Below are 72,089 nucleotides of genomic sequence, written 5' to 3' on the forward strand. Positions count from 1 at the left end.
CCCTTTTACAGTGTGGGAGGCCCTGTCAGTAGGTGGAAAATTAAAATCTCCTACTATTGCAGCCTTATGTTGGACACACACTCATTCCTCAGCTCCACCCTCAGTAGACGATCCCTCTGATCTGTCCTGCCTGAACGCAGCTGTGATATTCTCCCTGACGATTTATGCCACTCTTCCCCCTTTCATTCCCCCTGCCCGATTCTATCGCATCTGAAGCAACAGAATATTGAGCTGTTAGTCCTGCCCCTCCCTGAAACCAAATTTCACTAATCTCATTCCCCTCAACCTTTGGTACCCTGACTATTCAGATACCCATCAATCTCTAATGTCAGTGCACCCAATGACCTGGCCTTCACATCCATCCCTAGCAGCAAATTCCAGAGGTTCACCACTCTCTGGCAACAGAAATTCCTCCACATCTGTTTTAAATGAGCGCCCTTCAATCCTGAAGATGTGCCCTCTTGTCCTTGACTCTCCGACCATGGGAAACAGCCTTTTTCAGTCCAGGTTTCAACATTCAAAATACTTCTATGATCCCCCTCAAACCAAAATTTCTTGGGATTTGAAAGGAACTGGAGTCCCGGGGTGGGGTTGGGGCAGGGTAGAGCATGTGTGGTCAAAGGGGGAACCTGCACACTCCACACAGTGAGCACGCCCCAATGTCAGGATTGATGCTGGGTCCATGGAAGTGTGGGATAGCGGTTCTACTTGTTTTGCCACGCGCTTCCCCTGAAGCCTCTGGGCCCAGTAATACAGATCATGTGACACACTGCAATGCACAAACATGCTGGAGAAACACAGCAGGTCAAAACAGCGATCGAGTCCGGACCGGGGCTCGAATCCTGTGCTCTCTGTGAGGAGTTTGTACATTCTCCCCATGTCTGTGTGGGTTTTCTCCGAGGACTCCAGTTTCCTCCCACAATTCAAAAATGTACCAGGGGTTGTAGATTAATTGGGTGCAATTGGGTGGCATGGGCTCATGGGCCAAAATGGCCTGTTACCATGCTATATGTCAAAATAAATAAATGTCTGTCTGTGGCCTCATGCACTGCTAGACTAGGGACACTTGCACATTGGAGGATCCACACTTGATATTCCCTATTGGCAGTCTCCATCCAGATAGCATTGACATCGATGTATCCAATTTCCGTTAACCCCCTTCCCGAGTCTCTCACATTCCCTATCCCTCCTCCAGCTTCTCTACTCTTTTCCCTTCCATCTCCCATCAGCGAACCATCCCCTCCCCATCATTTCTTCACCCTCTTTCACTTCCAACCCTCCCCCCAGCCCACACCATTTCATTCAGGTGCTTGCCAAAGGGCTCAGGCCCAAAAGAGGGATCTGGATCAGCTGGGGAACTGGGCCAGTAAATGGCTGATGGAATTTAATGCAGGTAAGTGTGAGGTGCTGCACTTCGGAAGAGCGAATCAGGGTAGGATGTCTACAGTAAATGGTCAGCCATTGAGGAGTGCGGAGGGGCAAAGAGATCTGAGAATACGGGTACATTGTTCCCTGAAGGTAAAGAAAGCATTTGGCATCTTAACCTTTATAAATCAAAGTGTTGAGTATAGTAGTTGGAACATTAAGTTGAAGTTATTCAAGTCATTGGCGAGGCCACAGTTAGAATATTTTTTGCAGTTCTGGTCACCCAGCAGCAGGAAAGATATCAATAAGACTGAAAGAGTGCAGAGAAGATTTACTAGGATGTTGTTGGGTCTTCAAGAGTTGTGTTACCGGGAAAGATTAAACAGGTTAAATTTAAACTCCTGGAAATGAAGAAGGATGAGGGGAGACTTGATACAGGTTTATAAGTTTGAGGGGTATAGACAGAGTAGATGTGAGTAGGGTTTTTCCACTTAGATTGAGGGAGATAAATACAAGAGGTCATAGCCTTAGGCTGAAAGGGGAGAGGTATAAAGGGAACATTAGTTTTTCACTCAGAGAGTGGTGGGAGTATGGAATGAGCTGCCATCTGATGTAGTGAATGCAGATTCAATCTTGAGTTTTAAAAATAAATTGGATCAATCCATGGATAGGAGAGGTCTAGAGGGTTACGGAATGAGAGCAGGTCAGTGGGACTAGCTAGCTTTATTGGTCGGCACAGACCAGAAGGGTCGACTGGGCTGTTTTTCTGTGGTGTAATGTACTATGGTTCTATTGGGCGGCATGGTTAACTTAACCATGGTACATCAATATTTCCGCAACAGTGACCTGGGTTCATATCCAGCGCTGTCTGTAAGGCGTTCTCCCTGTGTCTGCATTGGTTGCCTCCGGGTGCTCCATTTCCTCCCAACCTCCAAAATGTATGGGGCTTGAAGGTTAATTGGGTGTAATTATGTGGCCCGGGCTCGTGGGCTGCAAGGGCCTGTTAACGTGCTGCATGTCTAAATTTAAATTAATTCCCCTTTGCTTCCTGTGGATGTTGCGTGACCTGTTGAGTTTCTCCAGCACGCTTGTGTATTGCACTAGGACCCCAGCATCTGCAGACTCTCTTGTTCTCCTCATTCTATTTTAAGGACACCCTACACATATGCCCACACCACAAAGATATTAAAATAAGACTCCCAAGACCATTGGTTTTCAAACCTTTTCTTTCCACTCACATCCCACCTTAAGTAATCCCTATGCCATAGGCGCTCTGTGATTAGTACGGGATTTAATTATGGTGGGATGTGAGTGGGAAGAAAAAGTTTGAAAACCACTGTTTTAATCATGACTAATGTGTACGGTTTCAGAACTCCTAAGGAAATGGACCAATGTCAATTAAATTTTTTTTTAGATATACAGCATGGTAACAGGCCAGTTCAGGCCACGAGTCCGTGTCACCCAATTAAACGACAACCCCGGTACATTTTGAACAGTGAGAGGAAACCGGAGCCCCCGGGGAAAACCCACACAGACATGCGGAGATTGTACAAACTCCTTACAGACAGTGCGGGATTCGAACCCCCGTCAAGCAAAAGATTTCAGTAACAATTGGGTCTAGAGCAGTGATTCTCAACCTTCCCTTCCCACTCACCTACCACCTGAAGCAATCCCTTACTCATCACAGAGAACTGATGGGCGAAGGATTACTTAAGGTGGTAGGTGAGTGGAAAGAAATTGCTTGAAAACCATTGCCCAAGATAGACATCAATAATCCCACGGCAGGATTTTTGATGGAACAGTACAGATAGTGTCAAAGTAAAGAGGCACATCCCCAAGCAACATCAGGAAACAGATGTTCCAGTCAATATCACACTCTTGCTCACGGGATCTTGCTGTGTGAAAATGAACTGCTAGATGTCCCAGGTTTTAAAAGTGAGTGACTACACATCCAATGTGTTGTGATGTTCTGGAGCCATTCAATGTGCGATAAGAGCAGAAGAAACTTCTCTCCTTGACTGGGAAACATCCGCAATGCCTGGTTCTCTGCCTTTAAGTATGAAACACTGCAGGGTCAGGGGGAGGAGTCTAGGCTAGGTGGAGAGTAAAAGGAAGTAGGAACTGGAATAACCAGTTAAGGGAGAGGGGAAAAAGCAAGCTGATTAGTGGAATGCCGTGAACTCAATGTTCATACCCCTGAGGTTGGAGAGTGCCCAGACTAAAAATGAGGTGTCGTACCTCCAATCTGCGGATGGTCAGGGTGGGGTCGTGGGAGTTTGAGAGTGTGACCCAGAATTGAAATGGTTGGCTATGCGGAGGTCGCTTTTGTTGTGGACGGAGAGGAGGTGCTGGGGGAAGCGATCTACTAATCTGTGACCAGTCTCTCCTATGTAGAGAGGCCACAGAGGGTGCACCGGATGCAGTAAATGAATTCTTTGGAGGTACAGGCCAAGTCTTGCTTCACCTGAAAGGTTTGTTTGGAATCTCGGACCGTGGTGAGTGAGAGATGAGGGTGGAGGTATTACACCTCCTACGACCTCAGTGGAAGGTGATGGGGTGGGGCGCTGGGTGGGGAGGGAAGTGTGCACAAGGGAGTCACGGACGGAGTGGTCCCTACAGAAGACTGAGAGGGGAGAAGGAAAAATGTGGGGCCCTGTAGTAAGTGCCGGAAATTCTGGCGGAAAATGTGTTGGGGGCAGAGGTAGGCGAGGACGAGGGGGATTCTGTGTTTATTGTTTCTAGGGGTGGGGGGGCTAGGGCAGATGAGCAGGGAATGGAGGAGATGCGGATGAGGACCAGTGAATAGTGGTGGTGTGGAAGCCACGTTTGTGGAAGAAGGGAGACATTTCAGAGGCTCTGGCCTGGAAGACGTCATCCTGGGAGCAGATGCAGCGGAGACGGAGAAATGGAAAGCAGGGGATGGAGACCTTGCAGGGGATGGGGTGTGAGGATGAATAGTCCAGGTAGTTGTGGGAGTTAGAGGGTTTGTAATAAATGTCAGTGGAGAGTCTGTCTCATGAGATGGAAACAGAGAGATTCAGTAAAGAGAGAGTGTCATCAGAGATTGACCGGGTGAGTTTGAGGTCCGGATGGAAATTGGCCATGAAACTGACGAGCTCATCACGGGTGCATGACGCCGACCTGATGTAATAATCGATGTACTGGAGGAAGATTTAGGGGGGTGTCTAGCCTGTGTAGGCTTGGAGCATGTTTTGGTCCACAAACAGGCAGGCATAGCTGGGACCCATCTGGGTTCCCATGGCTACTCCTTTAATCTGGAGGTAGTGGGATGAGTTAAATGAAAAATTATTAAGGATGAGGCCAAGTTCTTCCAGGTGGAGGATCATGGTGGTGGTAGGTGAGGTCCAGGAAAAAGCAAAATGCTTTGAGGTCTTCTGTGTGGGGAATGGAGGTGTAAAGGGATTGGACATCAATCGTGGTGGTCCGGTTTGGGGAATCTGAAGTCTTGGAGGAGGTGGAGGGTGTGTGAGGTGTCATGGATGTAGGTGGGGAAGGATTGAACTAGTTATTCCAGTTACTACTTCCTTTATCTCTCCACCCAGCCTAGACTCCTCCCCCCTCCCCTCCCACCGCAGTGTTTCTATCCCTCTCCACCTATCATTTCCCACCCTTACCACCCCTCTTCCCCCTTCCCCCTTTTGTTTGGACATCTCTCATGTTCCCCCACACCTTGGTGAAGGGCTCCAGCCCGAAACATTGGTTTTGTATGTTGCAACGTAAAGGCCCTGTTTGACCTGCTGAGTTTCTCCAGCATTTTTGTGTTTTTTTCATGTAACCACAGTGTCCACAGAATCCTGCGTTTTACCTTTGAAACTAATGGTGTTTTGATCACTGGATGCAATGTGTTCCCTTATACACATCCTGTCATTTGATCTGTCTCACTACACAAAAGGAGATCTATGGTTGGGACCTCTGGATGCTGATTGAGGAAGCTTTCCTGAACACGTTTAATAAACTCTAAACTTTTGCAGTATGGGAGTATTGGAGTCAACACCTGGATCTGCAACTCCTGGATCTGCAACTCCTGCAACATCAGGATCTGAAAAGCCTGGACCTATAACAGCTGGATTTTCAACAGCTGGACTTGCCACACCTGCAACACCTGGATCTGCAGCAGCTGGACCTGGAACACCTGGATCTGAAAAGCCTGGACCTGAAATAGCTGGACCTGCAACACCTGGACCTGAAGATAGTTTAGGAGATAGTGCAGAAAATGGCCGAAGGAGTGCAGTGTTGGGGGGGTGGTGGGATGGGGGGGGGGGGTTGTATGATCATGCACTCTAGTAGAAGAAATAAAGCGTAGATCAGTGGTTCTCAACTTTTTCTTTCCGCTCACATCCCACTTTAAGTAATCCCTATGCCATTGGTGCTCTGTGATTAGTAAGGGATTGCTTAAGGTGGGGTATGTGAGTGGGAAGGGAAGGTTGAGAACCACTGCTCTTGACCCAATTGTGACTGAAATATTTGCTTGAGAAAAATTGTCGTTGACCCATTTTCTTTGGAGTTATGAAACTGTGCACATAACGAGTCAATGAGGGACGATTAAAACAGAGGCTTTCAAACTTTTTCTTTCCACCCACATCCTACCCTAAGCAATCCCTTACTGATCCCAGAGCACCTTAGGCACAGGGATTACTTAACGTGGTAAATGAGTGGAAAGAAAAAGGTTGAGAACCACTGGCATAGACTAATTTCTAAATGGACAACGAGTTCATAAATCAAGGGTGCAGTGGGACCTGTGAGTCCTTGTGCACGACTCCTTAAAGATCAACTTCCCTGTAGAGTTGTTGGTAAGAAAGGCAGATGGACTGTTGCCATTTATTTTTGGGGATATATAATATAACAACAGGAAGTGATTTTGAAGCTTTATAAAACTTTGGTAGACCACACTGAGTATTGTGAGCAGTTTTGGATTCCACATCTAAGGAAGGATACATTGGCATTGGAGAGGGCCCAGAGGAGGTTTACAAGAATGGTCCCCAGAGTGAGGATTTTCATGTGAGGAGTGTTTGGAGGCTCCGGGACTGTACTCGCTAGAGTTTAGAAGGACGAGGGATCTCAATGAAACCTATCGACTACTTAAAGGACTGGATAGAGTGGATGTGGAGAGGATATTTCCAATGGTGGGGGAGTCTGGGACCAGAGGGCACATGGCCTCAGAATACACAAAATGTTCCTTTAGTACAGAGATGAGGAGGAATTTCTTCACCCAGATGCTGGGAATCTGTGGAAATTGCTGCCGTGGACGGCTGTGGTGGCCAAGTCATTGGGGATAATTAAAGTGGAGATTGATACGTTCTAGATCAGGAAGGGAATCAAGGGTTATGGGGAGAAGGCAGGAGAATGGGATAGACATGATGGAATGGAGGTACAAACTCAATGGGCCAAATAGCCTGGAAACACCATTGTCTATAGAGAGCTCGCAAAATCATCGAGGACCCCTCTATCACCCCGCACACAGCATCTTCCAGTTACTCCCATCAGGGGAAAAGATACAGGAGGATTAGAGCCAGCCCCACTGGGTTGAACTTCTTACATGGGCAGTGAGAATAATGAATGACTTTTGAACTGCTAAAGCAATTCTCCGTGATTTTAATATTTATTAATATTTATATTTAATAGATGTAAATAAGACGTGTGTATAGGTTCTGTGTGTATGTATAGTTTGTCAGTATGTCTGAGGCTTCTTTACACGTGTTTGCACTGATTTTGCACCTTGGACGGGAGAACACTGTTTCGTCAGGTTGTACACCCGTAATCAGATGATAAATAAACTTGAACTTGCCCCAGCAACACATAGTGAGCAACAACTGGATTAGCCATGTCTGAACCGGTAACCCATGGATCAGTGCATCTTTGGCTTGGCTTCGCGGACGAAGATTTATGGAGGGGGTAAAAAGTCCACGTCAGCTGCAGGCTCGTTTGTGGCTGACCAGTCCGATGCGGGACAGGCAGACACGATTGCAGCGGTTGCAAGGGAAAATTTGTTGGTTGGGGTTGGGTGTTGGGTTTTTCCTCCTTTGCCTTTTGTCAGTGAGGTGGGCTCTGCGGTCTTCTTCAAAGGAGGCTGCTGCCCGCCAAACTGTGAGGCGCCAAGATGCACGGTTTGAGGCGTTATCAGCCCACTGGCGGTGGTCAATGTGGCAGGCACCAAGAGATTTCTTTAGGCAGTCCTTGTACCTTTTCTTTGGTGCACCTCTGTCACGGTGGCCAGTGGAGAGCTCGCCATATAACACGATCTTGGGAAGGCGATGGTCCTCCATTCTGGAGACGTGACCCATCCAGCGCAGCTGGATCTTCAGCAGCGTGGACTCGATGCTGTCGACCTCTGCCATCTCGAGTACCTCGACGTTAGGGGTGTGAGCGCTCCAATGGATGTTGAGGATGGAGCGGAGACAACGCTTCCACCTGGACAAACCCACCGCTGGACGAACACTATCTCAACCACACACGCTTGCAGCCACATCACTTGGTGGGGTTGGGGGGTTGAGGGGTGGGGATGCTGTGCTCTGTTTCCTTGGGGGCACTGCCACCTGGTGTCGTGCCCGGGTCCTACAACTCCCTAGCCATTCAGTCCTGATTTGCTGGAGCCAACCAGTACTTGACAGAATGGAAGTTAAACCAAAATCTGCAGACACGAGGGTTGAAGTAAAAATACAAAATGCCGGAGAAACTCAGAAGATCAAGCAGTGTCCTTTATATAGTAAAGGTAAAAATACATAACCGACATTTCAGGTTTGATCCCTTCCACAAACCTTGATGAGGGGCTCAAGCCAGAAGCGTTAGTTCTGTACTTTTACCGTTGCTATATAAAGGACAGTGTTTGACCTGCTAAGTTTCTCTAGCATTTCGTGTTTTTACTTGACAGAATGGAGAAGCAAGGTTAGGTGGTCAAGGATGTGGTTTGATGATGAAAATAGTGTGTTAATTTGATGTTTAATTTTGTGTATAGTGAGGCGGTAATGATAACTGTTTCTCGCAGTTTGCTGCCATGTGGTTTTTAGCTATAGCACTGTTTTTTAATGTTATAGTTGTAGTTTTAAATAAAGTTTGTAGGTTTAAAAAAATGGTTGGTTAAGGACTTTATCTGGGGGCATTGACCGCCAGGTCCATCGCCTCCTGTGCTGAGCATGGTTTGGAGCTTAAGTCCAACAACCTTGCGCTCAACCTTCAGCAAAACCAAGGGGATGATTGTGGACTTCAGGAGGAACTCAGGGGAACACGATGCAGTCCTCATCGAGGCCTCAGTAGTGGAGAGGGTCAAGAACTTCATATTCCTGGTTGTCTACATCTCCGAAGATCTGTCCTGGAGCTTCTGCGTTGATGCAGTCAAGAAGAAGGCCCGCCAGCGGCTATACATTGTGAGGTGTCCGAGCCGATTCGGTAGGTCACCGAAAACTCTCAAAAACTTCTACAGGGATACCGTGGAGAGCATTCTAACTGGTTCCATCACTGTCTGATGCAAAGGTGCCAATGCTCAGGGCAAGAAAAATCTCCAGAAGGTTCTTAACATCGCAGGCACCGGACTTCACTCCATCGAGAACATCTACAAGAGGAGATGTCTTAAGAAAGCAGCCTCTATCCTCAAAGACCCCCACTGGCTTCTTACCTGTTGGCCTGTGCTCCTCTCCCCGCCCCGTCTTCTTTCTTTCCCAGCCTTTTTATTCTGGTGCCCACCTGCTTTTTACATGTACTTTGACGAAGGGCTCAGACCCGAAATGTTGGTTATCTATCTTTGCCTTCCTATGGATGCTGTGAGACCGGCAGATGTTTGTGTTTCACCTCATTCTATCCACTGTAAATGAACCATGAGGGTTGCCCATTCATAGTTCTGGAGAGTTCTCAATGGGGATTGAACAACTTTCCTCGAAGCCTGTTCGACACAGAATGTTCTTGTCATCCACCATTGATTGGTTAACTCCAAGTCTTAAATTCCATGGATTATTGTTTGTCAAGGCAACAGATGAAAGAGCAGGCTGGAGCTGCTATTGTCTGCAGGAGAGTTGTAAGAGGGTCATGTAGTTTTGTATGCAGAGAGAGTCAAACAGGCTTTCCCTCAGTCTCAGAGAGTGTGTGTGTGTGTGTGAGAGAGAGAAAAGCAGAGATCACTTGACAGTGCCAGCCAGCAGAAGTTGCTGAAACTGGAAACAGGACAAGCTGGCAAGATTTTGGAAGATGGCCTGGTCGAAGTCCTTGTGGTTCATGCAAGAGGATAGGACTCGCTGTCTAATGTTTCATTTGGAATAATTTCACTTTGAATAAGAGAAACAAAAACGAACTCTGTGGTGACCTGAAAGAAAGAGGTTATCACCTGGAGAACCCTGAGGGGGCAAGTTTCATCACCAAGGCACAGAGGTGACTGATGGAAGTACATCAGTTGTGGAGGTCCTCAAACAACACATCTCCCTCTGAAAACCATCAAGAACCTTCCTGAGCAATAATCATTAACTTTTGAAGCACCAAAGCCTGGTGAACTTTATACATGTTAAATTCATGTTTAAAGATAATTAAAAACAACTTTTGTTCAGGTAACCATTTGTCTTGGTGAATATCTATCGCTGCTGGGTTTATTGGTCCTCTGCGTTCATAACATTTTATGGGGACTTGCCCTCTCAGGGATCTCCAGATGATAACCTCTTTCTTTCAGGTCACCACAGAGTTTCTTTTTGGTTTTTCTTATTCCAATTAAAAAATTAGACAGCCAGTTCTTTCCTCTTGCATGAACCACAAGGGCTTTGATCAGGCTATCTTCCACACCGGGGCTTCTTGCTAGCTTGTCCTGTTCCAGTCCCAGCAACTTTTTACTGGTCACAACACTGTCAAGTGCTCTCACTCTCTCTCTCTCTCTCTCTCTCTCTCTCTCTCTCTCTCTCTCTCACACACACACACACACACACACACACACACACACACACACACTCACACACACACACACACACACACTCACACACACACACACACACACACACACTCACACACACACACACACACACTCACACACACACACACACAATCACACACACTCACACACACACACACACACTCACACACACACACACACACTCACACACACACACACACACACTCACACACACACACACACACACACTCACACACACTCACACACACACTCACACACACACACACACACTCACACACACACACACTCACACACACACACACTCACACACACTCACACACACACTCACACACACACACACACTCACACACACACACACACACACTCACACACACACACACACACTCACACACACACACACTCACACACACACACACACTCACACACACTCACACACACACACACACACTCACACACACACACACACACTCACACACACACACACACTCACACACACACACACACTCACACACACACACACACACACTCACACACACACACACTCACACACACACACACACACACACACTCACACACACACACACACACTCACACACACACACACTCACACACACACACACACACACTCACACACACACACACACACACACACACACTCACACACACACACACACACACTCACACACACACACACACACTCACACACACACACACACACACTCACACACACACACACACACACACACACACACTCACACACTCACACACTCACACACACACACACACATACACAAACACATGTGCGCGCGGTCGGCGACATATGGGCTGCTAGAGACAGGCTCATGGGAACCAGGTATTGGAGCCAGGTTTTCAGAGCGTGCTGAGGGCAAGGTGGGCTTCTAAAGAGCGTGATTATGTCAGAGGTTTGGATCTGGAGCTCCGGTTACTGATGGATTGAACAGGATCTGGAGCTCTGGTTAACAGGAGGCTGCGGGAGCACTGGACGTGAATCCACGGGCTCTCAGTGACTGAAGGAATTTTATATAACCATATAACTATTTATGGAGAGGAAACAGGCCATGTTGGCCTTTTGAGTCTGCACCAGTTCACTAGAACAACTCTACTAACTCAAACCTCCTGCTCTCCTCCAATAACCTTCCAACCCCCTCAACTGCATGTATACATCCAACCTTCTCTTAAATGACAAAAGGGACCCTGCCGTATCTATCTCATTCGGAAAATCATTCCATTCTGCGACCACTCGCTGAGTGAAAAGGCCACCTCTAATATTTCTCCTGAAGTGTTGCCCCCTTACCCTTAACTCATGGCCTCCTGTTCCAACCTCCCCTGCCCTGAGGGGAAAGAGTCTGTTTATGTCTAGTCTATCTATTCCGTTCATAATTTTAAATACCTCTTTCAGTCTCCTCTCAGTCGTCTACATTCCAATGAATAAAGTCCCAGTCTCCTGAATCTCTCACTGTAATCTAAATTCAGTAAGACAGGCAAACATAGAAACATAGAAAATAAGTTTAAGAGAAGGCCATTTGGCCCTTCAAGCCTACACCACAATTTAATATCATCATGGCTGATCAGTACCCGGTTCCTGCCTTCTCCCCATATCCTCTGATCCCCTTGGCCACAAAGGTCAAATCTAACCTACTCTTAAATATTGACAAGGACCTGGCCTCGACTACTTCCTGTGGCAAAGAATTCCACACATTTACCACACTCTGAGAGAAGAAATTTTTCCTCATCTCAATCCTAAAAAACTTCCCCCTTATCCTTAAACTGTGACCCCTGGTTCTGGTTTCTCCCAGCAACATCCCTGTAAACCTTCTCTGCACCCTCTCCACCTTATCTATATCCTTTCTATAATTTGGAGACCAGAACTGAGCCCAGTACTCCAAACCTGGCCTCACCAATGCCTTGAACAGCTGCAGCATCACCTCCCACCTCCTATACTCTAGAGCACACATGTCAAACTCTGGCCCGCGGGCCAAATGTATTAGAGGTGGCCCGCCCTGCCGCGAGAGCCGATGCTGTTTTTTGGACCCACCCCCCCACCATCCTCCCCCTTCATTGCACATCCTTCCCCATTGTAACACGAGAAATTGTAACACAAGAAGTCTGTCGATGTCATCAGCCGGCAAGCCAGTTGGAAGGCTCCCCGCACAACCAGTCACTTCTCCCACCTGTCGAGCGGTGCGGCGGATGAGTGAGCGCCTGTGATTTCCTGTCGGCGCGACGGGCATGGCAGGCTGCGCACGGCCCCCGGGCAGCGCGAGCCCCGCGCGACTGGCACCGGACGGCCCTTCCACACCGCAAGCACACTTCTCCCGGTCGCCACAGCCTTCAGTGCTTGCACCTGTGCGGATCCCAGGGACGGCTGGTTCGGCCCTGCACTTGAAGAGAGAGAGGGTGGCTGTCCGCAAAGGCTGATCGGCAGCACGCTGGGCCTGAGTGGGTGGGTAAGCAGGGGTGGGCAGAGGGTGTAGGTGAGGAGTAATGGGCAGGGGAAGTTATGGTGGTGCGAGGGGCAGTTAGAGGGAGGGATGAGTAGAAGGATAGGGAAGAGGTAAAAGGGGAGGGGCAGGGCAAGTAGGGGAGGGGTGATTAGAGGGTGAGAGACGGGAAGAGGGAGGAACAGGTTGAGGGGAGAGGCAGTAGAGGGGCGTGTTTAGGATGGGGTGTGTAGGTGTGTAGAGGCAGAGTGAATGGAGTGAGGGGTGAGTAGAGGTTGGGTAAAGGACTGGTCAGGTAGAAGGATGGTGGGTCGAGGGTGAATAGAGGCCTAGAGCCTGAGGAGTGAGCAGGAAATGCTGAGTCCTGATGCAGGCCAAAATGGACACAGCCTGTGAATGCTAACTACATCTCCACAGGGACCAAATAGGTTTCCCTCAGGTCAAGCAAAGGGTGAACTTGAGCTACCTTCTCCTGACCTGTAACATTATCCTCCTAAAGTTATATCCTAAAGTTTAACATTACATATGTTGAAAGAAGAGAAAACATGCAGATGTTGTTGAAAAATTTCAATAAATATTTAGTTCGGCCCTCGACTTAGTCCAAGTTTTTAATTTTGGCCCTCCGTGAATTTGAGTTTGACACCCCTGCTCTAGACTATGATTTATGAAGGCCAGCAGACCATATGCCTTCTTAACCACCCTGTCAACATGGGAATCCACCTTCAATGAACTCTGTACCATAACCCCCAGGTCCCTCTGCTCCTCTGTGTGCCTCAATGCCCTCCCCTTAACTGTATATGCCTTATTCTGGTTATTTTTACCGAAATGCAACACCTCACACCTGTCTACATTGAATTCCATCTGCCATCTTTCAGCCCACTCTTCCAAACAAACCAAATCCTTCTGTAATCCAATAAAATCTACCTCACGATCCACCACTCGCCTTATTTTTGTATCATCCGCATTTTTGCTTACCCAGTTAACCACACCCTCCTCAAAAATCATTAATATAAATGATAAATAACAAGGGACCCAGCACCAATCCCTGAGACACCCCGTTTCTCACAGCCTTCCAACCTGACATACAGTTGTCCACCATGACTCTCTGCTGTCTATCTTCCAGCCACCTCTGAACCCATGTCACAATCTCTCTACTAATCCCTAGTGACTGAACCTTCCTTATTAACCTTCCATGCAGAACCTTATCAAAAGCCTTCCTAAAATCCAAATAGATCACATCAACCGCCCTACCTTCATCCACCATTTTTGTCACCTCCTCAAAAAACTCAACAAGGTTTATCAAACATGACTTTCCCTTCACAAACCCATGCTGGGTGCCCCTAATCAATCCCTGCCTTTCCAGATATGCGTATATACTATCTTGAAGAATACCCTCCATAATCTTCCCCACCACCAAAGTCAAACTTACTGGCCAATAGTTACTTGGCCTACACCTACTGGCTTTATTGAACAATGGAACTACATTTGCAACCCTCCGATCCTGTGGTACCACCCCCTCCTCCAGTGATCTTTGAAAAATCACCGTCAGTGCCCCCGCTATTTGTTCTCTGACCTCCCTTAAAGTCCTGGGAAAAATCCCATCAGGATCAGGAGACTTATCCACCTTAATTGACCCTAGAAGCTCCAAATCTCTCACTTTACTAATCCTTATCCTTTCCATAACTAAGCCCTTTGCCTCTCTTATCTTGTATAGCCTAATGTCCCTTTCCCTTGTGAATACGGATGAGAAAAATTTGTTCAATATTTCTCCCATCTCTATGGTTCATAGTTCACCAGTCCCATCATCCAGTGGACCTATTCTATCATTAATATTCCTTTCACTATTCACGTATCTGTAAAAACCCTTAGGATTCACCTTTGCCTTATTAGCTATAGACTCCTCATACCTTCTTTTTGCCTCTCTAATTTCTCTCTTAAGGTTCTTCCTGCAATCTAAGTAACGACCATACATCTCCTCAATCCTTTGTTTTTTTATATTTGGTATTGGCCTCCCTCTTGTTCCGAACCAACTTCTTAATTTCACCAGAAAACCATGGCTCCCTCATACCTTTAGTCTTCCCCTTTGGCCTGACTGGAACATAAAGATCCTGTACTCTCAAAATCTCACCACTAAATGCCCCCCAAATTTCTTCTACATCCTTTCTGGGAAAAGGTTCAGCCCACACAACTCTCTGCAAATCCCTTCTCATTTCTCCAAATCTGCCCTTCCCCCACTCGAAGACCTTCAACCTCGGACCTGACCTATCCATATAACCATTTCACCATATAACCACTTACAGCACAGAACAGGCCAGTTCGGCCCTACTAGTCCATGCCATAGCAAATCCCCACCCTCCTAGTCCCACTGACCAGCACCCGGTCCATACCCCTCTTGTCCCCTCCTATCCATGTAACGATCCAGTCTTTCCTTAAATGTAACCAATGATCCCGCCTCGACCACGTCTGCCGGAAGCTCATTCCACATCCCCACCACCCTCTGCGTAAAGAAATTTCCCCTCATGTTCCCCTTATAATTTTCTCCCTTCAATCTTAAACCATGTCCTCTAGTTTGAATCTCCCCCTTTCTTAATTATCCCTTTCCATCATTAAGCTAAAGCTAATGGACCCATGACCACTGGATCCGAAGTTCTCCCTAACGCTCACCTCCGTCACCTGCCCCATTGCATTCCCAAACAACAGATCTAACACCGCTTCCCTTCCAGTTGGCGTCTCAACATATTGCTGCAAAAAGCCATCCTGAACATAATGCATAAATACTATGCCATCCTGCCCTTTTACTGTCTGTGTTTCCCAAACGATGTTTGGAAAATTGAAATCCCCAACCAACACCACCCTATTTCTCCTGCATATCTCACCTATTCCCTTGCACATTTGCTCTTCTAGTTCCCTTTCACCATTTGAAGGCCTATAATATACCCCATAATAGTAACCTCACCCTTCTTATTTTTCAGCTCTACCCACACTGCCTCCCTCGATGAGCCCTCCAGTCTACCTTGCCTCAGCACTGCTGTAATATCCTCCCCAATAAGTAATGCCACACCTCCCCCTCTTAATCCACCAACTCTGTCACATCTAAAGCAGCAAAATCCTGGAACATTCAACTGCCAGTCACAACCTTCCTTCTCATCTCATGGATCTCCTACATCCTACCTTCTGCATATCCCATTCTCACAATTTCCACTACAACATCTTTTTATTACTTCCTGCTTTTCCTCCCTCAAATTATTTAAACTTGCTTCTTTCCTTAGCCTACAAATTCTCACCCTGCTCACCTGCCTAACTTGAAACCCTGTCCCCAACCATAATAGTTTAAACCCACCCCTGACAGCCCTACAAATGCCACCGCCAGGACATTGGTCCCTCTGGTATTAAGATCTAACCCATCATTACGGTATAGGTCCCATCTTCCCCAAAAAAGGTCCCAGTGGTCCAAGAACTTGAAACCCTGTCTCTTAATCTACCCCTATAGCCACATATTTAACCTCCACCTAATTCTATTTCTGCCCTCATTGTCATGTGGCACAGGAAGCAATCCAGAGATTACCCCCTTAGTGGTCCTCCTTTTAAGCTACTCAACTCAACTCCCTATACTCATTCTGCAGGACCACTTCCTCCTTCCTTCCAACATCATTGGTACCAACATGTACCACAACCTCAGGCTCCTCACCCTTCCCTTTTAGGATGCTCTGAACGCTCATAGTCACATCCCAGACCCTGGCACCAGGGAGGCAAACCACCATCTGGTTTTCCTCATCACATCCACAAAAACCTCTGTCTGTCCTCCTAACCATTGAATCCCCTATAACTATCACCCTTTTCCTTTTATCCCTACCTTTCTGGTTCACAGAGGTTGACACCACACCTCTGCCCACCATAGTCTGACTATCCCCCTTCTCAGTACTCAAGGTGGAGGACCAATTTCTGAAGATTACAGACTCGGGTGCTTGCACATGAACCTGACCCTTCCCTTTCCTCCTCCTGTCGGCAACCCACTGCCCCTCCTCCCGTGGCCCCTGTGCGACCACCTGCCTGTAGCTCTTGTCTACGATAGCCTCATTCTCCCTAACCAGAGTGAGGTCATCGAGCTGCAGCTCAAGTTCCCTGACTCGGTCCCTAAGACGCTGCATCTCAGCCCACTTTGTGCACACGTGGACGTCCGGGAGACGTGAAGACTCCATGACTTCCCACATGTGACACTGAGAGCAGAAAACTGCCCTCACTCTCATCCTGGTTCCTTAAATTAACCGTGAATGCCTTACCTTTAGTCCAGCATGCTTGTCCTCAGCCTCTGCTCGCCGAAGCCTCTCGAGCCAAAGCCCCACTCCTTCACTGTGCCACTCACTCATTGGGCTGCTCCACACTGGCCACTCCCCTCTACTTACCCTCCTTTTATTGGCCCCTTGACTAATTAACTCCCTCACTGTCTCCAAGCTCCTCCTCCTCCAGATCGTCGCCCGATCTCCAGTCGCCGCCTCGTCCGACTCACAGCCCGAACCAAGTTGCTTCTTGTGCTTCCATTTTTCTCTGAATTTAAGGGGGTTTTGGTCAATGCCCCCATGGCAGACTAAAGGCAGTGTTCTACAATATTACATTTCTGTATTGCTCCATGAGAGTAAATATTATCTGTATCTGATCTGATCTGAAACACAGCCAGGTCCATCACAGGCTGCCACCTCCCACCTACTGCAGACGTCCATGTGAGGCTCTGCCTCAAGAAGGCAGCCAGCATCATAAAGGAACCCCCCCCACCACATCACCTATGTCACAGCCTCTTCTCACTACTGTCTTCAGGCAGTAGGTGCAGAAGCCTGACGACCAGGACCTCCAGGTTCGAGAACAGTTGCTTTCCAACAGCTATCAGGCTCTTGAACCTCCCCTTGTTACACTGATCAGGGACTGCTCCGACACTATAAAGGAGCCTTCCTTCCCTCATCTCCTCTTTCCCTTCCTCCCCCACTTCCCACACACCCTCCCCTCCTCCTTTTTATATCGGCATCTACCTGTTTTTCTAGATTCCTGATGAAGGGCCAAGGCCCGAAATGTTGACAGAGTGAAACACGCTCGACTGTGATTGCAGTAAACACACAGAAATGCTGGAGGAACTCAGCCAGTCTGTTCAGCATCTCTCGGAGACAAAGATATTGTGGTGATATACCTCTAGCCGACTGCAGGGGGTGATCTCTGTACCTGCTGGAAGATCACTGGAGGACAGACCACAACTGGCCGGCTGTCAATCGGACGACCTGAATAGACCTAACTCCACCTGGCCGGCTGTCAATCAACCGCCTGGGATATAATCCTGAGCCGGCCCCTCCTGAGAGAGTCACTCGGGAGCCACCGGTACAGCTACCACTGTGGCAGAGACTTTTGACTGAATAAAGCCTGTTGTACAGTCTTTCTCGTGTCAGTGCATCACAGATATATTCCCAACGTTTTGGGCCTGAGCCCTTCTTCAATCAGAAAAGACCGAAGCAAGATAGATCAGAAAGTCTCAGAGTTCAAACAATGGGGGAGAAATCCAGACCAACAAAAGGTGTTAATTGGACGTGATCTGGGAGGAGTTAGAATTTAGTTTGAGAGCAACAGGCAGTGCAGATGGGGAGCAGTGAGAGAGCCTTTTAATTCTGATAGATGTGATGCGATCTGCTGGGTTTCTCCAACACGTTTGTGTATTGCACTCGACCACAGTATCTGCAGGTTTTCTCATTGACCACAGCAGGTCTTTGTTTGCTCTTTCATAAAGCCACTTTACAATGGAACAAACACCTGGTGAGGGGGTGGGGGGGGGGGTGGGGGGCGGGATCTCACTGAAAACATTTTGAATGTTGACCAGGCGGGGACACATTAGATATGGAATGGTTGTTTTGCATGGTGCGGATTCTAGGACAAGAGGGCAAAACTTCAGGATTGAGGGGTGTCTGCTTAGGACAGAGATGTAGAGGAACTGTTAAATCTAAATTTAGACATACAGCATGGTAACCAGCCATTTTGGCCCCACAAGTCCATGCGCTCAATTATACCCAATTAACCTACATCCCAGCATGCTTCAAATGGTGGGAGGAAACCGGAGCCCCATGGAAAACCCACGCAGAAACGGGAAGAACGTACCAACTCCTTACAGACAGTGTGGGATTCGAACCCTGGTCCCGATCGCTGGCGCTAAAAGAGCATCGCACTAACCGTGCTCTGATTTCTTCAGCCAGAGCATGGTGAATCTATGGAATCTATTGCCACAGGCGGTTGTGAGGCCAGGTCATTGGGTATATTTAAGGCAGAAATTGATAGGTACTTGACGAGTCAGGTAATCAAAGGTTATGGGGAGAAAACCGGGCAGTGGGGCTGAGTGGGGAAATGGATCAGCTCATGATTGAATGGTGGGGCAGCCTCAATCCCTGACTTCCTGACCGGAAGACCTCAGTCAGTCCGGAAATAGTATGCCCAACACCATCACACTGAGCACAGCCCGCCCCCCCCCCCCCCCCCCACCCCACCAGGACTGCGTGCCCAGCCCACTGCTGTTTACCCTGCTCACCCACGAGCAGGGCTGGTGCGAGGAATTGCAGGGCCCAATTAAAAAATTGATAATGGGGCCTCTACTCTACAAAAGTCGAAATTGATGTTTTATATTTCGTGTAGTGTGCCAGTCTTAGCCAAAAAGCATTAAATGGTTGATATACTAAATATTGAAAGACAATTTGAAAGTTAAAAATTTTTAACACAAGTTAAGACTGTGGTGATATGTAATTACACCAGTAGGTCACCAGGGGTCATCCCGGTGACCTTGTCTATAAAGCAGTCCAGAGCTACAGTCTAGCCTTCCAGGTTCATCTTGCAGAGAGACAAGACCTTATTAGTGTCCATATTAGTTTATTAAAGCTGTCTTATACTCGCACTGCTGGTGTGGTTATTGTCAGTGCAATTTAATAAACTAATATGATAGCTATTAGGATGGAAGCTGCTTCTGCTCCAATGCGCATTCCTGAGCACCTGGAGACTCTTCCTGAGGAATGGAATCTGAGGGCAACTAGCACGGACGTGCTTCCGAGGACAGAGATGGCGAGGAACCGCTGTACTGGAATTGTGGTGGAATGCAGGGAAGACCATAGAAGTATGATAAGGCAGGTAAGAAATGGCGAACAGCCCTGCCGCCGACTGCACCACAAAGTCAATTACAGACATACTGTTTATGCAGGTCTTTTAGAAACAGACTTTCCTGGCTTTTTTATTTGCAAAATCTTTCAAAATAATTTCAAGATCAATTGTTTTAGTAACGTCATTTTCTATAGATAACATCGGCAAATTGTTTAGTCTCTCTTGTGAAATTGTTGACCGTAATTATGTTTTAATCTGTTTTAGTTTTGAAAAACTTCTTTCGCCCGACAACTGTTACGGGCATTGTTAAGTAAATCCTCAAAGCAATAAAAAACATTAGGAAATGCTGTGAATCGATTGTTTACTACCAGGTATTCAAACAGAGCTTGAGGCTTTAACGACACTGAAGGGAAGAAAAGTTTTCAGAGCTTCTTCGGCCAACAGATTACCATCCACATCTTTAGTTTCAGTAACTACCTCTCCATCAGTGCTCTGTTTTAGTCTGGTGTCAGTTAAAGCTGGTTCAAGGTCTGCTGTGTGTTTCCTTATTTCTGCCTTTTGTAAGCTCTGAAAGATATTTAAAAGTTCAAATAATTTTACATGGCTTTTAAGCTGCTTAAATCTCAACTCTAAAGATTGAATAGCTTTGTCTAGCACTAAGCTGAAGCACTGAACTTTGTAGGCCTCTTTTGGATCATCTGAAGCCTGATCTTTAGCCTCATATGGAAACATTCTCTTCCTTCTACGTAGTTTTTTTTCTTGAAATTGTTTAAACTCCAATGGTAATTCAACAGCTTCAGCCAATTCATTTGCGCTTATTAGGACATCATTAAAACCGCCCTCTCTATAAATTCTTAGCCATGATAATAGTTTTTCAAATGACTCCATGGCTTCATCAATGTTCTTTGTTTCACCTTGTAGTTCCTTCCTAGTTAACTTTAAAAAGTACTTCATGCCAAAATATCAAAGAAACTAAATGTTTGTCGTCTTTTAGCTGGTTTGCTAAAGATTCAGCTTCTGCTTTTACCTTGGGCTCATCTGTTATCTCTGATATTTCCACAAGTGCATCATATACTTCTCCAACCTGATAACGAACAGCTTTAACACTATCAATCCGACACTCCCACCTTGTGTTGCTCAAGGGTTTCACTGATAACCCGGGTACATGTTTGGTAAAAACTGCCCACCTCTTAGTTGATGCAGAGAACAATATGTAGATCCTTTGCAAGATCCCAAAAAAACGTTATAGCATCTGGACAACACTTGGCTGCATCTCCGAGTAAAAGGTTATAATTGTGACATGCACAGGGTACAAAGAAAGCTCTTGAATTATCCGTCAACAGTCGTGCTTGTACTCCAGATGTGTGACCTTCCATGTTGCTACAGTTGTCATAGCCTTGGCCTCGAATGTCTTTCACCTCTAAATTTAATTCCTTCAGTGTGTTTAATAATGTTTTATATAATTCTTCTCCTGTGCTACTTTCAACCTGCATAAACTTTATGAAATGTTCGTAAACACCTAAAGGAGCCAAGTTACCATCAGACACATACCTGATCGTTAGAGACATTTGCTCTTGGTGACTCAAATCAAGGGTGCAGTCTAAAATTATGGCGTAGTACTGAGCTGCTTCTATGCGTTTCAGTATCTCATTCAAAACAGCTGTAGCCATAATGTCTAGTAGTTCATTCTGAGTATCTTTTCCTAAATAATGATTATGAATTTCGTGGGTTTTGACTTTCTGCAAATGTTCTTCAAGAACAGGGTCAAACTTTCCAAACAGCTCAACAAGACCTAAAAGGTTTCCACCATTGTGTACACTCTCATTACTGACTTTCTCCTCTGTTCCTCTAAATGCTAGATTTCTCTCAGCAAGGAACTGCGCTATTGCCATTAGCCTTTTGAATACTTGCTGCCAGTGTTTTGCATGTTCATTAACGATTATTTCAAATTCTTTGTCAATTAGTGGATCCACTACAAAGTCTTTGGTGTAACTCCCAGAAACTCCATGTGGCTTCCAAATGCTTTTTAGAATTTACAAGCTCACACAACCTTGTATGAAGATTAGACCAGTTGTTGAATCCACTTGTTGATAATGCGCTGGTTGTGTTCTTACTAAGAAGTTTACAACAAAAGCAATAAATTCTATCGGCAGACTGAAAATATATAATCCAAGGTCTTTCAACACACTCCTCTTACAGTGAAACTTTGAAAAACACAATCCCTTTTCATTTCGTGGAAAGTTGTTCACTGGAATAGGAGGACCTTTCATTGTTAAATAATCTCTTACATTTTGATGTATATATGCTGGCCAGTTGGCTGGGTCATCATAAATGTTAATTACAACTGTACTCATGGATGATCCATCATTGCGTGATGTTTGGGCTTGGTCTTTTTCGGCTATAAGTGGACTTTCCGCTTTGGCACTGTCTTCTGGTGTATTGAGATGGTCTTCAATTTGATTCACAGCTGCGTCATCCTTTTCTAACTTGTTATCAATTTCAACATTGTATTCATCAACTGGAATTGGACTCGAGGCTGTATTGTCATTTTCTGAATTGTTTATGTTTTCTTCATCCTCAATACATGGGCGCTTCAAAGATGTTGGAGTGACAAGGAGTTTTCTGATAGTGCCATTATGTTTTTCATTTTCAGCTACCTTAGCCTTGGCCAGTGCTCGTTTCTGGTTGCCGCTTAAATACTTGCGCCCTTTGTCTCTATCTCTGCTTGAGCTTCCCATGTAAAATGACATAGAAATTTTAAGCTTGCTAATTCTCTGGGCTATATTTTTAAGGTAAAAGAGGTAAAAAAAAAAGTATATTTTAAAATGTTTAGACTTAAAAATACACAAAAAACTTGACATTAGCAATTTGTTGTAAAATTGGACTCGACATCCCTGATAACATGTCTATGTTATTCCAACAGTGGAACAATCTTGTCATCGTTTTTGGTACATCGTAAGAAACCAGCGTCAATCCCAAGTCATTTTGCTCGTTAGCTTTACATTATTCCAAGGTCAACTGCTGACCTTGGATCCACGCACCCAACTCTCAACTTGTGGACGCCACCGAACAGCAAAACAAGCGACCGATTCTGGATTTGTTGAATGACGACAACTTCGAATAAGGTAAGAATTGCCTTTTTTTTAGTAACGGTTAGGTGAGTTAGGTTAGGTTAGGTTAATTAGTTAAGGTTACATTCCAGAACAGTGGGGGGGGGAGCAATTTAATTTTGCCATTTTGTTTAGCTGATTTTCTAGTCAAATGTCTAGTGCTAGTTTGTCGCTAGATATTTGGCTAGAATATCGGCGGAAAAACTGATGTGTGTAATGGTTGAAATTCGCCCCCGAAGGAAACAATTTCTGCACGGTCAAGCTAAACTGCACCTGTTCCAAATCACCAAAAACATGAAATAGGTGATATTAATCCCTGGCAGTGCAATAGCATAGTTAGTAACAGTGGCCCAGTACTATTTTGATACTAAATCAAACCACTGAAAAATTATGAAACAATGACAAGGACAGCCTTGCTAAGAATATCTGGATCTTGTAAAGTTGAATAACCCCAAGATGTACAGTACATGCCCCTATAGCTGAATAACCTTGTAAACCAGCTCGTAAAGATGTAGGCTATAACCCCCACAGCGACCTAGCCTAGTAAAGATCAACTTTAACTTAACTTTGGGGTTATTCATCTTTACAAGATCCGACTATCCTCACCAATTCCATCTACGATTACTAACATTTTCAGAAATTCTACACTTAGGGCCTAAGCTATTTATGTTCAGGCTAACTGCTTAAGCCTAGGCTATAGGCTAGGCCCTAGGCTAGCATAACGCTATCTCAGTCTCATATTAAAGGTCAAGTTCTCTTATTAATTAGCCTATAGCCTTTTTTTGATCTTGATAATAATAAGAGATGCTTCATCAGCTCCGGAAAACATCTATCTTACTGGGTGAAATGAATACGAAACATGAAAGTTTTGCCCAGGGAGACAAAGGAGGCCTATAGCCAGTAGCTTAATCGAAGACGTATTTCCTAAAAATATTTCACTGAGATAATATGATCAATTAAGGGCAATAACTTTACGAGTTCACTGACAAATCCCTCAGTTTATAAGGCCTATAGTATTATTATTTTCTTACCAATTTAAACGAAGTCCGTGACAGTGTTCTCTGCTCAAGGCCTGGGCTCCAACACGTGCACAGGGCCCCCTTGAGGCAGGGGACCCAATTTGATCAAATTGGTGAAATAAGCTTAAAACCGGCCCTGCCCACGAGATACAGTTCTAATCAACTCACTAAGTTCCCTGACGACACGGCAGTGGTGGCGCTCATCAACAAGAATGACGAGTCAGTTTACAGAAAGAAGGTGCAATCACTAATGGCCTGGTGCAGAGACAACCACTTACACCTGAACATCAACAAGACAAAGGAGATGGTGGTTGACTTCAGGAGAGCCTGGGGGGGAACCACTCTCCATTGACCATCAATGACTCCACCATCGAGGTAGTCAAGAGCACCAAATTCCTTGCCGTGCACCTGGTGGGGGATCTCTCCTGGTTCCCCAACACCAGATCCGTTGCCAAGAAGGCCCAACAATGCCTTTACTTCCTGTGGAGGTTGAGGAAAGTCCAGCTTCCACCCTCCACCCTCACCACATCACATTCTACAGGGGATGCATTAAGAGCATCCTATGTAACTGCATCACCGCCTGGTTCGGGAACTGCACCATCCCAGGTCGCAAGTCCCTGCAGCGGATAGCAAAGACTGTTGAGGGGATCATTGGGGTCTCTCTCCCTGCCATGAAAGACATGAAGTGCCAGTTGATGAAGTAGACAAAGACGAAGTGGTCAAACAATAATCATGGCTTTTATTAGCTGAAATTCATGGTACAATAATGAAAGACAATAGGTGCATATACAGTTATATCCAAGGGGAGTGTCCTTAACAGTAGAGGTAATGCACAGCTAATGTCAGTACAGCAAGGCTCGCCAGAGGGGAGACAGGCAGCTTGGCAGACATTCACCACAGTACGTTTATAATGGCTATTGTTGGCGGAAAGCCATAAACGTTGTGAAGGACTCAACACACCCCTCCTGCAATCTGTTCTCCCTCTTGCCATCCAAGAAAGAGGTACCTTAGCGTTCAGGTCCTCATGACCAGATTGCGAAACAGTTTTTTTCCCTCCAAACTGTGAGGCTTCTGAACACCGGAGTTGAGGGGGGGTTGGGGAAACGGGGGGACACAGGGCTAGCATATGTAACATGCTATTTATAAGTGATAGGTTATTTATAAAAAAGTTTCTGTTGTAATTTAGCCACGTAAATAACCAGCTCCACGGTCTGGAGAAATGCTCTCTCGTCTTCACTGTACACTGCAAGGTTTATGGTACGAACGATAAATAAATGTAACTTGACTTGACGGGCTAAATAGTTTCTTTCTGCTCCTATGTCTTATGAAAACATTGACTGCTTTTTAATTCATATGGATGCTGTGTGACCTGCTGAGTTTGTTCAGCTCTTTTGTGTATTGACTCTGCAGGTTTCCTTGTTAATCATAGAAGGAGTGTTTTCTCTTTTGCTCTCATGTTGAGAAGAGTATCAGGATCGGTAGGTTTATGGAGAGATGAGTCTGGACACAAGTGTTACAATCACATGTAACTTTTATTAATACATGGGTAACAAACAGGGGAGAACGTCAAACGGTACTCGATCACTATTTCACTTAAGCAACAATATAGACATTCACCTCGGACATTAGTTGGACTCTGATAATGTTAAACCTATTCTCGACCTGCTCACACACTACAAACAGGAACTCTTACACACACACACACATCCCTGTTCCCTGACTAACTGGGTTGCAGCTCTCTGCAGGCATTCAAGTTCAAGTTCTTCATTGATATATATAGCATTTTTTTTCCAACTTGCATTGACCAAAGTGCAGTACAAACCAAATCAATTGATCAAAACTAGTAGAACTATTTACAGAACAATGGATTAAGGCATTATAAATAGTGAATAGTTCAGCCCTGTCGGAGGTTAGGAACGTACAACAGGTTTCAGGCGTTAAATGGTAACGACAGAAGGTACAATTTTAACCTGGGTTTAAAGCAGTTGAGGGAGGGGGCTAGTTGAATGGTCAGGGGAATGCTGTTCCAGTCTTTGGGCTGCAACTGTGAAGGCCTGACCTCACCTTTGTGTACGCTTAGTGCATGGAACAGAAGATGTCCTGCAGTAGCTGACCTGAGCTGCTTTGGAGCAGATTATAACATAAGGAGATCGGAGATATGGGGTGGGCAAGGTCATTGAGGGCCTTGAAGTCGATTCTGAGCCGCACCAGCTGCCACAGGAGGATGGCCAGAATTGGGATGATATGGACCCTCTTCAGCCAGCACCCTAGCCACAGCATTCTGAACCGATTGGAGGGAGGGGTTAGGGAGGACTGGCTAATCCCAGTGAGTAGCGAGCTAGCATAGTCCAGGCGTGAGAAGATAAGGGCGTGAATAACCCCTTCGAGGACCTTGAGTGAGAAGTAGAGTTTTATTTTAACACTAGTGCGGAGCTGGAATAAAATAAGGCCTACACCATGGTGTCAAATTTGAAGGCAGGGTCAAATAGCCACTCCAAGGGATTTAACATGGGGTTTAATATGAGTGGAGAGATTACCTAGGGAGTTGTGTAACTTTTTGGCGAAATTAGGGGGGGCTGAATAGGATGATCTCAGATTTTGTCTCATTAAGTTGGAAGAGGTTGTGGGCCATCCAGCATTTTATATCTTCGACACAGTTGGTGAGGTTGGTGATTTTTGATTGGTCACCCGGTTTCAGTGGGAGGTAGAACTGGACGTCGTCAGCCTAACAGTGGAAGGAGATGCCATGTTTCTGCGTAATGTGGCCAAGGGGGAGCCTGTACAGGGAGGAAACGATGAGGCCAAGGATGGATCCTTGCGGTACCCCGCAGGACAGGGTGGCTGAGACTGATGTGTAGTTGCCCATGTTGGTCATGAGAGCCCTGTCAGTGAGGTAAGATTTAAACCAGCTCCGCACCATTGATGCCGGCCTCCTGCTGGAGACGGTCTATCAGAATAGCATGATCAGTGTCATCGGATGCTGCACTGAGGTCTAGGAGCATTAGATCAGCGGCGCCGCCCGTGTCCGTGGTGAGCAGTTGGTTTCTGTATACTCTCAATGCGGCTGACTCTATTGCAATGCTAACAGCTCAACTCAAGTGCAGCGTACACCCTACCTGCGACACTTCCAGCAAAGTCCACAGTAGTGACCTGGCTTGGACCACGAAGCAGAGTGTGAGAATGTGCTGTGCGTTGGTGTTATATGCAGTGCTAATCTGTGCTTCTAGCCAATAATGACCCCAGTTGATTTAAGTTAGTCAATGGCAAGGTGTGCACTCATGGGTGGCCGGAGTCCAACCTTGACTAACAGGTGGTGACCTCTGAATAAGTTTCAGATGGGGAGGACACATGACCACCTGTAATACACACATTCCAGACAGGCAGGGCGGCCACGTTTCCTATTGTGAACCTGTAGTGAGGTCGCTGTCAACAGATAGGTTATAGGTCACGGTTATAGCCCTAAGGCTGTAGCTGGAATCTGCAGGAGAAGAAAGACACACACACACACACCAGTAGAGTGGATTTGACACTGAGTTTATTTAGTGGCAGCTCTGCCTTTTATAGTCAGCTTGGCCGCATCACCACCGGGGCGTGGCTTGAGCAGGCCAGCCGCTGATTGGTTACCTTGGATGTCTGGGCACCGATTGGGCCCCCTGCTATCCACCGGCGGTGATTGGCCAGTTTCACCCCTCTGCCAGCAGCCTATGGAAACAGGCGTTTCAGCCCGCACGCCACTTTGCCAGTTGCCGCATTAGATGGCAATTTCCTGTGTCGGCCTGAGGCACGGTCTATGGGCTGTTACAAAACCACTTTATCTTGCACTTGAATAGCTGTAAATATTTATGATCTATCTCTTGTATTTATTGCCTGTTTTAATTCAATTATGTATTGCATTTTAGTTGCTTTCCTTTGCAAAGTACCTGTGTGGTAGCGGCTAGCAAGAATGTTGGTCCATCTGTGCACTGCACTAATGTATATGGCAACAAAACTCATTGCAGTGGAGACCAGCTCCACCAATCTGTATATTGATAGAATGTTCCCCGTCAGAGGCGGAACAGTTCTTCACTGACAAGATACCACTAAGTTTAAAGCTAATGTCACATTCACCGTGGTTCAATGAGAAAGTAAAGATTCCAATCAATCAACACATGGGAGAATGAAGGGTGATTGAGGAACAGGTGGGTGCTGTGCGGAGTACAGGGGATCAAACTGAGAGTGGGGGAGGGATCTATACAGAGGGATCACACAGGGTGCTGTAGGTGCAGGGACTATCGGGGGGGGGGGAAATTGAACTGGTTGGGGGATGGGTCTACACAATGGGGGTCACATCATGTGGAAGAGCAGTCTATCATGGGTAGGGTCTCAATGGGTCTGTTGGGGAGGGGTCTATCCAGGGGGACACACGGAATGGGTGAGAGGTCTATCCAGGAGGAGGTCACTGGGTGCTGTGAGGAAGGGTTGAAGGGGGGTGGTGTGGACAGCGAGAGGAAGGATTCTGTTTGGGGAAGCCAATATGAACAGGATAATGATTGCAGGGAGAGAAGGGTCAGGACTGTAAGGCAGTAGAATTTTGGGATTGTGACTGGTCATAATCGGCAAAACCCCTATCAGTATTAATTTAAATTTTACGTTTGATGTGTAACTTTTGCATTTCTCTCTGACCAGGACAAGTCAGGTAACATTATCTCCAAAACGAGCCAAGCTTTTGGAGATCTGCCTGATTTCTCCCTTTCTCTCGGCTCCCTGTGGAGTGATCGGCTGTATTAAATGATGAAGATGGAGAACCCTGCACTCAATGTCACCAAAACTTAGGAACTGATTGTTGACTTCAGGAAGGGAAAGCCAGAGTTGTTCGATCCAGCGGTCATTGGGGGATCAGAGATGGAGAAGATGAGCAAATTTAAGTCATTATCTTAGAGGATCTTTCCTGAACCTAACACACTAAAAGCATCATGAAGAAGACATGTCAGAATCTCTTCTTCCTCGGGAGTTTGTGGAGGTTTGGTATGACATCAGAAACCCTGGCAAATTTCTAGAGGTGTGGTAGAAAATGGGCTGACTAGTTGCATCATGGTCTGGACTGGAAACACCGATACCCCTGAGTGTAAAGCCATTCAAAAGGTAGCAGATACATCAAGAACATCTATAGCAGTGGTTTTCAACCTTTTTCTTTCCACTCACATCCCACTTCAAGTAATCCCTATGCCATCGGTGCTCTGTGATTAGAAAGGGATTAATTATGGTGGGATGTGAGTGGAAAGAAAAAGGTTGAAAGCCACTGTTTTCATCGTCCTTCATTGACTCGTTATGTGCATGGTTTCAGAACTCCAAAGGAAATGGGCAAATGACAATTTTTCTCAAGCAAAATATTTCAGTAATAGTTGGGTCTAGAGCGGTGATTCTCAACCTTCCCTTCTCACTCACATCCCACCTTAAACAATCCCTTACTAATCACAGAGCACCAATGGCCGAGGGATTACTTAAAATGGTATGTGAGTGGAAAGAAAAAGGTTGAGAACCACTGATCCACAGTGAACGCTGCCGTCGGAGAGCAGCAGCGATCATCAAAGACCCACACCGCCCAGCACACGCTCCGTCCCCGCTGCTGCCATCAGGAAAGAGGTATCGGTGTCACAAGACTCGCACCACCAGGTTCAGGAACAGCTGCTGCCCCTCCACCATCAGACTCCTCAACGACAAACTCAATCAGGGACTCATTTAAGGACTTTTACTTGTGCACTTTATTGATTTTTTAATTCTCTCTATACTGCACAATTGGTTTGTTTACATTTGTTATCTGTTTACAGTCCTTTATTTATTTACGTATCCGCTGTGTGCAGTTTATTTCTCCACTACTAACAAGTGGTAATTCTGCCCCACCTGCAGAAAAAAGGAATCTCAGGCTCGTATGTGATGTCCTGACAATAAATCTGAACAAATGAGAATTGTGATGGAACTACCATCCTTTCTCCAGCAGGTGTCAGCAGAGTCACACAGATACACCATTGTTTTCCGGGTTATGATGGTCCGAATCCGTACTTTCACTTTTGAATTCCGACCTGCTCCTGCCCTTGCGATATGTGGTTCGTTACTCTCTCTCGCGATGCTGTGCGATGGCGGCATCACGCGAGAATATCGCGGTGCTGACTCAACCAATCTGGCCGTCTCTGTCGCAATCACGTGAACGAGTGCCCTGTAAACAACCCACCCTGCCTACTAACTGCCCGTGTGTGTCGTCGGTCATCGTCATCAACTAGCCATTCATTTTAGTTCAATGCTTCAAGCATTCGTCATGCCCAGCTGTGGACATTCATGGTTGTTTCCAGTGTGGATTAAAGGTATTCCAAATGAAATGATAAAAAAAAGAGGTGCGGAATTCTTTCTTGACTTCCGATGGGGTCGCCTGAGCGTAACCCCATCGTAAGTTGAGGAGCGCCTGTAATGAGAATAACTTTATTGTTGTGCATTTCCAAAATTATTACATACCTCAGCTGAACGGGTACTGTTACTTTCAAAAAGGTGAACTCCAGAGAGAAAGATTAGATCAAGTTCAAAGTGCACATACATGACATGACATATAACCCTGAGATACTTTTTCCTGCGGGCCAGGGAAAATTTCTACTTCTACTTAATGCAAAGAACTGTACTCAAGGAAAGGTATGTGTACAAAAGAGAGAAATGCAACAAGTTAAGAAATATGAACAAAATGTGCAATACGGAGAGAGTTTAAAAATTGAATATAAAGTGCACAAATCAGAGTCCTTAAATGAGTCCCTGATTGAGTTTGTTGTTGAGGAGTCTGATGGTGGAGGGGTAGCAGCTGTTCCTGAACCTGGTGGTGTGAGTCTTGTGTCACCGGTACCTCTTTCCCGATGGCAGCAGCGAGAACAGAGCGTGTTCTGGTTGATGGTCGCTGCTGCCCTCCGACGGCAGCGTTCCCTGAGGATGTTCTCGATGGTGGGGAGGGTTTTGCCTGCGAGGTCTCAGGCTGCGTCCGCTACCTTTTTCAGGGTCTTCCACTCAGAGGTATTGATGGCCCCAAACCAGGCTGTGATGCAGTCGGTCAGCACACTTTCCATCGCACATCTGCATCACCCAGCACAGAAAGAGATAATAAATTTAAAAGATCGATATTGGCAGATGACACAAAGATTTAAGGTGTCTTGGTCAGGGAGGAAGGTTTTCAAAGCTGGCAGGGGGATCTGAACCAGCTGGAAAAGTAGAATAGTAGATGGAATGTAATGGAGACAAGTGTGAGATGCTGCACTTTGGAAGGACAATACAAGGTAGGACATACACGGTAAATGGTCGGGCACTGAGGAGTGTGGTGGCTCCAAAGGATATGGGAATACAGATACATAATTCCATGAAAAGGTTGTAAAGAGAGCTTTTGGCGCATTGGCCTTCATAAATCAAAATATTGATAGAGGGGCTGAGATGTTAAGGTGAAGCTGTATGAAACTTTGAGGACTCCCCACTCTGCCTTCCGCGGGAACCCCTCTCCTCCATCCCCATCTATCGTCCCACTAGCACCCACACTTCCTCCCTCACCACCATTCAGGGCCCCAGCAGACCTTCCAAATCACTTGTGAATCTGCAGGGGTCGTCTTCTGCACCCGGTGCTCCCGTTGTGGTCTCCTTCACCTCAGAGAGACTGTGCGTTGACTGGGAGATCGCTTTGTTGAGCATCTCTGCTCTTTCTGTCACAGCAGCGTGGACCTTCTGGTGGCCACTGTAACGAATGTGCTATGATTAATTGTTAGTTTAACATTAAACTGTATTTTGCAGGATTGGTTTCAGGGGCATAAAGACAAGACATTTGCATTTTAAAGACACAGAGAGAGGTTCTTTCAGAGATAGAAGTCTGCTGTGACCACAGTTGAAGCAGAGAGATGGAAAGAACAATGGACTGAGAACATTGATCTGTTTACTTATAAAACATTGGCCTGGTCCGTCCTCAGCGACTCAGAAGCCGGAGAAAAGAATCAAACAAAGACAATTGCTTTGATTTTACTTTTGGGAAGACAAAGATTAAATTTTTAGCATGAAGGACCTGAAAGGCTAATATGATGCCATATGACCTGAAAGACCTGCATGGAATATATTATCGAAATCAGATATTTATGGATCAGAAGTTGAAGAGAACGCCATCCTGTATTAACAGGATTGAAAATTAGCCACCAATCCCTTTAAAAGAAGGAAAACTGCCTGTGTTCTCTTTAATAAAAGGAGGAACCCCAAAAATGGCATTTTAAATGTAATATCCACTCCGACTGCCCCTAATAAAAGAGCAGCAGCGAGAACAGAGCGTGTTCTGGTTGATGGTCGCTGCTGCCCTCCGACGGCAGCGTTCCCTGAGGATGTTCTCGATGGTGGGGAGGGTTTTGCCTGCAAGGTCTCAGGCTGCATCCGCTACCTTTTGCAGGGTCTTCCACTCAGAGGTATTGATGGCCCCAAACCAGGCTGTGATTAAGAAATAAATAACGTGGAAAACAAACTCCATAACTGTTAGACAAGATAAGAGGAAGTTTGAGAAACCACTCATATGAAGAAATGTTGGCCTGAAAACAGCTTTACAAAAGAAAGTTGAGAGTTTAAAGTCTGAAGCTATAATGTTTAAAAGTGCTTCATAATAACTTCTGAACTGCAATTTAAAAAGATCCCTAAGTTCAACAAAATGTTTGAAACTGGATTTTAAAATGGACTTTTTCAGAATCAAGCTCAACCTGTAATAGCTTGGACTTTATTCACACACATGCACACACACACACACACACACACACACACACACACACACACACACACACACACACACACACACACACACACACACACACACACACACAGATGCACGTGCACACACACACGCACGCACACACACACGCGCGCACACACATGCATACACACGCACACACACATGCGCACACACACACGTACACACACACTCACACGCACACGCACACACATACACATGCACACACACGCGCGCGCATACACACACTCACGCATGCACGCACACACACAAGCACGCATGTTATTCCAGAGAGATAAGTAAGAAATTTTGTTATTGATAGTTTAATAAAAAAACCTATTATTTAGAATTTTCCATTGTCTGGTTAATTTTCTTTCGTTGTTCCTTTATTAATACTAATAAGATTTTGTGAGTTTGTAACACCACCCATTTCAATTCTCCATCCCATTCGCTTGTCGACATTTCTTCCCATGGTCCCCATGTACGGCCAGACTGGGACTGCTTGCAAATTGGAGGAACAACACTTCGTCTTCCATCTGAGCACCTTCCAACTGGATGTCAGTAACATTGACTTTTCTGGTTTCTGTTAAACCCTGTCCTTCTTCTTCCCCCCCCCACCCCACCCCCACCCCGTCACCTTCCCACAACCCTCCCCCCTCCCCTCTCTCTCATCCCTTTCCCTCTGTCTCCTTTCTCGGACTCAAAATCAATTCTCACCTTTTCTCTTATCCTATCTGATTAACACGTTTTGTTGGTCCGGACTCCACCCCCACCCAGTCTTCAGTTGTTATTCCGAAAGCCTTGCTGTTTTCTTTCATATCTTGAAGAAGGGCTCAGGCCCGAAACATCGGTGATATAGCTTTACCTCCTATGGATGCTGACAGACCGGCTGAGATCCTCCAGCATTTCTGTGTGTTTTTACGACATTCACTGCATCTGCAGACTTTTGTGTTTCACTCCAAGGAAACGTTAAGCAGGTTAAGACTGGAATGTGAATGAGGGGAGATTTGATAGAGGTATACAACATTAAGAGGGGGACAGGCAGAGTAAATGCAAGCAGGCTTTTTCCTCTGAGGGTAGGTGAGATACAAATCAGAGGACATGGGTTAAGAGTGAAAGGAGAAAAGTTTAAAAGGAATATTAGGAGGGGATCTCTTCACACAGAGAGGGGTGGGGGTGTGGAACGAGCTGCCAGCTGCAGTGGTGAACGCAAGGTCGATTTTAAGATTTAAAAATATTTTGAACAGTATGTGGATGGGAGAGGTGTGAGGGAGCTATGATCTGGGTGCAGTCAGTGGGGTTAGGCTGAATAATAGTTTAGCACAGACTAGATGGGCCAAATGGCCAGTATGTGTGGTGCAGTGTGACAAAGCTAGATAATAAATATTCACCATTACAGTTAATAGAAGATTTTTTAAAAAGTAATTTCAATAGTGCAGACAAGGTGTTTTTGTTGTCCCAGAGTAATTTAAGATTTGAATACCAAGGGGACGTATAAGAGCGCGATAACTGTTGGAAAGGAACTGTTGTTGAGCCTAGAGGTGCTGATCATCAGGCTTCTGCAACTTCAGCCTGAAGGGAGCAGTGAGAAGAGGGTGATGGGGGTCTCCTTCTTGAGGCAGCGCCTCACAGATATGACTACAATGAGCCGGAGTTTGGAGCCTGTGATGGACATGATTGGGTTTGAAGCATTCTGCAGCCCTGTGCACTCAAATTCCCAAACCAGGCTGAGTTGCAGTCAGTGCACTTTCCACAGCGCTCCTGCAGAAGTTTAATGGAGTATTAAGATATCCAGCTTTGTGAAGGATTCCTTGGTGGCACCGAGCTACCTTGAAAAGGTTTTGGTGTTTTGTGCTATTCAGGCGTCAATTTATATTGAGTGCAGTTGGGAGTGCAATGCTAAAATAACAGTGCAGTGTCGTGTTAGAGGGAGTCATAGAGTGCGGGGTGGGGGGGTTACAATGAGTCACAGAGTGCGGGGTGGGGTGTTATAGTGAGACACAGAGTGCGGGGTGGGGTGTTACAGTGAGACACAGAGTGCGGGGTGGGGTGTTACAGTGAGTCACCGGGTGCGCTGTTAAGGTCAGTCACAGCATCTGTGGTGCAGTGTGATAAAGAAAATGGGGAGGATGTAGAGGAAAGAATGGTTAACATTGCAAGAGCAACATCTTGAATAAATGAGAGGTCCATTCAAGAGTCTGATTACACCAGGAAAGAAACCCTCCTTAAACTGGAGGTTCATTAGAAGATTGAGAGGGGATCTCATAGAGACCTATAAAATTCTGGCAGGACTGGACAGGATGGATGCAGATGGGATGTTTCCAAGGATGGGAAAATCCAGAACCCGGGGCCATGGTTTGAGGATAATAGGCAAACCATTTAGGACCGGGATGAGGAGGAATTTCTTCACCCAGAGGGTGGTGAATCTGTGGAATTCATTGCCACAGAGGGCAGTGGAGGCAGGTTCATTAAATATATTTAAGAGGGAATTAGATCTATTTCTTCAGTATAAGGGTATTAAAGGTTACGGAGAGAAGGCGGGGATGGGGTAATGAACTTTAAGATCAGCCATGATCTCGTTGAATGGCGGAGCAGGCTCGAAGGGTCGAATGACCTACTCCTGCTCCTATCTTCTATGTTTCCATGTTTCATTCTCAAGTACATGCATCTTCTGCTCAAATGGAGGATGGAGATGAGAATGTGACCAGGTCCTTGAATTTGTTGGTGGTATGGTTAGTGTAGCAGTTCCACCCCCAACGATCAGCACTGGGGTTCGAATCCAGCGCCGTCTGTAAGGAATTTGTATGTCCTCCCTATGTCTGTGTGGGTTTTCCCTGGTGCTCCAGTTTCCCCCCCACCATTCAAAACATACCGGGGTTGTAGGCTGACTGGGTGTAATTGTGCACCACGCGCTCGTGGGCCAAAATGGACAGTTTCCATTCTATACGTCGAAATATAACATCTAAATGTTTAAAACTCTCCCCAGACTGCTGGAGATGTAGATGGAGGGGAGGGAGTGCGTGATGGAGGGGTGGGGGAGTTGCTGGAGGGGAGAGGGTGTGTGGAGGCTGGTGCAATAGGGACATTTTAAACATGCTTTGATTGATGGATACGGACCAAACTAAGTGAGGTAGGACTACTGTGGGTAAGACATTTTGGTTGGCATGGACAAGTTGGGCTGAATGGCCGTGGATGTAAGAAAAATGGAGGGATATGGGTGTGAGCGATGGAAAGGTTAGATGGAAGCCCTGGAACACATTGACAGCAAAGATGAATACATCAGGATGCTCTTTGGCGACTACAGTTTCTCATTTAACACCATCATCCCCTCAAAATTGATCAGCAAACTCCAAGACCTGGGAGCTTAACACCCCACTGAGTAAGTGGATCCTGTATTCCCTCACCTCCAGACCACAATCAATGAGGATTCATATGAACTTCTCCACAATCTCCATCAGTACTGGAGCACCACAGGACTGTGTTCTTAGTCCCTGCTCTACTCACTTTACACCTACGACTCTGTGACTCAGTACGATAAGAACACCATCTACAAATTTGCCAACGATACCACGGTAGTGGGTTGTATAAAGGAAGGAGATGAGTCAGCGGAGAGGATGGAGGTTGAAAACTTGGCTGAATGGTGCACCAACAATAACCTTGCACTCAATGTCACCAAAACTCAGGCCTGATTGTTGACTTCAGGAAGGGAAAGCCAGAGGTGTACAGTCCAGTGATCAGAGGTGGAGAGGGAGAGCACGCTTAGGTTCTTGGGAGTCACTATCTTGAAGGATTTTTCCCAGACAATGGCATCGTGAAGAAAGCACGTCAGTGCCTCTACTTCCTCAAGAGTTTGGGGATGTTTGGTCTGACACCAGAAACCCTGGCAAATTTCGACAGGGGTATGGTGGGAAAAGTGCTGACTGGCTACATCATGGTCTGGTACGGGGACACAATACCCCTGACCATAAATCACTCCAGCCCAGGACATCACAGGCAAAACCCTCCCCACTATTGAGCACATCTACAGGGAATGCTGCCATCGGAGAGCAGCAGCAATAATCAAAGACCCGCACCACCCAGCACACGCTCTGTTCTTGTTGCTGCCATTAGAAAGGAGCTGTCGGTGCCACAAGACTCACACCACCAGGTTCAGGAACAGCTGCTCCCCCTCCACCATCAGACTCCTCAACGAAAAACTCATGTTTAAAGATAATTAAAGGAACTTTTGTTTAAATAACCATTTGTCTTGGTGAATGTCTATCGCTGCTGGGTTAATAGGTCCTTTGGGCTCTTAACAGCTTGCATTTGTTATCTGTTTACAGTTCTTTTGATTGTTTCCATGTTCACGCTGTGTACAGTTTATTTTTACACTGCCAATTAGGGTAATTCTGCCGTGCCTGGGGGAAAATCTATCTCTGGGTTGCAGGTGTTGTCATGTATGCACTCGGACAACAAATCTGAAATCTGATATTGTTGGGGAGTAGGTTTACGTAGGTCAGTGCAACATCGTGGGCTCAAGTGTGCTGTAATATTCTATGTTCTCTCTTTGTTCTTCTCTTACCTTAAATCTATAGGGTGCCTTCCCTCTGGCAGAATCGTTGGAAACACTCAGCAGGTCAGGAAGCCTCCGGGGGGTGAGAAACTGACGCTATTTCCAGTTGTAATTGCTTTGGCCAACCCCAGGGTGGCGCCACAGGCCATTTCCCACACAGAGTGTCCTGCAGATCCAGGAGCTGAGCACTTGAGGTCAGTGTGGAGCAGACAACACTTCCCAGTGACAAATTTAATCAGTTTATTGTCGTACACATTGTACAAAGCAGATGCACGGAAATTCTTGCTGCAGCCGAATGGGTACTTTGTTAAAAAAAAAGCTAAAATATCATACGTTAAATTATGTGAAATCGAGATTATAATTGATTGAGAATAAATATTCCCAGTGCAGGAAAAAGTGACTTTGTAATAGTTCAGTCAAAGGTTCAAGATTCCTTTTTATAGTCACATAATAATACTTTAACCATGTAATATAGAACATAGAACACTACAGCACAGTACAGGCCCTCTGGCCCTTGATGTTAAGCCGACCCATATATTCCTTAAAAAAAGGTACCAAACCTTCCCTACCTCGTAACCTTCTATTTTTCTTCCATTCATGTGCCTGTTTAAGAGTTTCTTAATTCCCCCCATTGTTTCAGCTTCCACCACCATCCCCAGCAAGGTACTCCAGGCACCCACAACACTCTTGAGTCAAAAAGGTACCCCTGGTGTCTTCCCTAAAGGTCCCTCCCTTTACATGCTACACATCTCCTCTAGTGTTTGTTATTCCTGCCCTGGGAAAATGGCAGTGGCTGTCCACCCTATCTGTAGCTCGATCAATAACCAAGCCCAGACACGAAACACATGGCCAAAGACTTTAATATCCTGGAACCTCTAGTGTACAACCTCTGACCCCAATCCAAGGCTGGAATTGAGGGAGGAGACTAGGGATCTCAGCCTTTATTGGGAAATTATGGGGAGAAGTTACCAGGTTGGAGCTGGGCCAGCCTGAGCAGTCCAGTGTGGTCTCCCACCTGCAGTACCGTGTCCAGCCACATTCACCCCTTCCTTTTCAGATAAAGTCCAGCAGGATGAATTGGGACAGTGTCCATTACCATTGACTCTGGTCATGCAGTCTATACCAGTTTATAGATTCAGCCGGTCCATTGGGGGCAGGGGCCTGAGGAGCCATGGTGATGATGGTGGTGGTTGTAAGAGCTCATTTACCTGGATGATACGTTGGACTGGCTGGCCGCTGACGAGGGCCTCGGGGTGCACCTCCCATGTGAGGGGCCCTGCTCAAGCCAATTCCTGGAAGGACATTGTGACTTTCCACCTGTCTTGGTACTCTATGTGGGTGTACTGAGAGTTAGCATGCAAGAGGTGCATCTCCTCAACTAGCTGGTCTGCCTAGTGGGTCTTAACATGTCTGTGGAAAAGCACTGGCCCAGGGGTCATCAGTCAGACTGGCAGCATGGCTCCCGATGCCGACCTCCTAGGGAAGGAGAACAGTTTCTCATGTGGGGTGGTGATCGTGGCCGTACAGAGTAGGGACCTGGTGGCATGCAATGCTTCTGGGAGGACTTCTAGCCACTGGGAGATGGACATCCCTTTTGACTTGAGGGCCCTCCAGATCTCCCTCTCCACCTGCCTGTTCCTTTGGGGTTGTAGCTGGTGGTTCTTCTAATGGCTGTGCCCTTGGATAGGAAGTACTAATGCAACTCCTCACTCATGAATGAAGTCCCTTGGTCACTGTGAATGTAACTGGGGTATCCAAACAGGGTGAAGATGTTGCGGAGAGCTTTAATGACCGAGGGTGTGGTCATATCTGGGCAGGGGATTGTGAATAGGAAGCGTGAGTACTCGTCCATGATATTCAGGAAGTACATGTTCCTATTCATGAATGGAAGGAGCCCCTTGAAGTCCATACTTAAACATTCAAAATGATGAGTGGCTTTGATCAGTTGAGCCAGTAGAAGTGGGGCTTGCATTCCGTGTAAACCAAGCAGTTATGGGTCAGCTCCCTGATCTCCTCCACTGGAAAGGGGAGATTGTGGGCCCTCATGAAATGGTAGAGTCTGGTGGTCCAGGGGTGGCAGAGGCTACTGTGGAAGGCTTGGAGGTGATCTACTTGAGCCCTGATGCAGGTTCCCCTGGACAAGGCATCGGGAGGCTCATTGAGCTTCCCAGCCGATACAAGATCTCATAATTATAGGCGGACAGTTCAACTCTCCACCTCTTGTCATTTTTGATTTTTCCCCGCTGTTTATTGTTAAACATGAAAACAATGGATCTCTGGTCCGTCAGCAGGTGAAGGGTCTGCCGGCCAGTGGCGCATGTCCTCCACTATAGCCTGTGGCTCCTTCTCAGTGGCAAAGTGCCTGAGTTCGGGGCCCTGGAAGGTCTGGGAAAAGAATGCTATGGGCCTGCCTGCTTGGTTCAGTGTGATGGCCCTGGCGAAGTCTGAGGCATCGTTCTCTTCTTGAAAAGGGATGGATTAATCAATGGCCACCTTGGCAATCTCCCTTTTATTGTCCTTGAATGCCTTATGGGCCTCCAACGATGGAGGAAAGATGGTTGTTTTCATCAGGGGGTGGACATTGGGGTCCACTGGGCATAGTATGAGAAGGACCACAGGCACCTTTTTGCCTCCTTGGGGTTCTAGGGCAGTGGGAGTTCACGCAGTGGGCGCATGCGGTCAGGGTTGCGGGCAATGACACCATGCTCCACCACGGACCCCAGTATGGCCAACCACATGGTACTGAACACACACTTTCTCGGATTGTACGTAAAGTTCAGGGTTGGTTCTTGCGGTGTCCAGAAACTTCTGCAGGTTCTTGCATTACTCCTCTTGAGTACGGCCATAGATGGTGACATTATCCACAGAGGGAAACGTGGCTTTTAATTTATTCTCATCCACCATGTTGTCCATTTCCCTTTGGAACACAGCCACTCTATTTGTGAGTCTCTCAGGGGGTGATAGAGGCAGCCATAGGCCTTGTATGCCATGTAGGGACGGTTCCTCCGGGCAAATCGGGATCTGGTGGTACACTGACTTCTGATCTATGGTGGAAAAGACCTGGAACAAGGTGATCTCATTCACCATGTCAGCTATGCGGGGTAGGGGGGTATGCATCCAATAAGGTGACCCTACAGATGGTCTGGCTATAATTGATGACCATCCAGTGCATCTCCCTACTGTTAACCACCACCACCTATGTCCTCCAGGGGCTGTTACTGGGTTCTATGATACCTTCCACTAGTAGCTGTCCACTTTGGCTTTTATGACCTCCCTGCTCCCGGGGTTGTATTGCCTGTTTTTCTTGGTGATAGGTTTGCAGTCAGGGGTGAGGTTCTGGAATAGGGGGAGTGGAGGGACTCGAAGGGTGGCCAGCCCACAGGTCGGTTGCCCTCGACAGCATTCGCATGTGTGATTGGCCACATTTGGAAACGGGGGTGGGCTCTCCAGGAATTGGTTATTTCTGACCGTGATGGGGTGGAGCCCATTCGCACGCTCTTAAGCTGCACTGGAAGTCTAGCCCCAATATGACTGGCCCATAGAGGTGGGGCATTACCAGCAGTTTGAAGTTTTTACACTTTGTACCCCTAACGGTTAGGTTGTCAGTGCAGCGCCCGTGGATTTCCGTTGTGTGGGACTTGGCTGCCAATGCTACCTTGCACTTGGTAGAGGGCACTGGCAGGGTGCAGAGATGGACTGTGGACTGTGGCCGGGTGTATAAAGCTCTGTGGAGTTCATTGCCACAAGTGACCGTGCAGGCCAAGTCATTGTGTAGATTTAAAGCAGAGGTTGATAGATTCTTAAGATTCGTGAGGGTGTCAAAGGTTATGGGGAGAAGGCAGGAGAATGGGGTTGAGAGGAGAAATATATCAGTCATGAGTCAAATGGAAGAGCATACTCAATGGACAAATGGCCTAATTCTTCTCCAAAGCCTTATGGTTTCATGGATCCAAAAATATTGACCATTCTTTATCTCTGACTGAGTTTCTCCAGTTCCTGTGTGCCGTTCTGCTCACCAGTATAAGAAGGCTGTGATTGCAATGGAGAGGGTGCAAGGGAGGATGTTACCAGGGACGCAATGTTTTAGGAGGGACTTCATAGCCTGGGGTTGTTTTCTCTGGAACAGAGGAAAGGATAATCTGACATGGATTTCTGATTTCTGGGCGAAACCAGGGGCACAGGTTGAACGTGAGGAGGAATAGCTCGAGAAAGAACCTTCACATTCATCCAGAGGGTCTCAGGGATACGGGGGCCACCAATACCCCTGAGCATAAAGCCCTCCAAAAGGTAGTGGACACAGGCAAAACACTCCCCACTATTGAGAACATCCATAGGGAACGCCTGGAGAGGAGAGCAACAGCGATCATCAAAGACCCTCATCCACCCAGCACACGCTCTGTTCTCGCTGCTGCCGTCGGGAAAGAGGTATCGGTGCCACAAGACTCGCACCACCAGGTTCAGGAACAGCTGCTACCCCTCCACCATCAGACTCCTCAACGACAAACTCAATCATGAACTCATTTAAGGACTCTAACTTGTGCACTTTATTGATTTTTTAAAATCTCTGTTTTGCACAGTCAGTTTGTTTACATTTGTTATCAGTTTACAGTTCTTTATTTGCTTACATGTTTATGCTGTGTACAGTTTATTTTTTGCACCACCAATTAGAGGTAAATTCTACCATGTCCACAGGAAAAAAGAATCTCAGGGTTGTATGTGATGTCCGGTATGTACTCGGACAATAAATCTGAAATCTAAAATCTGAGGGTCGTTAGTATCTGGTACCCCAGGGGATATTGGAGATAGAATCTTGCACAACATTCAAATTGAAAATTTATCCTTTCGGCCCAATGGCCTGTGCCACCCATTTACACCCAATTAACCTAAACCTCTGGTGCAATACAGTTGTGGAGGCAGGGTACTGGTCTTGTGGATTGGGCCACTCCCCTGACTGAACACCTCCTCCTCGCCAGCCCTTACCCTGTATTGCCCCTCCAGCACTGCAGTCATCTTACGTTCCATTCACAGAATTAATGTGTGCAGTGTCAGGAGTGGAGCTCCAAACCCCACCACCCTGCTCTCCGGGGAAGCTCCGCCAGCACGACCCCCTCCACTTCATTTTCATTCCCCGCGTTTAATCCTGCATGGGAGAGATGTTCAATTCACTTGGCGTTTTGGAACTTAGAACAAATAACCTCTCTCCACTTCACTTTATTAAAAGTATACAGTCACGGTTTGAGTGAAATTATCGAGATATTTAAGTATGTGAAGCCTTTGCACTTCGAAATGTCCTATGTGCACAGGTAGGAATGCCACTGGTGTTTGAGCTAAACAGTAGGGCACTAAGAACGGCTGCATTGGCTGCCTTCCCAAGGCTTTGCATTTTTTTAAAATTTAGATTTTTACACCATTTAGGCATACACCACAGTAACAGGCCATTTCAGCCCACGAGCCCGCACCGCACAATTACACCCACTTGACCCACGCAGACACAGGGAGAATTCATGAACTCCTATGACAGCATGGGATTCGAACCCAGTCCCGAGCGGTGGCGCTGATTGGAGCACGGGATTTGAACCCAGTCCCAAGCGGTGGCGCTGTTTACAGGGTTGTGCTAAGCCCCAATATGTTTCTTCAGCATCTGCCCTGAACATTAGCAACGTTCCCTACACCTAAACTGGGCCAATGGCCAAATCTTCCCATTGGCCTGGAGCTGTATCATCGTCAGCGGATTCTAGAGGCTGCCAAGAAGGGCCGCGGGTGCTGAAAGCTTCATGATCATGTCGGAGGTTTGGTTCTGGAGCTCAGGTTGCCGATGAATCAAACAGAAACCTGTGGGGCTGCAGAGGCTGAGCACTGGAGGTGAATCCACAGACTCTCAGTGACTCTGAAGGGGCTCCCTTTTGCTTCTCTTTCTCTTGTACAGAAATGGGAGCCAGGCAACTCTTTGCCTACAGCAGGCAGAGGTTAAGATATATCATGTTATGCGACAATAAAAGGAACCTTGGAATCACAAACAGGCCCTTCAGCCCACCATGTCTATACTAGCCATTGAGGAGAGTCAGTGTCAGGCAGCACAGAAATGGGCTCTTTATGCCCAACTCATCCACGCTGATCGGGTTGACATTCAGGGATGGTCCCATTTGCATGCCACAACCTTCTCAACCCTCCCTATCTGCACACCTGTCCAAATGCCTGTTGAATGTGGCAATTGTACCTGGTTCCATAGCTTCCTCTGGCAGTTCGTACCCAATCTGGGCTTCCCTATGAATGAGTGTCTCATCCAGTTATTCACATTCAGTCCACACCCCTCTGTGCCTTGGTGATTTGAATGATGGTCCAGATGATCTGTGAATAGAACACAGAATATTCCAGCACAGTGTAGGCCTTTCAGCCCACAATGCTGTGCTGATCTATAGAAACCTACTCCACAACAATCTTATCAGCCATTCTCAACTTTTTTTTGTCTATCGTCACCCCCCCCCCCCCCACCCTTAGGACTCTGCTCAAAGTTTAGGGGCCCCCTTCCCAGTGAAGAGGTCCACAGTTTCTTCCGAACTTCTAACAATTGCATTAAAAATACTTTTGTTATGTGAGGTGAAAAAAAAAACAAGGCTTTTACTTCAATGTGCTGTGCCTGCTGGTGGGGAGGAGGTGGGTGGTGGGGTGGGAGGGAAGGAGGGCTGTTGGGCCCCCTGTTGAGAATGGCTGGTCTAATCTACCTCAGACCCATTACTTTTTCATCCATCCATGTGCCTGTCTAAGAGCCTATTGTACCAGCCTCCATAACCACCCTCTTTGTGTAAAAAAACTACCTGTACTCACCATGAAAATGATATCCTCTGGTATTAGCCATTGAGGTTTTGGGAAAAAAGTCCACAGTATCTAAACCCCTCATAATCTATTGAGTCATCGCTCCAAAGAGAAAATCCCCCAGCTCTGCTAACCTTGCCTCAGGTTCACCAATCTAGGCAACATCCCAGTAAATCTCCTCTGGCCCCTCTTTAGAGCATTTACATCTTTCCTGGAATGATGCGTCCAGAACTGAACCCAAGTGTGGTCCAACAAGAGTTTTATAGAGCTGCAACATTACCTTACAGTTCTTCTCCTCAATTCTCCCGACTAATCAAAGCCATCACATCACATACCTTCATGAACACCCTTGAGGGATCTCTATGGACCTAGAGCCCAAGACCTCTCTGTTCCCTCACATTAAATGGAGGAGGGCCCGTGGTTCGGGCAAGACTGTGACAGCGACCAGGACTGGGGTTCACATCCCGCGCTGTCTGCAAGGAGTTTGTAGGTTCTCCCCGTGTCTGCGTGGGTTCCCTCTGGGTGCTCTGGATTCCTCCCACTGTTCAAAACATATGGGGGTAATTCGGTGGAATGGGCTCCTGGGTTGAAAGGATCTGTTACTGAGCTATATGTCTACATTTAAAACTTGTTAAAAAATGAACTTTCACTTTTGTAGTTGATGTATTTTACATACTTGTAGGAATTTCAATGCATCAGTACATTGAACTTATGTATATGGTAATCAACTCTCATTGCTCATGGAACAGTTTCTTTTCAACAGCTATCAGGCTCTTGAATGTCCCATTGTTACACTAAACAGGGACTGGTCCGACACCACAAAAGGACTGGCTGCACTATTGTAACGCCACGATTTACATTAGTAATTTTTCTGCTTATCCAAAATCGGATTCTGAAATATTAAAAAAAATTGGATAAATGAGAATATCCGAAACAATCAGAAATCTTCATTTCTCTAAATTATTTTCAGAGCCGAACTGACCTCACAGGTTGAAAAAATTTTATCCCACATGAAATTAGAACGTGATTGTCCTAATTTCCCAAAATTCCCTCCCCTCTCGCTCTCCATTTCTTCTTTATCTTCCCCTATTGACTTTTCTCTCCAACTCTCCCACTCAAACTATACTCTACTGTCTCCCAGCCACAAGCGGTCAGAAGAATCCCTGTCCCAGCGTCATCAAGGAGAGCGGGTCCTGGGCAGGTGTGGACCTTGGAACCAGTGGCATTCCCTCCTTCCTTTCCTCACCCCTCCCCTCCCTCCTCACCCCTTCCTTCCCTCTCTTCCTTCCCTCCTCAGCATATTGGAGTTCCCACCGCCAACTCTGAATCCTTCCCTCAGCCTACTATCACACTCATGCACCAGACTCCCCAGTGCGTGTGTATGCGGTAGTAGGCTTAGGGGAGGATTCAGACTTGGGACTCAGGAGCTCTGGTGACCAGGGAGACAGGAGCCCATCGACTCACCAGTGAGTGTTCCACTGGCCTGGGAAGTCTCCCCGGTTTGGACGTCAGGGATTGGCTGCAGTGGTTGGGAGTTCTTGGTGATTGGCAGCGGCGATTGGTATGTGTCAGGGATTGGCGACAACCAGCATTTTTTGGGTAAGAATTAAACATTATTTTTAATGCTTAAAAGCCTTCCCTTTGTTGTTGTTTAAACACGGTTAAAAGTGATTTGCTGTTGCTACTGGGCAGTTTTTAAAAAAATGACCGCTTCTCCGAAAAAAACAACTTTTCTTTGACATAGCCCCAGTCCTGACCATTTTGGATAATCGGAGTTGTACTGTATTATCTAACTTATGCATTGATTATCACTTTTAATTTCATTCAAAAAAAGTTTCCGATTATCATTTTACTTTACAAGTTCCTGTTCAGCAAGTAAGGATATCGATGCATTAAGATGTCAATAAACTCATTCTTGTTGATGATGGGAGTTCTCGAGAAAGATTCCCTGCAAGTTAACACAGCACCAGTGTCCGGGGTTCAAATCTGGTGCTGTCTGCAAGGAGTTTGTACATTCCCCTCCGTGTCTGTGCAAGATCCCCACCCCCCCCACCGAGGCTCTGATTTCCTCCCACTGTTCAAAAACCTACTGGGGTGGTGTGGCGGGGGGAAGGAGTAGGCCATTTGGGTGCAATTGGGTAGAACAAGCTCATAGGCCAAAAGAGCCTGTGACCGTGCTGTCTGCCCAAGTGAAATTTGATGAACTTGCAGGTGAATTTGGTCGTAAGGAAGCCGAATGCAAAGCCAGCGTTCATTTCAAGAGGGATTGAACGGTTGTTCTCGATCTTTTTTTTCCACTCCCATATCATCATGCCATCTTGTGCCATAGATGATCTGTGGTTGGTAAGGGATTACCTAAGGTGGTGTGGGAGTGAATAAAAAATTGAGAATATCAAAGCAAGGACATGATGTTCAGGTTTCATGAGGCAGTTGACGTACAGCATGGTAGCAGGCCATTTCGGCCCAGGAGCCCATGCCGCCCTGAGGTAACTTTTACTTTCAGAAAGGACCACTCACCAACTTCAAGCTCGAAAGGACAACTCTATCTGGAGCAAAGAAACCATGCAGACACACACAGAGGCAGGTCTTCTTCCCCTGTTGTTTCTCCTCTGCCTACAGCGTAGCACAAATAAAAGCCCTCATGACTGGAGGGGGAACAAATGCTTTTATTAACTTATAACCATGGGTAGGATCTCACAGTAGTCATTGGGAGGGTTCTGGGTTTAGCAGGAAACCAGGGTTATTTGTGAGCAGATGGGGCGGGGCTAGGAGGCAGGGCCAGCCAGTGAATCCCAGTTCACTGCATTCACCCCTTCCTGTAGAATTTAGGGTCTGTGAATGAAGACAGGGAACATGGGTTCAGAAAAAAATGGTTGAAAAATATACAGTAATTTACAAAGTTACAGATTTGAGTGGTCCGGGGGTCTGGAGATCCTGATGGAGTGCCTTTAAGGCCCCCCGGTGCTCCTGGTCCCCTTGTGAGGGAGTAGAGGCAGGAGGGGTCTCCGGCTCAACAGTGGAGAGGGGTTCATTTTCCTCCTGAACCGGATTCCCTGAGGCCCTGATTGGAGTTGGTGAGAATGAGCTCAATGGGTCGCGGGGCACCTGAGGCAATAGACCCTCTGTTCCGGCAGGTGCCAAGTCCCTGATGAAGACAGTGTCCCCATCCGGGTACTCCACGTAGTTGTACGTGGGATTGGTGTGGAGCAGTTTCACCCTTTCCACCGGGGACTTGGGGGGGGGGGGGGGGGGGGAGTTGGTCTTGCTTCTCCTCACGTGCTTCCTGAGAAGGACTGGAGCAGGAGTGGTGAGCCAGGTTAGGAGTGTAGTTCCCGATGCCGACCTTCTTTCGAAAGTGAATAGGAGCTCGTGAGGGGTAGCGTTGGTCGTGGTACATAGTACTGACCGGATGGAGTGGAGCGCCATGTGGAGAACATTCTGCCAGCATGAGTGTGATGCGCTGGGAGGCAGCAAGCAGACACAAAACATAAAAGCCTGTACTACAGGCCTTATTCTGCTAAAAGTCTGCACACACCAGTTTCAGCTGTGGTGGCTCCAATGTGACTGGCTCAGGAGGGGTCGGCTCAGGTCTATATTCGGGTTGGCTGATTGATAGCCGGCCAGGTGGATTCAGCCCCAAGGTGGTCCTTCTGCAGATACAGAGATCTCCCCCTGCAGTAGGCTAGTGGTCATATCACTGCATTGAGTCTGGAAGGCCTTTTGACTCCAGGGCCAGTTTGACAGCCTTCCAGACTGTGGTGTTTTCATTTTCACCCTGCCTATTCCCCCGGGAGTTGTAGTTAGTTGTCCTGCCGGACATGATGCCCCTCGCCAGCAGGTACTGACGTATCTCGTCACTCATAAAGGATGAGCCCCGGTCGCTATGAATATAGCTGGGTTACCTGAACAGGACAAAAATGGAATCTAGGGGCTTTATGACTGACAAAGTGGACGTCTGGGTATTGAATGGTGAACAGGAAGTGGGAGTACTTATCAGTGACAGAGAGGAAGAAGGTGTTCTCTTAAAATTGACACTGAACCGTTCGAAGGGCCTGGATGGCTTTATCAGGTGCGCTTTTGCGGGGCAATAGAAGTGCTCTCCGTGCAGACCTGTCAAGATCTGATCATTTCCCTAATGTCTTCCATGGAGTAGGGCAGATTGCACGCCTTGACAAAATGAGCCATGCGGTTGACCCTTGGGTGGCAGAGCTCATTATACAGAGACCACAGTTGGCCGGTGTGTGCAGAGGCACAGCTTCCTCTGGATAAGGCATCTGGAGGGTCATTAAGGGCTCCTGGCCGATGGGCAATGCCATAATTGTAGGTGGAGAGCTCTATCCTCCATCTAGCAATCCTGTCATTCCTGATTTTGCCCCTCTTGACATTATTAAACATGAATGCGACCAAACGGTGGTCAGTGATGAACGTAAATCTTCTACCTGCCAGATAGTGTCTCCAGAGCCCTTCTACAATGGCTTGAGCCTCCTTTTCCCCCGATGGGTTCTGGAGCTCGTGGCCTGGTAATGTCCGAGGAAAAAAAATGCAACCGGCCTGTCCACCTGGATGAGGGTAGCGGCCAGGGCTACACCCTAAGCATTGCTTTCCACTAGGAAAGGTACATCCTCGTCCACCGTGTGCATGGCGGCTTTCACCATGTGATTTCAGATGTAATTAAAAGCCGTTTGGACTTCAGCCGAGAGGGGGAAATTAGTGGCTTTTAAGAGGGGGAGAACCTTATCAGCATATTTTCCGATCCACTGTGCATAATATGACAAAAACCCCAGCCATCTCCTTAAAGCCTTCGTGGTCCTGGGGATGGGGAGCTCTAACAGGGGGTGCATCCTATCGGGATTGAGGCCAATGACACCATTCTCCACTATGTAGCCAAGGATAGCCAGACATTTAGTCTTGAACATGCACCTCTCAGAGTTATAAGTGAGGTTCAGGGCTTTCGCTGGGTGGTGAAAACTCTGGAGGTTGGCGTCATGGTATTCCAAGGTATGGCCACAGATGGTGACATTATCGAGGTAGGGGAAGGTAGCCTTCAACCCATACTCGTCCACCATTCTGTCCATCTGCCTCTGGAAATGGACCCTCCGGAATTAATAGAGATGACTGTAGGCCTCAAATGCCGTACGTGGACAGTCCTTGGAATGGATTGGCAGCTGGTGATTAGCAACTTTCAGGTCGATGGTCCACCATTACCTGAAACATCTGCCCCATAAAAGGGCCAGTAAAGTCCAAATGTAGCCTAGACCAGGGGTGGTCTGGCCACTTCCACGGAGGCATTTTCTGATTGATCTGACATTGCATGATTTCACTTTGTTCTCCAGATCCTGATACATTCTTGCCCATCAGACGCAGGATATTTTCATTCGAGACACCTCTGAATGAGTCTCATGAACTTCTTCCACAATCTTTGAATGGCCGGGGGGGGGGGCGGGGGGTGGGGAGGCACGATAATTCTCCCCCCACCCCCCACCGCCTCCCCCAGAAAATGCAGCCAATTCTGTCTTACATTTGGCATAAGACTTCAGTTCCTCTCCTTCCATGATACTGGGCTATCCTTGTAAGAGGAAAGTCTTGATGAGATAGGTCTGTGTCTCTGTCCATCTACTGCTTTATCTGAATAGCCATTATAGGTGTCTCCTATAGCCTTTCCAATGAAAAGACCATCTCTGGAGGCACATATGTAGTATCCGGTGTCTCAGACAAAGATAGACTCAGTGACAAAGTCACCATTTACCAGCCTCTGCAGATGCCTGAACATCCTCTGCCCAAAGCAGAAGGATTATTCCAGGCCCTGAATGGAGGAAAGAAATTCACAAAACTAGATTTATCACAGACATGCCAACAAACAGAAGAAATAGACTGTACTACAGGCCTTATTCTGCTAAAAGTTTGCACACACCAGTTTCAGCTGTGGTGGCTCCAACGTGACTGGTTCAGGAGGGGCTGGCTCAGGTCTATATTCGGGTTGGCTGATTGATAGCCGCCCAGGTGGAGTCAGCCCCAAGGAGGTCCTTCTGCAGATATAGAGATCTCCCCCTGCAGTAGGCTAAGTGGTCATATCACCGCATTGAGTCTGGAAGGCCTTTTGACTCCAGGGAAGAAATCAGAGAAATATGTGGCAAACAATACCCACCTTTACCCGAATCCCGTACAGAATACAGCAGCCCTGGCAATATTTCAAGTGACAATTGTTAGGTCTGCTTTGTTCATGAATGAGTGAGACAAACACCAGACTGAGTCGAAATCAGGGTTCTTTGTTCTTTATTACCGGATTGTAACACTTGTGACTAACCATGTTAGTCGGAGAATGCATTCTGCCGTTATCAGCAAAATGGTGATTTTTTATACCCTTGGATACATGCTTAGAACATCATCATATCATTACTTGTCCAATGACTAAAACTGTTGCTATCCTTTCCCTGCTAGCTTCCTGCCTCTCAATCCATCAATGTCTCTCTTATCTTGTAAGTACAAGGATGCATTCACATCTTGTTACAGCCCTGTACAGGGTAACTCCTTACACATTCCCATCTCATGATGTTTTACCTTATACCATGGACAAATTATTACGTCGCATCGATGTTACCTCAATGACACCATATTTACAGGTCGGGACAACTCTGAGCACCTGCCCAACCTAGAAAGGGTCCTAACCCATCTGCAACAAGCAAACATCCGTCTGCGACAGGACAAGTGTAGTATTTATGGCGCCGTCTGTCACGTATCTGGGCTTTGCCATTAACAGGGAAGGAGCCTGAATGGACACCCGCTGGTACCGAAGCTGCCCACGGAGTTCCCTACACAACAAACAGAACAGAATTGCAGTCATTCTTGGGTTTAGTTGACCATTACCAGAAGCACATTCCAAATATGTCAACGCTCTGCAGCCCACTATATCATCTCTTGAGAAAAGACCAAAAATGGTGTTGGAATGCAGAGTCTAGTAACGCAGAGGACCGCTTGATAAAAAAGTCCGGCGACAATGTCCTCATCCACTATGACCCAGGGGAAGAAGTAACCCTTGTGGTGGATGCTTCACCACTCGGATTAGGAGTGGTTCTGTCACAGGTAATGGAAAGAGGGAAACAACCGGTAGCTTATGCCTCCTGGTCCTTGACAACTTGCGAACGTAATTATTCCCAGCTGGAAAAAGAAAGGCTCACTATTGTATTTGGTGTCAAACAGTTCCACCAATATTTATATGGTAGGAAGTTTACACTGGTGACAGACAACAAACCACTGAGTTTAATCCTAGGTCCTAAAAAAGGAACAAGGATTCAAAGGTGGGCCATGCTGAATATAATTATGATTTGATACATAAACCGGCAGCCCAAAACAACCATGCGGATGCTCTATCTCACTTACTGCTACCTGACACAGAGCAGGAAGATGAGATAAATAAACGGCGGAGGCTACAGCTATCAATCAAGAACAGCTTCATCATTTGCCAATTACAGCAAAGATGAATGAAAAGAAGGTATATGATCAAGGGGCCTTTACTTCACGCCAAACGGGTGGCCCGAGGAGAATAGAAACCTTATTGCACAAGGCACCATGAAATATCGATTGAGGAAGGTTTGCTGTGGAGAACGATGATCAGAACTCCACAGTAACCACCCCAGGAATGGTTCGGATGAAAGCATATCTGGTGGCCCTCAATAGACGTTGATATTGAACAGACAGTAAGGAGATGTGGCATTTGAAAAGATATGCCACCCAAATCTCTTCAAGCTGAGGCTAACCAATGGAGCTGGCCATCTCAACCCTGGAATAGGATCCATGCTGACTTTGTTGGCCCTTTTATGGAAGTACACTTCCTTATTGCTGTAGATGCACACTCGAATTGACCAATAGTGTCACACGTGAGACAAACAACGGACCAGACCACTGAAAGACTACCAAGCATATCTGCATCGTATGGATTGCCTATTGAACAAGTTTCCGATAATGGGCCGCAGTTTGTGTTGGAGGCTGTTAAAGAATTCCTGCGCAATAACAATATACGATATGTCTTGTCAACACCCTAGCAGCTAAGCACAAATGGGGAAGCACAACGCTTGGTACAAACCTTCAAAAGGGCACTGAAGATGAAGAGACATGTAAATGCATCATGGAGCCTCAAAATTGTTGTACTACAGAAACATGCCTCACTCTACTACCAAGAGAATTGATGTTTGGATGTAACTGACAACAAGACTTTCGACATTGGTCGTCGAATGGAATAATTAACGTCTCCCAGTAAACCTACCAGATCTCTAGAAATGGAAGAACCAGTACAGGTATGAGACTACTGGAATAACAGAAGGCCATGGGTGAGAGGAGTTATTCTTAAGAAAATGAGTCCATGTTCTTATTCCATACTGATGTGAACTAAAATATGGAAACAGCACATTGACCAATTGAGAGCAGTGGATGACCCTATGGCCATGACCATGGCCCACCATCCCATTGAGATCCAAGAACCTTCCGTCGACGTTCCAGAAATATTTCCAGACAGCGAGTCTCCTTCTAGCTGAACAGCCCACAACCGGCAGTCCTATGGCTCCAGTCTGACACTATGTCCTACCCAACAACACAGTCCTACTTGAAGTTCCAATGAGGTTCACAATCGAGTCCACAGTCCTTACCACCAACGGAGGCATCATCCCGAAGGAAAATAGCCCAGAAAAGTCGAAAAGTACCCCAACAGCTTCTCCAATGGTTTCTACCTCTCTAAGACGTTCCAAGAGAGAGAGAGAGAGAGAGAGAAAAAGAGAGTGAGAGAGAGAGAGAGAGATATCCTCCCGAACGACAGACGGACTATGTGCAGTGACCAAACATGTGGTCCACTCATTCTTACATTATTCTATAATCCTCTATTTAATCAATGTAACTTGTCTAGGGGCACCACATAGTTGTTTCATTCTAGTGTTGCCCATTTGCTATTTTCACAGAGCATTTACCTTTTGTGGGGGGAGGGGGGAGGGGAAGATCATTATGTTTATACGCCTGCATGTGTATGATGCCCTCACCCTGTGTGAAGACATTGTCACTCCAATTTATACTGCACTGGTGGGAAACAATTTTTAGCTGTATTAAACTATGAAAGAAGCTTCACATCTGTGTACTTATGTATTGCTAAAACCATGAATACATAACAGTGGGCTGACAATGAGAGAGCCCATCACTGAGGCTAACAGTGGAACACATCTTGTCTCACTGAACAGGCTCATCAGTGCTTTATATCCCCATAACCATACAACAATTACAGTACGGAAACAGGCCATCTCGGCCCCTCTAGTCTGCACCGATTTAAGTGATCTCCTCTAGTCCCACCTACCTGCTCCCTGTCCATAATCCTCCAATCCCCTCACACCCATGCACTCACCCAACCTTCTCTTAAATGACAACATTGACCCTACTGCAACCACCTCTTCCGGAAGGTCATTTCACTCAGCCACCACTCTCTGAGTGAAGAAGTTTTCCCTCATGTTACTTCTAAACTTTTGCCCCCTAACCCTTAACTTATGACTCCTCGTCCAGTCTCCCCTACCCTCAAGGGGAAGAGCCTATTCACATCAATTCTGTCTATTCCCCTCATAACCTTAAATACCTCTATCAAATCCCCCCTTAACCTTCTACTCTCTAATGAATAAAGACCCAGTCTACTCAATCTTTCTTTGTATTCTAGATACTGCAATCCAGGCAACATTTTAGTAAATCTTCTCTACACCCTCTCTACCTTATTGATATCCTTTCAATAATTTGGAGACCAATATTGCACACAATATTCCAAACTTGGCCTCACCAATGTACAGTCTCATAATCACTTCCCAACTCCTATATTCTATGCTTTGATTTATAAAGGCCAGCCTACCAAAAGCTTTCTTCACCACCCTATCTACATGAGAATCCACTTTCAAAGATCCATATAATTGTGAATGCACATCCATACAGGATCAATGAAACTATTTGGCCACACAAAAAATGGCCCGATGTTCTTTGCCTAGCTGTAAATATCCCTTTTCACCCTTAGGGTGGGTGAAGCAAAACCAATAGGCTTCTCTGACTGGTCCTCCATTATATGAGAGAGAACTGCCCCTACTCCATAGGGTGAGGCGCCACATGAGAGCGTGATCTCCTTACCTGGGTCATAGTGGAGGAGTTTGTTCACATCCTTGAAAGCTTCCTCCTGTTCTTCACTCCACTGCCACTTGGTGCTATTGTGCAACAGCTTATACAGTGGGGCCAAGTCCCTTGAGAGGTCATGGAGAAACTGGCCATAATAATTCACCATGCCCAAAAAATGATCTAAGTTCTGTGACCCCTTTTGGGCTTGGGGACTCCCTTGATAGCTCTCACTTGGTCCTCCACCGGGCAGGGCCCCTCAGCTGTGATCCCGTGTCCCAGGTGGGTCACACTCAATGCCAGGAACACGCATTTGCCATGTTTCAATCACAGCCCTCCATCTGAGAGCATCTTCAACACCGGTTCCAAGTTTGCCAGATACTCCACCTCCGTGGCCCCCATGATCAAAATATCAGGAAGATACACCGTCATGAGCAGAATCCCCTGCAGAAAGGTGTCAATTATCCTTTGGAAAATGGCAGGGCTGGGTGCCACTCCAAGCCCCAGGTGATCTTATTTAATTAATCCCTTATATGTGTTAATTGTGACATACTCCTTTGAATCCTTGTCAAGCTGCAGCTCGTGTCCAGCTTTGTGAATAGCTTACCCTCTGACAGGGTTGCGAACAGGTCATCCACCCGTGACAATGGGTACTCCTCCATCTTAGAGACCTGATCCACTATGAGCTGATAGTCCCCACATATCCTCACCATTTTGTCTGCCTTCAAAACTGGAACAAGGGGAGCCACCCACCCTGAAAATTGGATGGACAAACTGATGCCCAACCGCTGTAAACGTTTCATCTCCTCCTCGACCTTGTTTTTCATGCTGTAGGGCACTGCCTTGGGCTTAAATAATGTGCTGTGGCCTCAGGGTCAAAACTGAGTATCACTGTCATGTCCTTCAATGAGCCCAGCTCATCCCTGAAAATACCACTGTACCACTGCAGAACGTCCTCTGCCATGTGTGTGTACTTAATTTCATGCCACTTGAACCGGATTTTGCAAAGCCAATCACAGCCCAAAAGACTGGCCCGCTACCCTTAAGTATCACCAGCCAGGCTTCTGCCCTCTGACCCTCGAATAAAATATCCATGTATAATACCCCTAAATAAGATATGGGCTTCCCCATATAAGTCCTGAGCTTGAGCTTTGACTGTCAAGTGGGAGGCAGGTTGGACCCCCATGTCCTCCTGAATGTCTCCTCACTGATGACCGATGCTGTGGCCCCTGAATCAATCTCAAACTTCATATTCTTTTCTCTGACAGTGACTGTGGAACCATATAGTTCAGGTTGGATCCTCATCTGTTTCCACTCCAAACATATTTGTCTCTTCATCTGCTTCTTCGAGGTAGTGTGTGGCTGCCAGAGCCCATTGAGCTTTCTGTTGCCCAGCCCTCACCTTACCCTTTGAACTCCTGCTCTTCTTAGCTAAATGTCCCTTTTTGCCACACCTATGGCAGGCAGTGTCTTTGAATTTGCACTCATTTCCATAGTGTGTCCCTCCACACTGAAAACATTTTACCCACTTTGCCTGTATATCATTGTCCCTCCTGACTTGGTACACTGTCGCTGACTGTGGGTATCCTTGGCATTATTAGAAGCCAATGGCATGCCTTGGGCAATCTCTAGGGCTTTCTTGATGGGGTTTTCCCCAACAAGTGACATTGTGTGCCGTCATTATTAATGCCACCTACCAGTCTATCATGGAGCATATCATCCAATTCTCCCTCAAAATCGCAAGGCTCCGATCGCAGCCGAACGGACCTGGCTTCCTGAAAAGGAAACTTAAACCATTGGCCCAGTGGTTCTCAGCCTTTTTCTTTCCACTCGCATACCACTTTAAGTATTCCCTACGCCATCGGTGCTCTGTGATTAGTAAGGGATTGCTTAAGCTGGGATGTGAGTGGGAAGGGAAGGTTGAGAATCACTGCTCTAGACTCAATTGTTACTGAAATCTATTGCTTGAGAAAAATTGTCAGTGGTCCATTTCCTTTGGAGTTCTGAAACCGTGCACATAACGAGTCAATGAGGGATGATTAAAACAGTGGTTTTCAAACTTTTTCTTTCCACCCACATACCACCTTAAACAATCCCTTATTAATCTCAGAGCACTGATAGCACAGGGAATATTTAAAGTGGTATGTGAGTGGAAAGAAAAAGGTTGAGAACCACTGTGTTGGACTATCACAGAAGGTTTCCTAGATTGTGATGGTTCCCCATGAGCTTGAACAGTTCATCAAATGAAACTACCCCTAGTGTCTGTGGTGTGCCTAAGCTGCTTATCAACTTGTAAGTTTTTGCCCCACACTCATTCAGGAGAATAGAGTGCTTTTTAGCCTTCTCAGTAATTCCATTAGCACAGATTTTTGAAAAAAAAATTGATTAATTTACCTATAACCCGGGAAGGGTTAATTGTATTAAGATGAATATATTTCCAAGAATACAATATCTTTTTCAAACAGTACCTATTTTACCTCTATTATATCTTACACCATAAAAAAAATTGAATAGAATTAAATCAAATTTATCAGATCAATATTTTAGATGTGGTGAGCATGTAGGATCTTTTTGACATTCAACTTGGTCTTGTCCCAGGGTAAGATCTTTTTGGGTGGATTTAGGAAACTTTCTGGAACAAGTTACAGGTGTCGTATTTCCACAATACCTAGATATATTTTTATTAGGAAATAATGAAGGAACAAGATCTAATCTGAAACTGTCAATATATCAATTAGAAATTTGTTAATGTTGCATTACCGGTGGCAAGGGAAATGTATTGCAGTGACTAGTATGAAAGAGTATTTAGAGATGGTTTGGGAGGAATTCTTAGAGCAGCTTGCACACACATTTTTTAAAACGCAGAATATTTGCAGAACTTTAACAGATGCTTTTTGTAGGAGGTAAAGTATCGACAGCAGCTTGCCTGGGAGAGCACGTGATCTTTGCAGGCAGAGGGGAATAGTTTTGCTCTCAGAGAGGGAGGGTGTGAAACAGAGAGAGGAGTCACAGAAGGACAAAACTGGCAAACTTTGGAAGGCTGTCTGGTTGAAGATGAAGGCTGGCGGTGTGAAAGGTGACCTGAAAGAAAAAGGATCATCTGGAGAGCCCTGAAGGGGCAAGTTTCATCAGCAAGACTGATTGAGAAGGAATCAGTTGCGGATGTCCTGGAAAAGAAATCTCTCCCTGAAAACCTGCTAGAAGCCTCCTGAGTGGTAGCCATCTGCCTGTTAAGCACCAAAGCCTGGTGAACTTCGTTAATGCTAACTTCTGTACACAGTAAAGAATTTCCTGCAACCAATGAGATTGGACTGTGATCCAAATAACTTTTCGAATCTTAAATATACATTACACACACCCGTGCTTAGAATTAGAGGGGGGGGGGGATTAAGTGGGTTAGGTAGGTTAAGTAATAAGTTGGAGTTTAATTATGTTTTCTTGTTCAATTATAATTAAAAATGACTTTTGTTTAAGTGACCCTGTGTTACGGTGCATATCTATTACTGCTGGTTTTTGGGGTCCTCTGGACTCCGTAACATTTAGAAATCTGAGCATGGCACGAGGGAATGCAGAGTTTCAAAGTTGTATTCCTTTGGAAAAAATGACATATAAATGTGCTAAGTTTTTACAAATTTACCAGCCTTATACCCAAATATTAGGTTAATTTGCTTCCTGTGGCCTCTGGACCCACGAGAATCTCCTCTGAATTGTATTAAAGAATTTTGTTTAAACCTGTGTGTTAGACGACGTCCCTCTGCATAATCCTGAAAATTTCTTTCATTTCTTTCACTTTGTATAACTATATTATATCTTTATATGAACTAATTTGAGGGTGGGGAGTTTTGGGTGTGTTGAGGTTTTGGGGGATGATTTTATACCATAATGTATGTGTTTTATTTCCCTGTGTAATCTGTATTATTATATTAAATTTGACTACTACATGTTTGGAGAACATTTTAGTGGCACAGGAAATAAATAGAGAGATAAGTGAGGCATGTAATAATGATACGGCAGTCGTCATGGGGAACTTTAACTTTCACATAGATTGGGAAAATCAAGTTGGTGGTGGGAGTCTGGAAGAGGACTTCATAGAATGCATCCGCGATAGCTTTCTTGAGCAGCATGTTAAGGAACCCACAAGAGAAAATGCTCTCCTGAATCTAGTGTTGTGCAATGAGATAGGTAGAGTAAATGATGTAATAGTCAGAGAGCATCTGGGAAATAGCGATCATAGTATGACTGAATTTCTCATTCAGATGGAAGGGGAAATAGTTAGATCTAAAACTAATATATTATGCTTCAACAGGGGTGACTACCATAGGATGAGGGAGGAATTGGGCAGAGTGGACTGGGAGCACAGGCTAATTGATGAAACAGTTGAGGAACAGTGGAAGATTTTCAAAGAAATATTTTGTAATGCTCAACAAAAACATATTCCGGTCAGGAAAAAGGGCAGCAAGGGAGGGAAAAATCAACTGTGGTTAACAAAGGAAATAATGGAGAGTATAAAATTGAAGGCGCAGGTGTACAAAGCTGCAAAGAGCAGTGGGAAACTGGAAGATTGGGAAAACTTTAAGAGACAACAAGGGGTTACAAAGCGGGTAATAAGAAATGGGAAAAAGGATTATGAAAGTAAATTGGCACAAAATATAAAAACAGAAAGCAAAAAATTTTATAAAGATATAAAACGGAAGAGGGTGGCCAGAGTTAACATAGGACACTTGGAGGATGAGAAAGGAAAACTGGTAGCAAAAAATGAGGAAATGGCCGAGGCATTGAACAAATATTTTGTGTCAGTCTTCACGGGGGAAGACACGTCCAGCATGCCCAAGTGCGGAGTTAAGGATGTGAATGTTGGGGAGGGCCTTGAAAAAATAGTTGTTACAAAGGAAGTAGTGATGGAGAAACTAATGGGACTAAAGCCAGACAAATCACCTGGTCCTGATGATATGCATCCAAGGGTTCTGAAGGAAATGGCAGAAGTTAGAGTTGATGCATTGGTGGTCATAGACCAAAATTCCTTGGATCCTGGGCAGGTCCCAGCAGACTGGAAGACAGCAAATGTCACGCCACTTTTTAAGAAGGGATGTAGGCAGAAGACTGGAAATTATCGGCCAATTAGCTTGACGTCTGTAGTTGGAAAAATGCTTGAAGCCGTCATTAAAGATGAAATAGTGAAACTTTTGGAACGTAAGGGTTCAATCAGGCAGACGCAGCATGGTTTTAGAAAGGGAAGATCTTGTTTGATAAACTTGTTAGGATTCTTTGAAGATATAATGGGTGCGATGGATAGAGGGGAACAGGTTGATGTTGTATATTTGGATTTGCAGAAAGCGTTTGATAAGGTGCCACACAAGAGACTTCTCAGTAAGTTACAGGAAAATGGAGTCCGGGGAAGTCTATTGGGCTGGGTTGAAAATTGGTTGTCTGACAGGAGGCAGAGAGTCGGGATAAATGGGAGTTTTTCAGGTTGGCAGAGAGTGGTAAGTGGGGTGCTGCAGGGGTCGGTGTTAGGCCCACAAATGTTCATCATTTACATTGATGACTTGGAGGAGGGGACAAAATGTGGTGTCGCCAAGTTTGCGGATGACACCAAATTGAGTGGAAGAGCAAATTGTAATGAGGATGTGGAGAGTCTGCAGAGGGATACAGTTAAGCTGGATGAGTGGGCAAAGGTCTGGCAGATGGAGTACAATGTTAGTAAGTGTGGCAAGAAAAATAAAAAAGCTGAATATTATTTAAAGGGTGAGAAACTACAGCATGCTGTTGAGCAGAGGGACTTGGGAGGGCTTGTGCATGAATCGCAAAGAGTTAGGTTGCAGGTGCAGCAGGTTATTAAGAAGGCAAATGGAATGTTGGCCTTCATCGCTAGAGGAATTGAATTCAGGAGTAGGGAGGTCATGATACAACTGTATAAGGTACTGGTGAGACCGCACCTGGAGTCCTGTGTCCAGTTCTGGTCTCCATATTTGAGGAAGGATCTACTGGCTTTGGAGACGGTCCAGAGGAGGTTTACTAGGTTGATCCCTGGGATGAAGGCGTTGACTTATGATGAAAGATTAAATCATCTAGGATTGTATTCGCTCGAGTTCAGAAGAATGAGAGGAGATCTTATAGAAACATATAGGATTATGAAGGGTACGGATTGGATAGATGTAGGAAGGTTTTTTGAGCTGGCCGTGGAAATTAAAATGTCTCAAGATTCGGGGGAGTAGATTTAGGACAGAGAGGAGGAAAAATAGTTTTTCCCAGAGAGTAGTGAATGTTTGGAATTCTCTAACCAGGGAAGTGGTTGAGGCTGCCTCATTAAACATATTTAAAATTCGGTTCGATAAATTTTTACATGATAGAGGAATTAGGGGATATGGGGAGAAGGCAGGTAGGTGGAGTTAGGTCATAAATTAGATCAGCCATGATCGTATTGAATAGCAGAGCAGGCTCGATGGGCCATTTTTGGCCGACTCCTGTTCCTACTTCCTATGTTCCCATGTTCCTATGAAAGGTAGGTGGGAAGGGATGCGAGGACAAAGGGATCACAGAGAGGTGGGTGGGAGGGATGAGTGGACAGGGGACATGGAGTGGAGGGAGGCGAGGCAAAAGTGGAAAAGGGGGTCATGGAGAGGTGGGTGGGAAGAGATGACTGGACGAGGGAAGCAATGAAGGGAGTAATCCCAGTGGAAGGTGGAGAGGGGTGGGGAGGGAGAGATGTGGCTGGAAGTAGGGTTAAGTTTCAACTGGAAAATGATGTGTTGAATGTGCAGGCTGGTGGGGTGAAAGGTGAGAGGAGCTCCATCCCCAAACTGTTTGGTGGGTGGGGGTGGGGGTAAGAAGAATTTGGTGTGTTGGAGGAAAAGCCCCTCCCAGCACCTGCTCTGTTCTCGCAGCATCCATCAGGAAGGAGGTGTCGGGGCCACAAGACTCGCACCCACCAGGTTCAGGAACAGCTGCTACCCCTCCACCATCAGACTCCTCAACGACACACTCCATCAGGGACTCATTTAAATACTTTGACTTCTGGTCTTTATTGTTTCTTTTTCCCCTCTCTACTGCACAGTCAGTTTGTTTACATTTCTTTATTTGTTTAATGTACATTGAGGACATTTTTTTTGCATTGCCAATAAGTAGAAATTCGGCCTCAACTGAAGATAAAAAAAAAAACTGCAGGATAAAGAAACACACCGTGAAGAAAACATGTCAATGCCTCTACTTTCTCAGGAAGTTTGTGGAGGTTTTACTAAAGAATATTTAATTTTATTTTAATATGTCCACTACAGTTTGCATGGCTTATCCCTATCATATAAATAGTATATTAAAATTAAAGAGCCTCATTTGATTGCCCAAACCTCAACCCCCCCTCTCCTCCCAACTCCTAACATTAAAACAAAGGTGGGGGGTGGGGTGGGGTTTGAGCAGGTCTTCATTATTCTTGATCTTCAGGAATTCAATGTTATCAACCTAACTGTATTATTTAAACCTTTTCAGGGAAGATAATTTTATCCTTAAGCCAGTATCATTCAAATAAGGTTGCCATATTTTAACAAACACATCATATTTCTTTCTGAGATGATGTCATCTTTTTCAGGGGGTAAAACTTTGCCTTTCTATATTTCAGCGAGTAATAATTAGGGGGGGGGGGAGTTGGACTTCCATGTAACTGCAATATATCTCCTGGCTCCCGCTGGTGCAATCCTCATGAACTGGATTTGATATTTTGATCGTTTTGTGCCGATGACCATAAGATTGCTCAATAAATACGGTTCTGTTTCCAATGTCAAAATTTCTGCCAAGTCATACTGAAAGAATCCTCCTTTCATGCACAGCCAGTTTGAATGTATGAATGGTTCCAACCCCTAAACCACACACTAAGACAATGGCTCCTTAGTACAGAATAATAAGATCAATACTTAACTTTTTACTATTAATTGACCCCCTTCTAATTCTAAGCACATCTGTATGTAATGTATATGTTTTTAGGAAAGTTCTTTTTCACTGTCCAATCATTCACTTTACACTTCTCCAAGTTCATTCATATCAGGCAATTCTTGTCCAATTATTATATTCACCAGGCTCTGGTGCTTTAAGTTGTTACTGCTCAGGGAGGTCTTTGTTGGTTTGAAAGAGATATTCGTTCTTCATTGGGCACACACAAACTGATCTCTTTCAATCAGGAACTGAAGTGTCTTACTGAAGAAATGCCCCTCTTGGATTTTTTTCCAGGATATTCTTCCAAGTTAGCACAAGGAGTTCTTCTTTTTCCCCTAGTCCAAGAGAAACACAATAACCAGCCACAACCTCTGCAATTGACTACAGAATTTGGAATAAGCTGAACTCAGAACTCAAAACTCATTTTGAAATGGGGCCATGTAGCAGATCTGCCAACTTGCAGCCTTCGCCACAAATAGCTAAAAAATATTGCTCAGTCTCTTTCTCTCTCTGCCAAATAATGGAAGCTTTCTCTGTCTGCAAAACCATTCTGGCACCAATCTAGCAGCAATAGACTTCTCAGTTCTTGAGCCTGGACACTGTTCAAACATGTTGGTCCATTAACACCTACTTGTAAAACTCTCACAAGTACTTTCCATTGTCTCTGCAAAGCCAACTGCAGACATTAAGTCTACCCTTGCATAGCTCTTGCATGGCAAATGATATGTTTGTTTGTGAAATGTGATCTGATAACTAAACCTCACAATCTTACCCTTTTAAGATATATTTTATCATAATATTATTAACTTATTCTGTAATACTCTCCCCCACAAAGGAATTTTAGTTCTCAAGTTAAAATTTCTTTATAACTTAAACTAATTTCTAACTTTACAATCACTATTATGTATAACGTTTTACAGCAATGTATCCCAATAATGGAAGTTTTTTCTTATATGATCATTTTAACTTCTATACAAGCAATCTGTGATTACATTATGCACACTTCAGATATGATTAATTTGCATATTATATTCTTGCAAGATCAAACTCCAGTTTAATAATCTTCTATTTTTATTCTTTACTTTATTCAAAAAGACCAGAGAATTGTGGTCAATAAATATCATCACTGTTTCATGGATTGTACCAATATTCTGAAAAGTGAGTTTTGGAGGACTAAATTCTCTGACAAGATTTTGTCCACACAAATTTCTGCCCTTTCTTCAAAAGATTGGTTAAAGAAAGAGCAATTTCTACAAAATTGTTGCAAAATTTATTATAATATCCGGTCATTTCTAAAAACCTTCTCACTGCCTTCTTGCCATTGGGAATAGGAAATTCAGATATCGCCTGCACTTTTGCTTGAATAGGCGCAACTTTGCCCTGACCAACTACACGTCCCAAGTATGTCACAGTAGCATGTCCCAATTCACTTTTAACTAAATTGACAGTTAAGTTTGCTTTGGATAATCTTGCAAGCAATTTTTCCAATTCCATCTAATCTTCTTCTCAATGTGTCACTTTTTGTGGCCAAGTCATCAATATAAGCATCTGTATGTTTTCAACCTCAGATTATAGAATCTGTCATCCTTTTGAATGAAACAGGGCCATTTTTCATGCCAAAAGGTAGCACATTATATTCATACAAGCCTTATGGTGTCACAAATGCAGAAATATCCTTTTTTCTCTTTGTTAGTGGCACGCACCAGTAACTCTTCGGCAGATCCACCTGAGAAAGAACTTTAGTTTTCCCAATTTTATCAATTCTAGGCATGGGTTAAGAATCGGTTTTGGTCACTACATTAACCTTCCTGTAATCTGTACAGAATCTAATAGTTCCATCTGTTTTATATACCAGAACACAAGAAGAACTCCAATCAGCGTTTGAAGGTCTAATAATATTATTTTTCAACATGTGTTCCATGAATGTAATCTTTTCAATGATTATTTGATAGGGGTGATGTTTTTCCTTCGTGAGCATCATGATGGATCACTGATGTTCTTTTTGGCACATCAGGAAATAAATTGGCATATTTCAAATGCAACTGTTTCAACTGCTTTTATAGCTTAAGATGCGTGAACTTTTCCTCCAGATTTCTCAAATTTGTTTTGTTAGACAGAATGGAAATTATGCTGTCTTTTAAGGTAATCCTCCCAAGATTCTGTTTCCTTGATCTTATGATCCATAACTTCCTCAACTCTGTCAACAATTAGCACCTCTGATACAGACTGTTGTCCACTACCATTTTTTTCATAGAGTTACATGTCCAGAGGTCCACAAAACCCAGCAGCAATAGAAATTCACCAAGACAATTGTTGTTTTTAATTTTCTTTAAACATAAGAACAGGATCATATTTAACTTAGTACTCTTAACTTAACCTAACTTAACTCCCTTCTAATTCTAAGCACGGGTATGTATTGTGAACATGTTCAGGAAAGTTCTTCGTTTCACAGTCCAATCATTCACTTTTCACTTCTCCAAGTTCACTGGTATAAGGCAATTCTCGTGCTGTAGACAGAATTCAACATTTATAATTTCCACCATGCTCTGATGTTTAAAGTTAAATGGTTACCAGTCAGGAAGGTTCTTGTTGGTTTCAGAAAGAGAGATTTGTTGCTCATTGGACGCACACAAACTGATTTCCTCCAATCAGCCACTTCAGTGTCTTGTCGAAGAAACTTGCTCCTTAATGGGATTTCCCAATGATCACCTCTTCTTCCAGGTCACCACAGAGTTCCTCTGGTTTCCCTTATTTCAGGAAGTACACTCCAGCCACCCATTCCCTCTTGTAAGGACTAGGGTTTTGAAAAGGCTGAACTCAGAACACACAACCTGTTTTCAAAATGGGGGTTTTCAACAAGCTGCCAGCTTTCCATGTTTTAGCCTCAACTGCTACTGTAGAACTGACTTCCTCTCTCTCTCTAAGAGAAGAATCCTGTTTGGTTTTATTATCTCTCTGCTTCTAAAACCAGAAACCCTCCCAAGACTCCAAACCCAATCTTTATCAGCACTTGAGCCCAGACTTTTCATTCGCACCTGCTTTTGAAGTTCTTTCCAAAGCAGTAAAGCAGTTCCATTGTCTGCAAAATCACTGGTGCCCAAAGGTTTGGCTTCAGCAAACCTCTTGCATTTTAAATGAGATGGAAGAAGCCAACATAGTCCGCATCTACAAGAGAAAAGGCAACTGCTAGTCTTGTGACAACCACCCTCTTGTCCGTTGCAGGGAAGATTCTAGCTCGTGACCTGCTCAACCACCTTCTTGAACATTTTGAGCAAGTTCTGCTCCCAGAAAGCCAGTGTAGCTTCCATGTTGAACGTGGGACCATGGACATGATTTTTGCTGCGCACCCACTCCAGGAAAAATGGCAAGAGCAACACAGCGATCTAACCAAGGCTTTTGATACAGTCAGCAGAGAAGGCTCGTGGAAGATCGTGGAGAAGTTTGGCTGCCCCACCCAGTAAGTTCATTACAATCGTCTGGCAGTTCCACGACGGTATGATGGTGAACGTTCTGGATGACGGCGACAAGTTGGAGGCCTTCCCAGTGACAAATGGCGTCAAACAAGGCTGCATTCTTGCCCCAACTCTGTTCAGTATGGTATTTTCTGCCATGCTGACAAATGCCTTCCGTAACTATGAAGAAGGAATTCACGTCAGGTACAAGATTGATGGCAGGTTGTTCCACCTCAGGCACCTGCAGGCAGTTACAAAGGTCAGAGACTTCTTGTTTGTTAATGACTGCGCACTCAAAACCAGCACAGAGCAGAAGATGCAGCGTGAAATGAACGGCTTCTCACAAGCCTGCGAGAACTTCGGTCTCACTATCAGCACCAAAAAGACCAAAGTTATGTACCAGCCTGCCCCAGGAAAGCCATACCAGGAGCCACGCATCATAGTGAAGGGCCAGAACCTCCAACAGTCGACAACTTCACCTACCTGGGCAGCAAACTCTCTCTCTCTCTCAGTGAACATAGACGCTGAGGTCAACAACAGGATTGCCAAATCCAGCGCTGCCTTTGGGAGACTCCATGAGAACGTTTGGGAGCTGAGAGAACTCAGCCTTACCACCTTCCTTTATGCCAGTGAGACCTGGACTGTCTACAGCACACACGGCAAACAGCTCAACCACTTTCACCTGAGCTCTCTCCGCAGACTCCTTCACATGAGGTGGCAGAAATCCTGGACCATCTCTGCAGTGTCTACACCCTCCTGCTGAAAGCCCAAGCCAGGTGGGCTGGACATGTGGTCAGAATTCCAGACAGCCGATTGCCTAAGCAACTGCTGTATGGAGAACTGTGTCAGGACAAGCGCTCAGTCGGGGGAGGGGGGGCAGAAGAAACTTTACAAAGACTGCCTCAAAGTGTTCCTCAAAAGCCTGGGTGTTGACATCAACACATGGGAGATGCTTGCCCTCGACAGGAACCCATGCAGCTGAAGTCAGACACGTCATTGAGGCGCAATGAAAACATTCTGTGTGCAAGGCCTGAGCAGCATCCACTTCCACGACAGCACCCATCCATTTGTGTCCCACATGTGGGGGAGCCTTCAGGCCCGGATTGGCCTCACCAGTCACCTCCGGACCCACAGCCACCAATCTCCCATTTGACATTGAAGGATGAACATCATCAACAACAAATGAGATGTGAAGTGTAAGTATCTGTGAAGTGACCTACACTAAAACCCCTACAATCTATCTCTTTTAAAGACATATTTATATATAATATAAAATATAATATAACTCATAACAATAGTAAGGTTTCAACATGTTGATATGACCAACCTAGGTTTTGTTCCTATGATCGGGAATGTTTTTATCACATAGTTAACATCATTCAGTTTTGATTTTACTTTGAATGATCCAGAAAACTTTGCTCTAAAAGGATTGTCATGTGTTGGGAACAAAATTAACACTTTATTTCTTGGCTTAACATTCCTCACGAGCTTTCCTGTCAAATAAACATTTGATTTTACCCTAAGCCATTTTTAAATTCTCTTAAGCCAAAGTTCAAACTTTTTGTAACCAATCTTTAAATTTAGAAACATAATCCAGCAGATCCAACTGCACATCCTCATTAACCCACTGTGCTTTTAACAACATTAAAGGTCCTCTAACCTGATGTCCAAATACAATTTCAAAAGGGCTGAAACCTAATGAATCCGGCAAGACTCTCTTACTGCAAATAACAGTAAACGAATATCTTCATCTCATCTTTTCCATTCTCCAGACAATAAATCCTCATCATATTTTAATAAGTGTAGAATGAAATCTTTCCAAAGCTCCCTGAGTTTCAGGATGGTGTGCAGATGAATTGATCTGTTTAATTCCCAGCTCATGGATCAACTATTGAAATAGTCCTGACATGAAATTACTTCCTTGATCACTCTGGATCTCTTTAGGTAACCCAAAACCTGTAAAAAAAAAGTTTGAAAAGCCTTTACCACTGTTTTTGCTTTGATATTCCTCAATGGCATAGCTTCTAGAAATCTGGAAGCCATACACATAATTGTCAACAAGCACTGATTTCCAGCTTTTGTTTCAGACAGGGGACCCACTTAATCCACAATAACCCTAGTGAAAGGTTCCCCTAACAACAGGAATAGGAGCCTCAGGAGGACCCTGGTTATGTTTCCCAACAACCTGACAAAGGTGACGTGTCTAGCACTAATTTATAACATCCTTCCTCAAACCAGGTCAGAATTTTTTTTTTCAAAATTTTATTCAAGGTCTTCTTTACTCCTAGATGACCTCGCAAAGGTGCTCTATCGGCCAAATTTAATATTTCATTCCGGTAGGCTTTAGGATTGACCACCTAATGAATTACTGCCCATTCTTCATTTGCAGGGACATCACAAGGTCTCTATTTTCTCATTAACAATGTCCCCTTCCAGTAATATCCACAGGGCATTTCCTTAATCTCCTCAGCCACAGCTTTCTCCCTTAAGTCAGTAAGATCACAATCTGTCTTTTGTTGCTCAATTAACTCTTTCCTTGACAAAGACAAATCATGACTTTCACATTTAACTGGTCTATTTCAGAAGTACTGGGCATGTCTCTATCAACTGGATCTTCCTCTGCTCTCATCATTTTCTTAGACAAAGACCTAGTCACAGTGCTTGGAGGATACCTCTCACAATCTTTGTCAACTTCATCCTGACAATCTCAACAATGTTAACATTGTTAATCTCAACAATGATGCAACTTTATCCTCTGCCAAGTCATTTCCCAGTAAGAATGAGACTCCTCGCACAGGCAATCTGAAATAACTCCAACTCCATCCAGTACTTTAACTAAGGCCGAATTTAACACTTTGTGCAGAGCTATTGATTCTACATTTCCCCAACACCTCAATCAAAGTAATTCCTCCTGTGTCCTTTTGATCAAGGGTTAAAAGAATGGTCCTCAACTTTTATCTTTCCGCTCACATCCCACTTGAAGTAATCCCTAGGCCATCGGTGCTCTGCGATTAGTAAGGGATTGCTTAAGGTGGTATCTGAGTGGGAAGGGATGGTTGAGAATCACTGCTCTAGACCCAATTGTTACTGAAATATTTTGCTTGAGAAAAATTGTCATTGGCCCATTTCCTTTGGAGTTCTGAAACCGTGCACATAACGAGTCCATGAGGGACGATTAAAACAGTGGTTTTCAAATTTTTTTCTTTCCACCCACAGGCCACCTTAAGCAATCCCTTACTGATCACAGAGCACTGATGGCACAGGAAATACTTAAAGTGGGATGTGAGTGGGGAAAGAAAAAGGTTGAGATCCACTGGGTTAAAACATTCTCCAACAACAGTGACTGGGCAGCCTCAGTATCTCTGAGAATTTTAACTGGCACTTGGGAAGTTCCTTCCTTTACTGAAATCAAGCCCTCTGGCACAAAAGGTTGACTTTCCTTATCTGGTAGGGAACCTCTGTTCTAATTGACTTCAGCTACCTGATACACACTTCTGGTGATATCTCCTTCTCTCTCTTCTTTTCATCAATATTATCATTATTGGTTGTCCTTAGGTTTTGAAGAAGACACATTGTTGTGGAGTTCGCCTGTGGACACAAAGCTGACCTTGCAGTCCCAGTATGGAAGTGTAGAGTCTTGTACAATGGGGGCACTGGAAGTGCATTGTTGTATTAAATGTAGCTGCTCCTCTGGCCCTCCCCCAGTTTTTGGCAGTGCCTGTTTCAAAACTTCATTGCACAGGGCTTGCCATAGCAGCCGCAACTTCTGGTTCTCTTGGCCGGATGTCACAGTGGTGTAGGGTTTCCTTCACGGCATGTTTATAGCACTTGTGTGAATGACCTTGTGGTCTCCTTCCAGTCTTCAGTTCACTATAGAATAATTGGCGAGGCATACGGAGGTCATCCATTCTGATTATGTGTCCCACCCACTGTAACAATAGAGATCATGGTTGCAATGCAACTAGCAATGCCTTACTGTTTGATTTGACTTGGCTGCCAGCAGGGGGCTGACACACAGTATGCAAGAGCTGTAATTGAGGCTTGCAGCCTCACGGTGCTGTTTACAACAACTTTAAGGTAAAGAACCTTTTCCTTCATCCATGTGTTGTCTAAGAACTCATCTTTTTTTTTTCAAACTTTTTTTTACAGGTTTTGGGTTACCTAAAGAGATCCAGAGTGATCAAGGAAGTAATTTCATGTCAGGACTATTTCAGTAGTTGATCCATGAGCTGGGAATTAAACAGATCAATTCATCTGCACACCATCCTGAAACTCAGGGAGCTTTGGAAAGATTTTATTCTACACTTATAAAAATATGATGAGGATTTATTGTCTGGAGAATGGAAAAGATGAGATGAAGATATTCATTTACTGTTATTTGCAGTAAGAGAGTCTTGCCGGATTCATTAGGCTTCAGCCCTTTTGAAATTGTATTTGGACATCAGGTTAGAGGACCTTTAATGTTGTTAAAAGCACAGTGGGTTAATGAGGATGTGCAGTTGGATCTGCTGGATTATGTTTCTAAATTTAAAGATTGGTTACAAAAAGTTTGAACTTTGGCTTAAGAGAATTTAAACATGGTGTCAAAAGTGAGATGAAGGAAATACTTTAAAAGGTAAAATCTAAAATCAGCAACTGATCAGTGAAGAGAAGCCAACACAGTGAAAAATGGAAGGATTACATCCACCAGCGAAACTTCAGCTGGCAGGTAATGTGGCTGAAAATTGGAACTGATTTAAACAGCATTTTGGATTGTATTTAGTGGCAGTTGGAGCTGACGAGAAAAGTGACACCAATCAGCTAACAAAAAAGCAATTTGAAACCTATTTAATTTCAATTCCAAACTAAGCCTCTTAATATTTCCCAACAAAAGCACCAAAGGATCTAATAAAAATTTCACTTTCAAAATAATTTTTCTAAGTTCCTTAAATTTATTTCTAAAATGTCTCACAATTTATTCTTAAAATATCTCACCATCTCACATGACCAAGTAAAATGTAGAAATGAACTTACGTCCTTATGACATCTAAAACATAAATCCGAAGAATTAAAATTATACTTCCTTGATTTTTCTAGAGTTAAATATAATTGATGAATAAAATTATAATGAACCAATCGATACCTTACATTTACAATTTTAGTCATACTCTTTCTTTGGCTTGGCTTCGCGGACGAAGATTTATGGAGGGGGTAAAAGTCCACGTCAGCTGCAGGCTCGTTTGTGGCTGACAAGTCCGATGCGGGACAGGCAGACACGGTTGCAGCGGCTGCAGGGTAAAAATGGTTGGTTGGGGTTGGGTGTTGGGTTTTTCCTCCTTTGCCTTTTGTCAGTGAGGTGGGCTCTGCGGTCTTCTTCAAAGGAGGTTGCTGCCCGCCGAACTGTGAGGCGCCAAGATGCGCGGTTTGAGGCGATATCAGCCCACTGGCGGTGGTCAATGTGGCAGGCACCAAGAGATTTCTTTAGGCAGTCCTTGTACCTATCCCCACATAAATTCATCCAGTCATCCTGAGAAAAACATATACCTAAATCTTTCTCCCATTTCAATCTTGACTTATGAATATCTGGCTTAATCTTTTTATTCTGTAATAAGGCATCCATCTCTGATATAAATCCCTTCTTACCACCCTCAGTAAGTAAAATTTCAAACTTCGACCATCTAGGCAACCATAGAGCATATCTAAAATTATCCAACAATAAGGCTTTAATTTGATATTAAGAGAAAAGAGTATTTGAAGATCTATCATATTTCTCTTCCATTCTTTGAAAAGAAATAAAATATCCTGCATCATAACAATCTTGCACCAATTTAATATCCTCTTTATCCCATAACTTTAAAAGTTGATTATTAAGTATAAAGGGGAAAAGCTTATTTTGATACAAAGGAGTTTTACTGGAAATCTTGCCTTGAGTACCTATGGCTTCATTTTTTTATACCATAAATCCATTAAGTGTTTCAAAACAGGTAAATTATAATTACTCAATAATTTAGGATTACATCTATAAATAAACTGATCCATCTTCTTCTTACCAATCAGAGATAATTCAATATTAGCCCATATCAAAGAATTACCTACTTCAAATTGTGCTGCCTCATTATAATTTTGAAAATTAGGAAGTTGCAAGCCTCCTAATTCATATTTCCAAGTTAATTTCTGTAATGATACCCTTACCATTTTATCTTTCCATAGAAATTTCCTCACCAAAGCATTTACATCCTCAAATGTTTTTGAGGAATCTTATGAGGAACAGACTGTAAAAAATATTGAATTTGAGGAAAAATGTTCATTTTAATACAATTAACTCTTCCCATTAATGTAATCAGTAAATCTTTCCATCGATTCAAATCATATTTAATTTTAGACAATAAAGGCAAATAATTCAATTCATATAAATCTACCTTAACACCTAAGTACTTAATGTGATCTGACCTTTTAAATTTCACAATATGCCGATATGAAGAATAATCCATTTCAGCTAAAGGAATAATCTCACTTTTTTCCCAATTA

At 45.1% G+C, this 72,089-nt stretch overlaps 1 long non-coding RNA gene across 2 annotated transcripts; it reads left to right on the forward strand.

The window, feature by feature from the left end:
* The first annotated feature begins 3,509 nt into the window (after positions 1-3,509).
* Positions 3,510-33,072, forward strand: LOC138759774 (uncharacterized). Of its 2 annotated transcripts, none has more exons than XR_011355077.1 (3): positions 3,510-3,860; positions 22,766-22,967; positions 31,760-33,072. It is a non-coding gene; the product is annotated as an uncharacterized lncRNA (long non-coding RNA). The 2 variants fall into 2 exon arrangements; XR_011355078.1 differs by having other exon boundaries at positions 3,510-3,836.
* Positions 33,073-72,089: the final 39,017 nt, after the last annotated feature.

The sequence above is a fragment of the Narcine bancroftii genome, chromosome 4 (genome assembly GCF_036971445.1).
Source record: "Narcine bancroftii isolate sNarBan1 chromosome 4, sNarBan1.hap1, whole genome shotgun sequence".
Taxonomy (NCBI): Eukaryota; Metazoa; Chordata; class Chondrichthyes; order Torpediniformes; family Narcinidae; genus Narcine; species Narcine bancroftii.